General features: G+C 31.7%; 2 pseudogenes; one reads left to right on the top strand and one right to left on the bottom strand.

Moving 5' to 3' along the window:
• Nucleotides 1-35,615: 35,615 nt before the first annotated feature.
• Nucleotides 35,616-39,099, bottom strand: LOC149552651 (BTB/POZ domain-containing protein At5g48130-like; annotated as a pseudogene).
• A 15,878-nt stretch (nt 39,100-54,977) lies between these two features.
• LOC149552650 (amidophosphoribosyltransferase 1, chloroplastic pseudogene) lies at nt 54,978-57,621 on the top strand (annotated as a pseudogene).
• Nucleotides 57,622-72,089: the final 14,468 nt, after the last annotated feature.

Genomic DNA, 72,089 nt, shown 5'->3' with positions numbered 1-72,089 from the left:
AACAACCAAACCTAGCTTGAAATACAGAGCCGGCATTGATGAACAACGTAGAGCTACCACCCCTCTAAATGGGAAGATAGAAAACAAAAGTAGAAAAACCAGAAAAAAAGAAGAAGATAAACATGAATAAAAACTACCATACCTAAGATCATTAATAAATTAACCCAAAAGAAAAAAGAGAGATCACAAAACTAGACCTAAACTAAAATAGAGGAAATGAAAGAGAGAGCAAGAATCCATACTATGATGCCTACCAAACCTAAAAACTTTAAATCTATGATTATCATAATTTTGTCAATATTAGATACTTTGTTAAAGATAAAATCCTTTTAGATTTGTAAATATTATGAATTGAACTAAAAATTAAAATTTCCAGAGCACATTGTTCCAAGAAAATTAAAAACCCATAGAGAAGAGAGATGAACATAATAAAAAGCACTAGTTGTTTGTATTGCTTATATTTTTACTATATAAGTATCTATTTGATAGCAAAGATGACTGCTATATAAAAAATAAATTAAAGAGGAAGATACAATGAGACACCCAGAAGAGGCACAAAAACAACATTACAATATATAGTAAAAATCCTAGTGTTGTAATAAAGTAGTCAGACAAAGACCAAAAATAGGGAACATCTAGTAGAGTTATGCCTCCTCCTATTTCTTCTAGAAAACCATGATGATGTATCTGGCTTTTTCCAAATCATCTACCTTAGACCCTAGAGGAAACACATGCTAGTTGCTCTTTGCTAGATCCTATTATATTAGGCAATATAAATTCCAAATTGTCAAGATCATCAAAAGATACTTTAGGCTCAATGTAGGCCTTAAATGATTGGATAAAATGGGTTAATAACTCCTTACTTTGGTCTACTACAATTTCCCTCCATTGAAGAAAGAATTGAATGCTAGCTCCAATTTTTGGCCAAGAAGACAAAAATTGGATGTTATCCTAAATATATAGAGATGGTCCCCTAAATATATAGAGATGGTCCCCTAGCCATAATGGCAAGCTTGAGGCTGGCCAAAGGATGAGCCATATAGACTTTATGAAGTGAGATTTTGAGTTTTTGGTCTATGATGAGCACTAGGTTGGGTCAAAAACATCATAACAGAGTCAAATGATCTCCCCACTACTTATGTTTTCCCTAGCTAAACAACCTATAAAAGTACCAATTATAGAGCTATTGGTGTGCCAAGTGTAATCATAGTTGAAATCCTTCTCACCTATGACCCAACTAATTGCAAACCTTGACAAATAATCAAGAGGGTTAAGGATCCTATTCAAGCATTCAGGTTTCATTGACCCCCCTAAACACCATGGTTCTAACCTCCAGAAAATGAAATAGTGAAATGGATGACTCCATCTAAACTTGAAGGGGGGGAAGATGAGAAAAAAAGAAATTGTGAGGCCTCACCCCGACCCATCCTAGCATCGATGATGTATTATTATTTTGATACTCATGACTCGATATGTCAGAACATTATTTGACGCATTGAATATTATTATGCTATTTATGATGTGTGATGCTTTATTTTCTCATATTTGATTTCATCATTTAAAGCTTTATGAACATGTATGATGATGTAGTGAATGAATGCAGAATTAACACTTTGATTTTTCCAATTTTAATGAATAGAATGAGATAAACAATTGATTTGTAGAAAATGGATGTTTTAATTTACATGAATTTCTTGATACATATTCTTACATATATATATATATATATATATATATATATATATATATATATATATATATATATATATATATATATATATATATATATATATATATATATATGTATACATGTGTTTCTTGAACTACTAATGTGTGCAATGAGCATGCAGGCAATTTAGCTGGGAAACCCAATGGAAAGACGGAACTAAAACCCCTTGTTAATTTGTGCTATATTTGCATTGTCTTTCTTTGAAGGTTGTTAATTGGTCTTAAAATTTTCCTAGCTTTTTTTTGGTTCATATTAAGTCTTTAAATCTTAAAAACATTATATTTAAGTTCCCTAGGGGTAAGGGTATGGGTGGTGAGTACTTTCCACCCCCTTAGCCTCTTTGTTTGACTTTTAGGGTCACTCAAAAATCTTACTTTTAGTTGATTGCAAAAATTGATTGTCTCCTACTTGAGTTGGTGACTCAAAATTCATCTTGAAGTTACTTGAAGTCTAGTTGAGTTAGGGATCATACTTAAAGGCATTTTGGAGTAGTTTTGGGGTTGTTGCCCAATCTCTAGTTTTGGAGAAAGTTTAAAGATTGAAGGAAGAAAAAGAAAATCTCTTCTCAACTTATCATTTGCCATAACTTTTGTGAAGATAGGAGTTCTTCACTCCTTTTATTTGTTCTCCATGTTGTTCATACTTGAATCATGCATAAGGCATTGTGTTGTTCTCTATTTTTTTTGCTTGTGTTGGGATTGATTTGGGGGGATTTTAACTTGTTCTTGATGTTATTCTTATGCCTGTCTTGATATTTCATTTTGAGGGGATTTCATGGGGATTATTTTGGCATTACTCACCCTTGGATAGGGAAGAAGTGGCCATGTATGGGGGAAGGACCTTAGTTTGACCTCAATGGTGTAGAGTCTCCTCTCATGGTGAAAGGAGGGAAAGAGGGTAGGGTGTATGGGCCCCTACTTTTCATCACATACCTTGTTTGATATTGTGAATTCTTGATATGGAAAGGAATAAAAATCCTTGTGGTAATAGCCTCAAAAGGGCCTTGTAGAAAAATAGAAGTTCTTGAAGTGTTAGCCTCAAAAGGGCTATGTTATGGTATGGTGATTGATGTCTCTTATTGGAAAAATCCACCTCCCCCCTAGTCAGGTTCTATGCTTAGACCTATTGCGTAAAATCAGGTTGGGAATGCATGCTAGAATTGTTCGTCTTATTATGTTGTTTTACCTCCATGTTGGTTCTTGTCTTCCCCATGGTTATCTTGATGCATTGAAGACATTGGAAATGATCTCTTGTGAAAGCCCTAGAAGAGATTTCAATTGAATTGTAACATTTTGTGAAAATGTATTTAAACTTTGATGCATTTGGCAAGGAGATCAAGTTTTCTTACTGGTTCTTTCCTGATGGAGCCTTGAACTAGTATGAATAATAGAGAAGAGAAAAGATGATGAAAACCTCCTTGTATTGTTCTTATGTGATTCCAAATTATTCATATGTATGTGGGAAAATAGCTCAATAGATAATGTCTTCGAATTATGAATTCTCAAGTTTTCAATTATGTTAAGGAAATGTAATTTGATATGTTGAAGTTTCCAATTTGATGTTTTATGTATTTGGGGGAAATGAAAATCCTACATTGTGGACAACGAAGTTATCTCTCTCCTTGTTAAATTTCATAATGGAAAAAATCAAATTTGGTTAAGAGTTTTGCATCACCTTGAATTCTGAATAAATGGAACATACACCTTGTTATATGATGATTAATTAAACATAATTATAGGAGAAAAGAAAGGAATAACCTTATACACTTCCTTGTATTAGTATGCTTGCTAAAAGGGATTAATGTTGTTACTAGGTTAGAAATCACTCCTTGTAAAAAAAAAAACATAGCAAAGAAAAACGTATCAACACTTTTTAAAAAATTGGCTTCAAAATGGGCATCTCCAGGAGTAAAAGCTCTCTGGAAAATGTATGGAGGAAATTTTAATTCCTCCAAGTCACAAAGAATATTCTCTGAGTTATTCCCCTTTGAACTTCACACAACATCATTTTAAAATATTTTAAGAGGAATATAAATTAAATAAATTTAAAATTAAAACATTTAAATGTATATCTTATTTTATCTCTCAACAACAAAACTTTATGCATTAAAAGCTTGCCCTTTGACAAGCAAACATAAACAATTCGCACCACCTGGGAGTCTGAGTTAGCACATGGGCTTTGAATCAAAGTGGGCAAGCTAAAATTAAAGATTGAAAAGAAATTAAAATCATACCTAAAAGACCACCTTGGATCATGTGCTTTTATGACATGTCAATTTTTATGAGGAATGAAATTTAAATTTTGGAAAGGTTTTCAAAAGTTTCCTTTTAGTCCTTGCTTTTTACCCTATGTTTTATCATAACATCCTTGGAAAATAAAATTTGGAGGGCCCAAGGTATTAATTAATGATAGGATTGTTAAGTCTTTACCCTCCCCATCTCTTGTTTTGTTTTTATTTTCCCATGGCTAGGCGTGGACTTCACCCAACCCTACCAGTATGAGTACTGTTGCCACTGACGACCTTGTCTTGTTAAGGGAAGCAAGGGGAAAGTTTCACAAACTTTAACTCTTCTAACATTTAAACTTACCCCCCTCATCTTCTTCTCATGCGCATGCTTTACTCATGCAAGGCAAGGGAGGTGACCAGGTCTATAGCGTGCAGACCTTGGGCAGTGCTCTATCCTTTGGAGACTGCAATATTAATTCTCAAACTACCCTTTATTTTGTCTTGGTCACCACATTACTTTGCAAGTTTGTGTTAGCGCTAGGTATACTTGGGCAGAGTGCCTCATATTTGATAAAGCACTTGGTAAGTGCATGGGGGTTTGGGATGGGTATGTGACGTGTGTCACATGTTAGGGGAGATGAGTATAGGTAACTGTTAAAGGGTGTAGGGGGTTAAGAAAGTTTGGTGTAGGTTAGTTAAAGTTTTTAAGTATAGTTTAGTTTTTTTTTTTAAATAGTATTAGTATTTGTTTATAAGTATGATGTTAGTGGTTAGTTAGTTTAGTAAAGATATGTTAGTAGGGGTTAAATATTGTCTATGTTTTAAAATAAGTCCTTATGTTAATTAATTAGTTCAATTTTAGTTATCTTTTGTTATAAGTTGTATTTTAGTTCATGTTATTAAATAGTTTTTTTTTCTTTTACTATTGTGAATTAGTTAGATTAATCGTAATATTGACATCTTAATATTGGACTTAAATTTATAATAGTTTTGAATAAAGCTTAGTTTAACTTATAGATTTGTTTGAATTAATTCTAGTCTCAATTTTAATTTTAAATAATAGATTAATATAAATTAGATTGTTATGAGAATGTAGGAGATAATTTGAAATTAAAATGTAGATAGTATAATTGATAATAATATTTATCTCTATGGTATGTATATTAAAGGCTAGTTAGATTTTTGAATTAAGTTAGTTTAAATCGTAGTTAGCATCAGTATTTAATTTGTTTGTTAGTTAAGTCTTATGTATAATTAATTTTATTTTTATGTTTTCATTATCATTTAATTAGTGTAATTTAGTTCTACTATAATGTAATTTTAGTTAGCATCATTAACTAGAGTGATATGCTTTGTTTTAGTAAACGTTAATATTATTAATTGTTTTAAAGTGTTACGTTAATCATAGTTAGTCTTATTAAGCTAGAACTTAGTTTTAAAGTTGTTAGAATTTTAATATGTATATTTTTAATAATGAATTAATATTAGCTAGTTCTGTATATTAATTTTAGTTAAAGTTTTAAACTTAATTAAGTTTTATCTTGGACATAATTTTAATGTTTTTTTTATATAATAGTATCATGATTAGACTAGTAAAGTGTAGTTAGTGACACTCTTTTTGAAATCGATAAATGTTACACTCTTAATTAATGTTTAGTATAAATTTGATTAAATGTAAATTTAGTTTATTTGTTAAGAAAGTTAATCATTATGTTGTAAACATAACAAGTTATGTTAGACCAATATGATAATGTAATTTGTTTTGCATAGTTAAATTTAAGACCAATTTATATTGTTGTTCAAATAATTTTATTTATATCATTGAAATCTTAATGTAATGATAAACCAAATGTTGATACCAATTTAATAACGAGAATTTAACTTTATCAATGTATTTCTTCTCATGAGCATAAACTTAAGATGAACGTAGTAGATGCATTCTTGCGAATCAATCTCTTAAACCTTTTGAGAACCTTATTATTATTTATTTATTTTTTAAAAAAAATTGTGTGTGTTATGCCCATATATTTTGGGCATGACATTTTGGTATCAGACCTTAGTTTCAACACTAGGAACCTAAAACCATTATGCTTCTGAAACTTAAAACTAAACATTAAATTGTGTAGGATGCCTCCTGTTACTCAAAGCAACTGACGAGGCAGAGGTCGTAGGGCAAGGGGTGGTAGAGTAGGATAGGAGGATGGGCCACCACCACCACCTAACCCAAACTAGGACATTATAGATGCCCTTCAGACATTGATTGGTGTAGTTCAGCAGAGGGTAGTACCTGTAGTTCAGCCAGGTCAGCAAATTCCCATAGTGGAAGCAGAGGGACCCGAAGGCAGAGAGAGGACTAGGAGTCCCCCACCAAGGTAGTTAGAGGGTCAGGGTGAGCATGAGGGTGAGTCAATACACCAGAGAGGACCCCCACTTGACAAACCTCCTAGGCATATAAGAGATGATATTAGGGAGTTGATATGACTTAGACCACCATTATTTATCGGTTCCACTGAGGGGACAGTAGTAGAGGCTTGGTTATAGAGCCTACAATAGTGCTTTGGATTACATCCTTATGGGAGTAATCTAAAGGCATGTCTAGCAATCCATCAGCTAAGAGGAGATGCATCCAATTGGTGGCATCAGGAGGATACTATAGGAGTGAGGATGGATACCCTCACATGGGAATCATTCTTGGAGAGGTTCTAAGAGAGGTATCTATCAGAGCACTTCAGATAGAAGTGGATAGAGGAGTTTTATTCTTTATATCAGAGGTTTTCTTACAGTAGCTCAGTACAAGAGTAGGTTTCTCGAGCTCCTTTCTTATGTTGAATACATGAAGGACGAGAAATTGCAAGTGCATCACTTTATCATGGGTCTAAATTTCTCACTTCAGGGTCCAATTTGTATGGCCTTCCCTACCACCTTTAGATAGGTAGTGGAGATAGCACTAGTTGCTAAGGATACTCGAGGTAGGTAGAAGTCACAGGATCGATCCTAGAACTAAAACTCTACATGGTAGATACCCCCTTGGAAAGGGAATCAGAACCATACAATAGGGTCCTCTAAGGGCCAATAATCTTAGCAGCAATAGTAGTAGGAGCCCTCACAGGGTTATCAGGGCTCCAAGCCCAAGCAATGGCAGTCATAGCAGGATCAAAAAGTGCATGCCCCACAGCCACAAATAAAGAAGACTCAACAGTCTTTCGAGGGTGGATACAGTGGGTCTAGCAGGTCAGGAGGCCCACAACAGTCTGGATCACAAGATGCATGATCTTATACCCAAGGACCATGCTACACTTATGGTGGCATGGGTCATATAGCTAGAGAGTGTCCACAGGGACAGTCATCCAGTGGTTAGAGAGGGGCTTTCTCAGAGCTGATAGTTGGAGACATGGGCAGCTCCCACAGAGTTTTTGCAATAGTTGACAATCATCAGATTGAGCATTAGGCTATAGTTATTGAGGTGACAAGTGGAGTCAAATGACTAGTTAGTGCTTGAGCCTATCCATATTATTGCCCGACGGACCCTAGAACTTTGACGTCAAGAGCTGGACCAGGTTAGGGCCTAGTGGGATTGCTATGATGAGGTTGCAGCTTCATGGGAGGATGTAAAATGGATGCGATCTTAGTACCCATATCCTTTTGATGAACTCCAAGAGAAAGTTCATGCCTAGTGGGGGAGGATGTGAGGCCTCACCTTGACCCATCCTAGCATCGATGATACATTATTATTTTGATACTCATGACTCACTATGTCAGAACATTATTTGACGCACTGAACATTATTATGCTATTTATGATGTGTGATACTTTATTTTCTGATATTTGATTTTGTCATTTAATGCTTTATGAACATGTATGATGATGTAGTGAATGAATACAGAACTAACACTTTGATTTTTCCAATTTTAATGAATAGAATGAGATAAACAATTGATTTGTAGAAAAATGGATGTTTTAATTTACATGAATTTCTTGATATGTATTCTTATATATATATATATATACACACACATGTGTTTCTTGAATATATATACACACATGTGTTTCTTGAACTACTGATGTGCGCAATGAGTGTGCAGGAAATTTAGCCAGAAAACCCAATGGAAAGACAAAACTAAAACCCCTTGTTAATTTGTGCTATCTTCACATTGTCTTTCTTTGAAGGTTGTTAATTGGTCTTAAAAATTTTCTAGCTTTTGTTTGGTTCATATTAAGTCTTTAAGGCTTAAAAACATGAAATTTAAGTCCCTAGGGGTAAGGGTATGGGTGGGAAGTACTTTCCACCCCCTTAGCCTCTTTGTTTGACTTTTAGGGTCACTCAAAAGCCCTACTTTTGGTTGATTGCAAAAATTGATTGTCTCCTACTTGAGTTGGTGAATCAAACTTCATCTTGAGGTTACTTGAAGTCTAGTTGAGTTAGGGATCATACTTAGAGGCATTTTGGAGTAGTTTTGAGGTTGTTTCCCAATCTCTAATTTTGGAGAAAGTTTGAAGATTGAAGGAAGAAAAAGAAAAGCTCTTCTCAACTTGTCATTTGCCATAACTATTGTGAACGTAGGATTTCTTCACTCCTTTGGTTTTTTCTCCATGTTGTTCATGCTTGAATCATGCATAAAGAATTGTGTTGCTCTTTTTTTTGCTTGCTTGTGTGTTGGGATTGATTTGGAGGAATTTTAACTTGTTTTTGATGTTATTCTTATGCTTGTCTTGATATTTCATTTTGAGGGGATTTCATGGGGATTGTTTTGGCATTACTCACCCTTGGATAGGGAAGAAGTGGCCATGTACAGGGGAAGGGCCTTAGTTGGACCTCAATGGTGTAGAGTCTCCTCTCATGGTGAGAGAAGGGAAAGAGGGTAGGGTGTATGGGCCCCTACTTGTCATCACATACCTTGTTTGATATTGTGAATTCTTGATATGGAAAGGAATGAAAATCCTTGTGGTAATAGCATCAAAAGGGCCTTGTAGAAGAATGGAAGTTCTTGAAGTGTTAGCCTCGAAAGGGCTATGTTATGTTATGGTGATTGATGTCTCCCATTGGGAAAATCCACCTCCCCCCTAGTTAGGTTCTATGCTTGGACCTATTGTGTAAAATTGGGTTGGGAATGCATGCTTGAATTGTTTGTCTTATTGTGTTGTTTTACCTCCATGTTAGTTCTTGTCTTCCCCATGGTTCCCTTGATCCATTGAAGACATTGGAAATGATCTCTTGTGAAAGCCCTAGAAGAGATTTCAATTGAATTGTAACATTTTGTACAAATATATTTAAACTTTGATGTATTTGGCAAGGAGATCGGGTTTTCTTATTGGTTCTTTCCCGATGGAGCCTTGAACTAGGATGAATAATAGAGAAAGGAAAAGATTATTAAAACCTCCTTGTATTGCTCTTATGTGATTCCAAATTATTCATATGTATGTGGGAAAATAGCTCAATAGATAATGTCTTCGAATTATGAATTCTCAAGTTTTCAATTATGTTAAGGAAATTTAATTTTGATATGTTGAAGTTTCCAATTCGATGTTTTATGTATTTGGGGGAAATGAAAATCCTACATTGTGGACAACGAAGTTATCTCTCTCCTTGTTAAATTTCATAATGGAAAAAATCAAATTTGGTTAAGAGTTCTGCATCACCTTGAATTCTGAATAAATGGAACATACACCTTATTATATGATGATTAATTAAACATAATTATAGGAGAAAAGAAAGGAATAACCTTATACACTTCCTTGTATTAGTATGCTTGCTAAAAGGGATTAATGTTGTTACTAGGTTAGAAATCACTCCTTGTAAAAATTATATATATAGCAAAGAAAAACATATCAACACTTTAAAAAAAATTGGCTTCAAAATGGGCATCTCCAGGAGTAAAAAGCTCTCTAGAAAATGTATGGAGGAAATTTTAATTCCCCCAAGTCACAAAGAATATTCTCTAAGTTATTCCCCTTTGAACTTCACACAAAATCATTTTAAAATATTTTAAGAGGAATATAAATTAAATAAATTTAAAATTAAAACATTTAAATGTATATTTTATTATATCTCTCAACAACAAAACTTTATGCATTAAAAGCTTTCCCTTTGACAAGCAAACATAAACAATTCACACCACCCAGGAGTCTGAGTTAGCACATGGGCTTTGAATCAAAATGGGCAAGCCAAAATTTAAGATTGACAAGAAATTCAAATCATACCTAAAAGCCCACCTTGGATCATGTGCTTTTATGACATGTCAGTTTTGAGGAGGAATGAAATTTAAATTTTGGCAAGGTTTTCAAAAGTTTCCTTTTAGTCCTTGCTTTTTACCCTATGTTCTATCATAACATCCCTGGTGAATCAAATTTGGAGGGGCCCAAGGTATTAATTAATGATAGGACTGTTAAGTCCTTACCCTCCCCATCTCTTGCTTTGTTTTTACTTTCCCATGGCTAGGCGTGGACTTCACCCAACCCTGCCAGTATGAGTACTATTGCCACTGACGACCTTGTCTTATCAAGGGAAGAAAGGGGAAAGTTTCACAAACTTTAACTCTTCCAACATTTAAACTTACCCCCTCATCTTCTTCCCATGTGCATGCTTTACTCATGCAAGGCAAGGGAGGCAACCAGGTCTATAGCGTGCAGACCTTGGGTAGCGCTCTATCCTTTGGAGACTGCAATATTAATTCTCAAACTGCCATTTATTTTGTCTTGGTTGCCACATTACTTTGTAGGTATATGTTAGTGCTAGGTATACTTGGGCAGAGTGCCTCATATTTTGTAAAGCGCTTGGTAAGCACATAGGGGTTCGGGATGGGTATGTGATATGTGTCACATGTTAGGGGAGATGAGTATAGGTAAGTGTTAAACGGTGTAGGGGGTTAAGAAAGTTTAGTGTAGGTTAGTTAAAGTTTTTAAGTATAGTTTAGTTTTTTTTTAATAGTATTAGTATTAGTTTATAAGTATGATGTTAGTGCTTAGTTAGTTTAGTGAAGATATGTTAGTATTTATAATTGTTTTATTAAGTTAGTGTTACTTTGTTTTTAAATGTTAGTATTAGGTTTAGTTAGGTTAGATGTTAGTAGGGGTTAAATAAGCTCTTATGTTAATTAATTAGTTCAATTTTAGTTATCTTTTATTATAAGTTGTATTTTAGTTTATGTTATTAATTAGTTTTAAAAAAAAAAAAAATATTGTGTATTAGTTAGATTAATCGTAATACTGACATCTTAATATTGGACTTTAATTTATAATAGTTTTGAATAAAGCTTAGTTTAACTTTTAGATTTGTTTGAATTAATTCTAGTCTCAATTTTAATTTTAAATAATAGATTAATATAGATTAGATTGTTATGAGAACGTAGGAGATAATTTGAAATTAAAATGTAGATAGTATAATTGATAATAATGTTTATCTCTATGGTATGTATATTAAAGGCTAGTTAGATTTTTGAATTAAGTTAGTTTAAATCATAGTTAGCATCAATATTTAATTTGTTTGTTAGTTAAGTCTTATGTATAATTAATTTTATTTTTATGTTTTCATTATCATTTAATTAGTGTAATTTAGTTCTACTATAATGTAATTTTGGTTAGCATCATTAACTAGAGTGATATGCTTTGTTTTAGTAAACGTTAATATTATTAATTGTTTTAAAGTGTTACGTTAATCATAGTTAGTCTTGTTAAGCTAGAACTTAGTTTTAAAGTTGTTAGAATTTTAATATGTATATTTTTAATCATGAATTAATATTAGCTAGTTCTGTATATTAATTTTAGTTAAAGTTTTAAACTTAATTAAGTTTTATCTTGGTCATAATTTTAATTTTTTTTTAATAGTATCATGATTAGATTAGTAAAGTGTAGTTAGTGACACTCTTTTTGAAATCAATAAATGTTACACTCTTAATTAATGTTTAGTATAAATTTGATTAAATGTAAATTTATTTTATTTGTTAAGAAAGTTAATCATTATGTTAGACCAATATGATAATGTAATTTGTTTTGCGTAGTTAAATTTAAGACCAATTTATATTGTTGTTCAAATAATTTCATTTATATCATTTAAATCTTAATGTAATGATGAACCAACTATTGATACCAATTTAATAACGAGAATTTAGATTTATCAATGTATTTCTTCTCACGAGCATAAACTTAAGATGAACTTAGTAGATGCATTCTTGCGAATCAAACTGTTAAACCTTTTGAGAACCTTATTATTATTTATTTAAAAAAAATAAATTTGTGTGTGTGTTATGCCCATATATTTTGTGCATGACAGCAACAATCTAGAGAGTCAAAGAGGACCTATAAATAAACATAAAGTTTGTAGAAGAATCTAGAAATGCAATCAAAGGAACGAGCTAAAACACATTTCCCATGAGATCACGACCTAGCAATACACAGGCTTAACTACTCATAATTACCATATCACAAATAATTAAAAGTTAAAGTGCTTCAAATTTAGGAATTACCTAGAAATGATAATACTATAATAAATAAAGAGCACTAATGACAATAATATTATGAGAAAGAGATTTAGTTGATAAAATAAAAGGAATGACATCACCCAATTTAAACTAGAAACCAATCATAAAGATTGGAGTATAAAATCCTCACCTTCAAGTCCTCTATTTTCTAACCTATCTGCCTCTATATTGCCTTCATGATATATATGTTGAAATCTTCTTTCTTCAAATAGATCAATTAAACTAAGAATGTCTTTGAGTTTATAATTCACGACCCAATTTAGAGTTTGACATTTTCTAATAGCATTAATAATAATTTGAGAATGTCCTTCTATAATTAGTTTTGTTATCTTTTTATTTACACTTAATTTTAATCTTTACCAAAGGGCTTCTAATTTTGCTATATCGTTAGAGGTAGTCCCAAGAGGTTTGGCTCTTTTGATAATCCACTCTCATGTTTCTGATCTTATAATGCATCCTATTCCTACTTTTCCTAGAATACCTCTAGATTCTCTATTGAAATTTAGTTTCATCCATCCTATTGGAAGAGATTCCCATTTACAAATTTTCCTAGTTATTTGATCCTTCTTCTCATATATTAATGGGAGGTTGATAAGATGAGCCTAGTCCTTTTTCACTTTTCCATCTCATTGGGAGAATGTCCCTTCATTTTTAACTATTTTTCTTAGATAACTATTCATAACTTCGGTAATACTTTATTCAATATTATTTAAAAGGGGTTGCAACCAGAGTTATGTATTATTAAATATATCCCTATTTCTTTCTTTCCAAATTTCCCACATTAGTATTGTAGGGGATATATTCCAAAGCTTATCACATACACTAGTATTGTTCTTAGTAGGCCACCCTAATAGGTGACTTGATAAATCCTCACGGAGAGGAGAAGACCATGAAAGTTTATGTCAAAGCCAATGCCAAAAATATTGAGTGAATGAGAAATTAAAGAGTATATGCTCAGGTGTCTCAGAATTTTCTTTATAGGGACAACACCTAGATGGTCCTTTAAATCCCATTTTTGTAAATTTGTCTGCTGTTAGGATTCTCTTTTGCATCACAGCCCATAGAAAGATGCTTGCCTTAGATAGACATGCTACATCCCAACATAACTTCAAAGCTAAGTTGATGTTTTCCCATCTCTGTGAGTTAATAATTAGATTGTATCCTAACTTAACTTTGTTTAATCCATCTTTGGAAGCTCCCCATATAAGTTTATCTTCCCTATTTTTATGATTTACTTTCTAATTTTTTAGAATGTTTTCCACTTTTTTTTTTGTCTACAAGGGATATATATATATATATATATATATATATATATATATATATATATATATATATATATATATATATATATATATATATATATATATATATATATATTCTCTAGGGTTTCCTAAGCCAAGTGTCAACCCCATTGACCATTTTAGATTTTTATAGTCTAAAACCTTTGTACCCGATAGATTGATAAGCACTTTTTTTGCCTCATTATTTTGTTGGTGTTACTCAGAGGTGGTTGACCATCCCAAGAATCTTCCCAAAAAAGAGTGTCATCTCCTCTTCCAATATCCCAAGTGACAAGTTTACTAATCATTGATTGGCATCTTACCATGTAATTCCAAGTTTCAAACCAATTGTTGGGTTTTTGATTCTAAATAAAGATGTTGGATCATTAAAATTTAAATATTTGTCATATAATATTTTAGCCCATTTTTTTTCCTTTTCTTGATACATTCTCCATACTAGTTTTACTCCCAATGCCTCATTTTTCCAATTGAGATTCTTAATTTCTAACCCCCCTTGCTCTTTCAATGATAAATCTTATCCTACTTTATTAATGCTAGTTTCTTTTTTCTCTTTTGTTCCACTCCAAAAAATAATTCTAAATTTACCTTTCAATTTTTTATTTACCTTCTTAGGTAAGGGAAGGTAGGAAAATTGATAAGTAAGAATGGTTGATAGAACCAATTTAATTTTAGTAGCTCTACCTACTTTAGTTAGCTATTTTACTTCCCATGTCTCTATTTGTTTATCTATCTTGTTTAAGATATTGTCTCATCATTTATGCTTCCTTACAACTTTTTCTAAGTGTATCCCAAGGTATTTTCAAGGGAAAGTTCCTTTCTTATAACCCATCTGATTGCAAATGTAGTCTTCCATTTCTCCTAGCATGTCCAAGAACAAGATTTCTAATTTCTCTGCATTAACTTTCTGACCCAAGCCTATAGTATATTCTAGTATAATTTGTTAGAAATATTGTGTTTCTTCCTTAGAACTAACACCAAGGAGAATAGTGTCATCTGCAAACTATTGATGAGTAATATTTGGGATGTTATTTGTCACCGTAATTCCTCTAATTTTACCTTCTTGTTGATCCTTTTTTATTGATCTCCCAAATGCTTCAGCCATAATTATAAAAAGAAATGATGAAATTGGATCACCTTGTCACATCCCTCTTGAGATATTGAAGTATCCTTTAGGGGTTCCATTTATTAAAAAAGAGATCTTGCATGTTGATATTCAATTAAAAATTACATTTATCAATTGACAAGAGAAACCAAAAGATTCTAGAGATTTACAAAGGAATCTCCAATCCACTACATCATATGCTTTTTGGATATCTATTTTCATAAGCATGCATGCTTCCTTATTGTTGACAGTTGAAAGGATAGTTTTATGTATTATTGATATCCCGTCCATGATAGATCTTCCTAGCATAAACCATTTTTTTCTTCTGAGATAATTATTGGAAGAATAATTTTAGTGAAATTTGATCATGCTTTTGAGTAGATTTTGTATATAGTGTTTCATAGTGATATAGGTCTAAAGTCGTATGACAAATCTGATACTAATTTTTTTGGAATCAAAGCAAGAAAGGTATGATTAATTTCAATTAGTGATGATCCTCCATGATAAATGCCTTAATTTCCCTCCATAGTTCTTCTCCTAGTACATCCCAATATTTTTGAAAGGAGAAAGCTTAAGACCCATCTGGCCCTAGATATTTGTCTAGGTTAAGATTGAAAAGGATTGACTTAATTTCCTCTTTGGTGAATAGTTTATTAAGAGCCATATTGTTGGCTTCTGTTACCACTCTAAGAATAACCCTAAGAAACTTTTCCTAAGTAGTTTGATTAGAGGAATTGAAATTGTTAAGTAAGTTTTCATAATAAGTTATAAAAATTTCCACAATTTTGGCTAGGTTGTCTTCCATATTTCCAACCTCATTTTTTATTTTAGTTATTGTATTGATTGTACTATTATGTAAGGTACTATTATTAAAAATTTTGGTATTTCTATCTCCTTCTACAAGCCATTTTTCCCTTGAGTTCTACCACCAAAATATCTCTTCTTGTTTGACTAGAAGTTCTTATTCTTTGTTAAATTTTTCATTATCCATTCCATTTTTAATGACTTCTTCATTTAATTTTTAAGTTCTTTTTTAGTATCCAATTTTTCTTTGAAGATGTTATTAAAATGTGTTTTGTTCCATTAAAAAAAAAAAATCTTTAATCATTTTTAGTTTTGAGACAAAGCAATACATTTTCTATCCTATAAAATTACCTTCTTGCCACCACTGTTTGATGTTATTCATAAATTTTTTGTCTATAAACCACTTTTTTCACATTTAAAAGGATTTTTGTTAGGTATTTTAGGCTCTATAAAATCTATTCTTACTAAAAGTGATTTGAACCTACTATAGACTATATATTTGCTATGACTTCCATCTCCAACTTAGTTAGATCTCCTTTAAAGAAAAATCTATGTAGTTTCTCTACTATATAATTAAAGTCTTTCCTTATGTTGTTCCAAGTAAATATTCCATTTCTGGTTGGAATCTCTAATAGCTTGTTATCCCCAACCCAATTTATGAAATCAATAGTTTCTTTAGTGATCATTTGGGTTCCTCTGAAATTCTCTTTGCTACCTAAAATAGCATTAAAGTCTCCTCTAATGACAATGTTTTCATTGGGGATTTGTGTCAAGAATATAATGATTTCATCCCACAACTTCTTCTTATCTTCAATTTTTTTTGGTCCATATATATTATTAACCACTAATTTAAGGTTGTGTTCGTAGCTGATTACTCTACTTCCTATCCAATTGTTATTGGATTCTATAGTTTTGATGTCTATTGTCTGCATATTCTAGATAATCCCCAATCCTCAAGATACTCCATTTGATTCTCTTTTTTATGTTTTCCATCTCCCCAATGTCTTCCCTAATCTATCTCCTTCTTCTTTGTTTAATTTAGTTTAGATTGTATTAATATTATATCTGATTCAAATAAACTAAGGTTGTGTTTTAACAATTGTTGTTTTCTAGGGGTATTCAGGCCCCTAACATTCCATGTTGTGATCCTCATTAGTCACTAGGAAGGCTCTTCCCCTTCCCTACCTTTAGGACTTCAAATATATTTTTCTACTCCTTTGTTTGACCATGTACTTCTCTTAGGTCCTTTAGAGATTTCCTTCCTCTTTTAATTTTCTGTTTGCCACATTTCAAAGTTCTGAATCCTTCTTGTTTTATAGATATTCCTAGGTTATCCATTAAGTACTGTTATTATTTGAAATTATTTCATCTTCTATCTCTTTACTCTCCTTTATTAAATATTTAATTATTTTTTCTTCTAATACATTATCCTCTTCATTGCTTTGTTTCTTCTCTACTTTGCTGTCCATCTCTATTTCTTTTGATTCATATGTGTCATCTAATATCCCAAATTCTTCCCAATATGCTATTCTAATGTTCTTTCATCCTCATGTCAATTTATTCTCCTATTCTTGATCTTCTATGAGTGTTGCTGCTTCTAAGGAGATTAAATATCCCTCTATTCTATTTTGTTCTTTACTAGTTTCTCCTTCAAAAATATCCTTCCCATCCAATGGTGTTTGCTAGAATTTATAGCTCTTCTTCTTTTCCTTTTTCCAAATTGTTATATTACTCCATTGAGATGAATCTACTGATGGAATTGTACTCCCACCTTCCTAATTCTCTATTATATCTAATTTTTCATTGAAATCTTTATCTTTGGTTACTATTATAGTATTCTGATCAATAGTCTAGACCTGATTGGTTTCTTGGATGATTGCTATTTATATTGCTTCACTTGGGTTCTCTTCTTTTCTTGCTTCCTAATTTTGGATTACTTTTGGTCTAATTTTTATTGTTTCTTCTTTACTAATATTTCCCTTAGAGATCTTCTCTTTTAATTCTGAATTGCTACTATCATTCTTTTTACTTTTCTCTTTAGTTTGTTGTAATATGTACTCATGTTCAAGATGGAATTGTTCTCCTAGCATGATATGATATTCAATATCAATTTCTAAAAGAAGGATATAATGAGTCATTCTAATTAATTCTTGTATATTTCTTTCAATTTCCTCTAGGATTCTATTCTCTTTTTGGCACACCTTACATCCTTTAAAGGAAACAAAATTTTAATGAATCTTATGAAGATCTTATATTCTTTTTTATGTTTCCTCTATACTTCCATGCTCTCTTTGTGCTATACTTTGTGCTTCTAGTGCTTTCTCTACTAATTGACTATTCTAACCATTGGCTACCCTTTCTAGTGTATTCCCATCCTGCTTTCTTTTACTCTTACTATCCTCTACTTTATTTTCCTTCTAATATTTTGAATCCTTTATACTTTCCTTCATTTTCTTATTTCTTATGCTACTTAGTGCTTCTCTTATATTAGATATATTATGGTCGATGTTCATATTAGGTTTAATAATTCCTTTAATTTATCCTTCATACTTTGTAAAATCTATCTCATATATGGATCTATTTATAATTAACTTTTTTGTCTTTAGTTTTTCCTAATTTGACCATGTTTCTATTAAAAATTTGATGTTACTTGTTTGATTATAATATGAATTAATGCCTAGTAAGTTACCAAGAGATTTACCAATTTTAACAAGGGTTTGGAGATGTTTAATTTTTGGATGATTTTTTTTGCATTCAAACTAGGTAGGTACTTGGTTTTCTTTTTCATCATTTTTCCTAATTTGACCATGTTTCTATTAAAAAATTTATGTTACTTGTTTGATTATAATATGAATCAATGCCTAGTAAGTTACCGAGAGATTTACCAATTTTAACAAGGGTTTGGAGATGTTTAATTTTTGGATGAATTTTTTTGCATTCAAACTAGGTACGTACTTGGTTTTCTTTTTCATCATTCCAATTTGGTTCCCATGATAGAAATTTAACTAAGAATCCTATATATAAACAATTCAAAGTGAAATTAATTTATTCCTAATTTCCTTATTTTTACAATGAATATACAATGAAGATTTTGAGAAAGTAGTAAGACATACATGTTGCTTGCAAATCTTTTCTAATTTGTTTAACATGTTTTCTTGATACTTACTTGGTCCACTCTAACATGCATATACACCTAGCTCTGTGCATTCCATCTATTTTTCTTCTACATACCTATCACTAATGATTAGTGTGTTAGAAAATAATTTGCAATTAGATATTTTTTCCTTAGACTGAGGCAGTACTCTATCAACATTGTCCCTCCTACCAACTAATCTTTTGTGTGGGGAAATATATATGCTAGGGTTATGCAATTTTATTGCGGGAGCCCTAATATTAATGCAAAGTAAATATTGATGCTTCCTATGACCTAAGGGAATACTATTTACTATTGAGATTGAAAAAAGACATCAAAACACTATCCACATTAGGTTTTACTATGGTTGCAATATGCTCCTTCACTCTAATTTATTTCTTTGCATATAGCATTTTACTGAAAAAGCTCTCTTGATTTCTAGTGTTTCCCTCTTCCTCTAATTGATTTGTGCCTAGCTTTGTCACTTTTGGTTTCATCTTTCCCCTCCTACTCCTAGTTTTTACTTGTTGCCATCCTTCTTCTTCCTTGCAAATAAAATTAAATTTTCCTTACACTGTGATAATCTCTTTGTGTCTGGCTTCATGCAGCTTGCCAAGGGTGTTGAAAGCAACACCTTTTTGGACAGTGCCTTCTTCTTTTTTATTTGCTAGAATGATATAGTTGTTACTGATCGGTAAATATGATCATTGTTGCCAATCATTTTGATGTTTTTCTAAAAGGGATGCTGGAAATTGGGATATATGTTTAGCCCTATTAGGGAAAAAAATAATTGCTTGGTGATTGAAATTGACAATGATTGCTTTTTTTGAGTTTTCTTCTTTTTTCCTTCAGTTAATTTTGATTGCCAATTTTTTCAAGTGGAAAAAATTAAAGTAATTTTAACTTTTGTATATTAAGTTTGTTAAGACTAATTAAATAGATTGTAGTTTTTTTTTTTTTTATAAGAATACAAATTTAGAGAAAGTATTTATTTAATTCTTCATATAAAAAGTAATCTTAAATTTACTATTTCAAGTTTTGAATTTATTTTTAATACAATTTTTCTTTAAATTTTATCATTGTATTTATATATTTTATATTAATAAAAAATTGTAATAATTCTTTTAATTAATTATTATTGTTTTTTTTTGTTTTATTGGTAAAAGAAAAATTCAATTAAAGAAGAAATAAACTTGTTATACTATAGTTTATTAAAAAAAATACATATCTTTATTTACCTTAAAAATATAATTTTTAGGTTCTATACAATTAATTTTATCTATTCTGCTATTATTTTATAGAGTCTTATTATTTATTTTAATTTTCAAATTGATTGATAAAAGAGATAATTAGTAATAACTATTTTACTCACTAAAAAATAGATAAAAAGTTGTTTTTCAAATAAAATAAAATATATATAATGTTGGATATCATTTTATTAATGTGAATAGTTATTCTGATCGCTACAAGATGGTTATATACATTTCCAAAGGTTGTTTTGTGGCTTTCAAAGTAGTTTCACAGTGTAAGACAAATTTTCCTAGAAAAAAGTACAAGGGTAGACCCACATCAAAAGCCTATTGGCTAATTAAGAATACTAACCTACTCTTCTTATTATAAAAAGAACTCATAAATATTCAAGAAACTTGGTCCCTACCTATAGTCTCATCTAAACATAGCTACTGAGCTAAAGATTTTGTATTAATTAAAAGCTCATCCAAGGTATAAAATGAAGCTTTATCATATTATACTCATTGGACATTTACCATATAAAGTCATATTTCATCAATATAGAATTGGAAGAAAGGTTAACAATAGTTTCATAATTTCCTATGGTTAATCTAGTATTTGTATGGTCAAGATGAAAAAGTTCGTACTTCATACTGATTTGAGGCCAAGTTGTGATAGCATGCAGCTATATTTCCTATATGGGTAGCAAAATGGGATTAATTACACTTACCACTATTGCTGTCAGTTTCACACCAAATCTCATTGTCTTATCATTAGCTTAAATATATATATATATATATATATATATATATATATATATATATATATATATATATATATATATATATATGTATGTATGTATGTATGTATGTATGTATGTATGTATGTATGTATGTATGTATGTATGTATGTATGTATGTATGTATGTATGTATGTATGTATGTATGTATGTATGTATGTATGTATGTATGTATGTATGTATGTATGTATGTATGTATGTATGTATGTATGTATGTATGTATGTATATCAAGAGTATTCATTCTTGACGTGCCTATATTCATTTAATCCCAAGGTTGTTTTAATCACAGGGGTACCTCAAGAATGATTACTCTTAGTGTAATATATATAGGTATATATAAGCTAGTGGCAATAGTGGTGCAACACAAAAAGTATTTTTAAATTTTTCTATTTTTGATAAGGTTAGTAGCGAATTATTTATTTATTTTTAAATATAGTTGTCTAAAGTTACTATAAAATTTTAGTTTTATAAACTTACTATAAAATAATTCTTCAACATTTTATTTTTTTAATTCTATATATGGTGTTTAATTTGCATGACTTTAATTTATTTTTATTTTAAGGATATTGTTATGTAAAATGTTACATTCAAGAGTAGAGTTATGGTTAGGGTTAGTGTTAAGGTTAGGGCTAGGGTCAGAGTTAGAGTTAGGGTTAGGGTTAGATTTAGGGTTAAAATTAGAGTTATGAATAAGGTTAGGGTTAGGGTTACAATTAAAGCTATAGTTAGGGTCAAGGTTAGAGTTAGAGTTAGAGTTAGAGTTAGGGCTAGGGTTAGGGTTAGGGTTAGAATCAAGGTTAGAGTTAGAGTTAGGGTTCAGGTAAGGCTAAGAATTAGGATTAGGGTTAGAACTAGGGTTACAAATATAATTAAAGTTATGGTTAGGGTTAGGTTTAGAACTAGAGTTAGGGTTAGAGTTAGAGTTAGAGTAAGAGTTAAAATTAGAGTTAGAAAAAAGGTTAGGTTTAGAGTTAGATGTAGGGTTAGAGTTAGAGTTAGTATTAGGGTTAGTGTTAGTATTAGGGTTAGCATTAGGGTTAGGGTTACAAGTAGAGTTAGAGTTAAAATTAGAGTTAGTGTTAGTGTTAGTGTTAGTGTTAGTGTTAGAGTTGGAGTGAGAGTTAGAGTTGGAGTTAGAGTTAGAGTTAGAGTTGGAGTTGGAGTTAGGGTTAGAGTTAGGGTTAGGGTTAGGGTTGGGTTAGGGTTAGGGTTAGGGTTACAATTAGAGTTAGAGTTATAGTTAGAGTTAGGGTTAGATTTTGTAAGGTTCCTCCTCATATGTACTTATCAAATATGAATTCTCTGTTAAAACTATTATAGGAGATTTAAACAGATATGAAGTAATGTTTTATGTTGTGAATGTCCTAATGAAAATTGAGATCAGTTGATACATCCATATTTTAATACTCAGGGATTCAGGAACTACTACATTATCTTGATTGTTTAAACATTAAAATTTCACTAACAATGATATGAGTCATTTTCACCTGATGATGATGACATTGATTATGGTGCACTGATGATTAGGTTATATAGTTTAGTATTCTTTAATTGGTGATGTTTATGATGTTAAGTATATACATGCCTAATGATGATTATTCTAGTATTTTAATCTAAATTAATGAATAAGTTATGTTATATTAATTATGTGATTTCTAATGATTAAATGTGAATAGAAATGAATTAAATAGTTAATTATATGAAAGATCCATGTTTTAATTTATGTGACTATTCAAATAAGTTTTGAATATATGTATGTAATTTTTCTTGATTTACTGATGTGTGAAATGAGTGTGTAGGATATTTTAGCCAAGAAATCTTATAGAGAAATGGAACTAAACCCTATGTACAATTTTGAAAACTAGGTTTAAATCTAATGAAAGTTGTAGACCCCCTTGTTCATATTTTATTTGTATCATGAATCGAATGAATCTATCATTCTGTAAGCATTAAGTGTTAATGTTTGTAAAAATAATTTTATAGTGTCACTTGACACTCATGACTTGTGTATGCATTTCAGCTTGATAGTTAGGATTAACCGAGTAACCTAAAGATCTAAGTTGGACTAGGCTAGGGAGTGAATGTTTGATTTTGTCTTCATGTTATGATTGGTTGTCTCCCAGTCATTTTTTGTTTTCTCCATGATCATCTTGATATGTTGTAGACTTTGTAATAGTTTCCTTGTTGTGGAACCAAGAAGGAAATTCATAAATGTTATTGAAATTTCAAACATGTCGGAAGATTTCTCCTCGAGATAGTAATCTTGTGTAAAAATGTTATTTTAAACTTATTGTGGAAATAGCAACAATGTCGAGTTTTCTTCCTAGTTCTTTCCTAGTGGAGCTTTTGAATCAGGTGGTTCAATAAAATAAATGAGAAATGATTGGACCACGTATGTTGATAAAAAAATTAAGTAATATTCTTGCATATGATATTTCTGGTATTTCAATTTTTACATATGTTTACTTGAAAATGGATAAAATGATGTTTCACTCTTCCTATGGCATTCACATGTTTCGTAATCATATTCATTTGATTGAGGTTAATTAGATAACATAGTGATATATATCAAGTTATGCAATTTAAGATTAAAATATGTTAAGAAAAATTGCATTTGATTTGCGCTTAAATTTCGTAATTATACATGAGTGTGAGGAAGTTAAGTAATTCTATTCGAATACTTATGTATTACATTCAATAATGTTCCCCATGGTCAATTAGATATGATGGTACCAATCCAATACTTAGAGAAAAAAAATATATAGGACAGAAAAAAAATTCCCCTTTGGAAAATTTACACAACTTAGAAAATCTACACTTAGAAATATATTGGGGCTTGAAAGGAAAAAAAATTCATTCCCTAGAGCAAAAATGCTGTTTGGATTTTGTATCGGAAAGAAGTTAATTTCCCCTTTTCAACAAAGCATCTTAAAGATTCCTTTAAATATCCTATTTGAACATAATAAATATTTTTTAAATTAAAAAAAAGATATATAAAGTTCTAAAATATCCTAACTCATCTATTATACCTTAATTCATAACTATTCCTAAATATTATTCTAGCCTAACCACAAAACTTTATTGTTACCACCTCCCTGCCATATTAGGCATAGACATATTGGACTTGGGTTTGCATTAAATTTTTGATATGACAAAGTGGGGCAGGGGGTGTCTTACTTTAAAATTTTTTTGACAAGGGCTTTTAGTCTTTTGTTTTCCCCCATGTCAATTTTTGTCAACAAGATTTTTGGTTTAACTTAGGACCACGTGCATCATCCTTGGGCTAGGAAAAGTGCCCTAGTGTACCCCCATTTTTGTCTAACATTGACCAATGGGATTGGAGGACGACTTAAAGGGGGAAGATTTGTTTGAGTTTTAAACTTATCATAACTTTACCTTGGCCTAGGCATATCCTTTCTTGGCAAGATTTTCTTTATTGCTTTGGCAGCTCCTTGGGCCACATGAAGGAATGATTTGATTGTAGTTTTCTTTTGAAAATGTTTAAAGAGAGATAAGAATCCCCATCGACCAAGTCAAGAAGGAGGTGCAATTATGGTTGAACATTAACTTTACTCTCCCTCCAATTTTCTTATGCCTACATCCTTGCCCTGGTATACTCTGACATGGGACAAACCTTGGACCACATGAAGGCCTCCTTGAAAACTGCCTTGGCTAGTTGGTAAGGGTGGGCGGCTAGGAATGGGGTGGAAGTTTTTTTTTTCTTTTTGAAATCACCTCCTTTGTTCCATTCAAAAAATGCCTTATTAGGCATACCATATGGGAGAGGACTGTCATGGAATAGTTTGCAGCCATATTTGACCAATGGAAAATTAAATGTGTAGACTTTACCCCCCCATCGCAACCCCCCATGTAGATTTGGTCAAACACATCAATTTCATTGGAGAAATAGCATATTAAATGAAAAAGGAAGTGACACATTGATTGTGCAAGCTCCACCCTTGTCCATGCATGTCCTTCTTCGGTGGCATGAGGGAGTGTGTTGGGCAGAGTGTCCTCCCATTTGGGGGGGTGGCTGGGTTTAGGAAGTAAGGGTTAGGGAGGAGTTAAGAAATAGCTAAGGTTAGTTAGTGGGCTTTGGGGGTGGATTAAAGTTAGTAAGGATTAGAATATTTGTTAGATGTGTAGAATATGTTAGTATTTAGAATTTAATTAGTTTTTTATTTAAAGTTAGATGGTAATTAGTGTTATCTTTAGTTAGTGTTTGACTTTAGATTTTAGTATATTATATTTAGATAATGTTAAAAGTTAGTTAGTAGTTAGATTAGTATTATATTAAAGATGTTAGAAGTTAGAATATATATATATATATATATATATATATATATAAAGTTTAAATGTTAGTATTAGTATTATATTTTAAGTTAGTTTTTATTAGTGAGTTGAAGTTAGTTGTTAAACTTTAGTGTTAGATGTTGTTAGTGCTAGTAAGTTATTTTGTTTTAATATTAATATTATATTAGTTAAAGATTTTTTAGTGTTATTAGTTAGATTTTTAATGGAAATGTTTATTTATTTATAATATGAATGTTAAATTATTTGAGATAGAAGTAGCGGGTAAGTAGTGAATCTTTAGAAATTATAGGTGAATAAGATTTAACTAGGAGTTATGTTGAAGAAGTAAATGTGTGGATTGGTTTTATTGTAAGGTCAAAATATTATGTAAGATTAAATCATTTTAATTAGATCAAAACTTTAATAATGCCTTATTATAATATTTTAATTTTTAATTATGGATTTAGTTAACTTGAACTACTAAGGTTATAGTTTTGAAGGGGTTATCGAAGGGTTCTTGTTTAGTTATCTTGATGGTAGCATAGTATTATTTTTGCTAGGAAAATTTATGTTGAAATTGTTTTATTGATGAATATTTAATATCTTGAATTATTTTTAAAAGGCTATGATAATATCCAGAATTTGGTATTAATGTGTTATGATAGAATAACCTTTAAATGCAGAATTAGAATCTCCTAAGAATTGATCTAGTATTGTGATAAAGGGATAACATCATAGTTAACTTAAGAAACTTGGAAACCCTAAACATGTATCTTGAACTTGATGTCATACCTTTGCAATTTGAACATTATGTTTAAATTGATCAACTCATTTAATGAAAACGAAGTGTTCGTGTACTGTTAGGATTTTAGGGATTTAAACTTGTACATCATGTGGAAGATGTCCACTCTGCATCTTAGTGATGTGTATTTGAAAACTAACTTTAATCCTTTGTCATCTTTCTATAACCTGATTAGTGTAGTATGTTTTATCTTAGTAGATTAAACTTGGAGTTAGTATAAACAATTGTAAATGGTCAATCATAAATAGATGACCCCGTCTTAATGACTAAAAAAAATTGATTAGATGCAAGAATGTTATATTTATACTAAAGTATATTATGATCTCATAAATAATTCAAAATTATATTGAACACATTCACCTTGAAGGAAAACTAAATTAAGAAACCTAAAACACCTTCCAATCATGAGAGTAGAAATGATTACATAACCTAGTAATCAAAGAGAAAGTGCTTCACATCATCTGTAGTAGAAGTCAAATAAAGTCTAACCCAATCACTAGTGGGAGAAGTTAAAATCATATAAAATATGGAAGTGACCAAGGAGACTAGTATTGATTTTAAACATTACAAACATAAGTAAAGGAAACCTATGATCTTCATAATCTAATTTCGTACCTTCGAGTTGAAATATTGAATTGATAAAATGTATGGTGAGTAAATAAAAAGGTAACACTTGAATAGTATACCATGTTACCAAGTTATTGGGATACCTCTAACTTATTACAAATTTGAAATGTATTATTCTAGTAACCCTCGAAAAGTAAGCAAGAGCTGAATTGAAATCTAAAAGTAACATTTGGGAACCTTGAACAATATGATTACTTAAGCAAGAAGCTATTCAATAAGTGAGTTAGCTAGGAACACACAAAGAATAAAAGAATCTCAATTCTACTATGAGTAGTGGAACCCTAATCGAAGAATACATCTATTTAAAGTATGGTATTAAGAACATAATTGAAGGGTGAGAAGTATGTAACATATAGTATTGAATTAGTAAGATAGGAAAATGCAAACTTCTGAGTTAGGGTTATGTGAGTCTAATTATGTTAGTAGGCTTAATTGTATAAGCATGAGTAATACTAAATTTTAACTATCAAGTGAATAAATGTAGACTCTAACATTGAAATTTTTGGACCAGTTATAAGCCTACAATATAGAGTAAGTAAAGTCACGATAAGGTCATCAACCTATTATGAATGAAAGGTTTAGGTATCAAAATTTAGTAATAAGAGGACTATAAGCCATGAGGAATGATAAGAAAAATGACTAGGATGACCTATATCATCAGTAAGGAGATAGTTGTAAGAGTGGATAAGTAAACATTGACATATGGATAAGTAAACTTTGACAACATCTTGATAATGATCTTAAACCTACCTAGTTACAAACCTGCAACCTAAGGATGAATTCATAAGTCATTTATGTCTAGGGGATGTGAAATATGGAATTATTGATTAAAACAATAGCATTCAGTATATTATTGAATGATAATTAAAACTTGTGTAAATGATGGTATAACACATGAAATAATGTATATATGTATACAAGATCATACCAAATTTGGTGAGAATGATAACATAACTTTAGTTGGTATATTATGGTAAAATTTGACCTAAGAAAGATTATGGATAGGAGACCTAATATATAATTTTAGTGAATTAAGGATAAGAGATTTGATATTGTAACTACAACTCAAAGTACAACTCTACTAACATTGATGTCCCCACATGTTAAGATTCTTTGAAAGGAAACCAATGTAACAACAAGAGGATTAAAGGGGACTTATATTAGTATCCTCACATTTTCACTTTTTAGTAAGTTTTGATCAAGACAAATCCTTTAGTATAGTAAACCATAACTCTAGGGTGATGTCAATAAAGTTAACTATGTAAGTTAGTATGTGGGATCAATTAGAGTTTGAGCGACATGGTCTTTAGACCACAATCTAATTTTGATTCAACATCCCTACAATGTTATTGGAGGACCTAAGATTTATCATTTCCTTTAGAGACCCTGGTATGGATACATTATGTGAGTAATGTAAATTTTGTAAGTAATTGGATTTATTTCCTTATTTATCTAATTTCAAATTTTGATATTTTAATGTTCTTTCCTTTTTGCCAACAATGCGATGTGGGGTTGTTTAGCCAACTATATTATTGATGATGATAATTTGTCTCTAGGTCATTTCCTTATTCCTTGATTAAAATTTTTCTATTGTGGCCACTCTTTATTTCTTTTGTTTCAGAATTTTGCTTTGGATGTTTCATCCTTGATGTTGAATTTAAATTTGAGGCATTTTCTTGTGAATTTTGTTGGCAAAGTGACATATGATGGGCCTACCAAAAAAGGGATTCTTGACAATTAAGTGGATGTATAACTTTAGGGTATGGGGTTATTAGTGAGAGTATTCATGCCCCACCCTTTCCCAATACTTCAAGAATAGGACTTGTGATATCCATGGACTATTATGAGCAATGGATTGCACCCCAATATCAAACTTGTTAAGGTTATGAGATAACCTAATGGTCTTCTAGAAAAACAAAGGTGTAGGTTTAATATTTTATTTTTTAGTATCCTATCAAGAAATTAGCATGTCATAGAAACTCTAAAGAAAAAGTGATTAGCCTTACATAAAGAGCCAAGTTGCATTATAAGAAACCTCATTTGAGGGAGTCTTGTACAACTATTACTCTATGAGTAGGTATGTGAAATTTGAAATATCTTATTATATTATTATTAGAGACTCTATAAGCATTTTATACTAGATTTGAATGTTGTTTATATGTGACCAATATGTTTTAAGAAGTATTTGACCCTAGAAAATGTAACCATGTCAGAGTTTTCGATTGAACTACGCTTTTAGAAATGGTAATTAGGCAAATAGGTTATCATTCATGTGTATTTATGTGAGTTATTAATCATCCTTTTTATAAGAGTAAATCTTGGAATAAGTCCAAATAAGGTTATGGATTAGGATGAACATGTTCGCTATGTGACTTCCAGGAGGAAGTCAAAGCCTAGTGGGGGAGGATGTAAGGTTCCTCCTTGTATGTACTTATCAAATATGAATTCTCTATTAAAACCACTATAGGAGATTTAAACAAATATGAAGTAATGTTTTATGTTGTGAATGTCCTAATGAAAATTGAGATTAGTTGATAGATCCATATTTTAATACTCAGTGATTCAAGAACTACTACATTATCTTGATTGTTTAAACATTAAAATTTCACTAACAATGATATGAGGTGTTTTCACCTGATGATGATGACGTTGATTATGGTGCCTTGATGATTAGATTATATAGTTTAGTATTCTTTAATTGGTGATGTTTATGATGTTAAGTATATGCATGCCTAATGATGATTATTCTAGTATTTTAATTTGAATTATTGAATAAGTTATGTTATATTGATTATGTGATTTCAAATGATTAAATGTGAATAGAAATGAATTAAATAATTAATTATATGAAAGATTCATGTTTTAATTTATGTGACTATCCAGATAAGTTTTGAATATATGTATGTAATTTTTCTTGAGTTACTGATGTGTGAAATGAGTGTGCAGGATATTTTAGCCAAGAAATCTTACATAGAAATGGAACTGAACCCTATGTATAGTTTGTGAAAACCTGGGTTATATTTAATGAAAGATGTAGACCCTATTTTTCGTATTTTATTTGTATCATGAATTGAATGAATGTATCATTCTGTAAGCATTAAGTGTTAATGTTTGTAAGAGTTATTTTATAGTGTCACTTGACACTTGTGACTTGTATATGCATTTTAGCTTGATAGTTAGGATTAACTAAGTAACCTAAAGATATAAGTTGGACTAGGTTAGTGACCTTTTTACTAATTAGTTAGTAATCAAGATTAATTACCCTAATAAATATTAGTGATTAATCTACTTTTTTGAAGGTTGTTAGAAAGTCCAAAAATTTCCAAGCTTTTTGTTAGGTCCCTTAATAGTCCTAGAAGCCAAAAATCATGAAAACTAAGTACCTAAGGGGTATAGGTATGGGTTGGAGGCATTTTACACCCTTCTAGCCCCTTTTGTTGACTTTTGTGGTCATCAAAATATCCTATTTTTGCTTTATTGCAAAAATTTAGTGTTTCTCCATGAGTTGGATAAGTTTGCCTCCACTTGAGGTTAGCCTTATGACAAGTTGAGTTAGAAGACTCTATAACTTTTAGGCAAGTGGGGGAGTTATTTCTTTTTGGAGGTGGTTGAGTGAGTATCTTATTTATAATTAAATTTGAGAGAGTATGAGTATTCACCCAACCTCTAGTTTTAGAGAGCAATTCAGGATTGAAGAAGAAGGAGAAGGAAGGGAAGCTCATCTCAAATTTGTTCCATTTCCATAACCTTATTGTGAAGGTAGGAATCCCTTAGCTCATGTATTTCATGTTTTGTTTCATGCTTAAATTATTTTGTTTGCATATGTATGTTCGTGTGTGTGTTGAGTATGTTTGGGAGGGATTGAAATGGGTTTGTTTTTTAAATGTTTTTCCTTTGTATTTTGCTTTGATTTTTGAAGTGATTGTATGGGTTGTATTGGCATTACTCACCCTTGGATAAGGTAGAAGTGGCCATGTATGGGAGGAGGTCTTTAGTTGGGCTCCAACAGTGCATAGTCTCTTCTTAGGATGAGAAGAGGGAGAGAGTATAGGGTGTTAAGAGTCCCTACTCATCAACACAAACTATGTGTTTGACTTTTGGAATTTAAGATATGAAAGAATGGAAGTTCTTGAGTTTATAGCCCCAAAAGGGCACCTATTATGGTGTTGTGGCCGATGTCTCCTATTGGAAAAATCCACCTTCTCCCTAGTCTGGTTCAATGTCAAACTTATTGTGCAAACTGAGATGGGAGTGAATGTTTGATTTTTTCTTCATGTTATGATTGGTTGTCTCCTAATTAGTTTTCATTCTCTCCATGATCACCTTGATATGTTGCAAACTTTGTAATGGTTTCCCTATAGTGGAACCAAGAAGGAAATTCAGAAATGTTATTGAAATTTCAAACATGTTGGGAGATTTCTCTTTAGGATAGTAATCCTGTGTAAAAATGCTATTTTAAACTTATTGTGGAAATGGAAACGATGTCAAGTTTTCTTCCTAATTTTTTTTTGATGGAGCTTTTGAATCAGGTGGTTCAATAAATGAGAAATGACTAGACCACGTATGTTGATAAAAAAACTGAGTAATATTCTTGCATATGATATTTCTCGTATTTCATTTTTTGCATATTTTTACTTGAAAATGGATAAAATGATGTTTCACTCTTCTTTTGGCATTCATATGTTTCATAATCATATTCATTTGATTGAGGTTAATTAGATAACACAGTGATATATATCAAGTTATGAAATTTAAGATTAAAATATGCTAAGAAAATTTGCATTTGATTTGCACTTAAATTTTGTAATTATACACGAGTGTGAGGAAGTTAAGTAAATCTATTTGAATACTTATGTATTAAATTTAATCCTATTATCACTTTTTTTATAAAAATGGTGTGTTTTTTGCTTTGGGCATGATAGATTTAGGGGTAGGGTTAGAAATAGAGCTAGAGTTAGAGTTAGAGTTAGGGTTAGGGTGAAAAATAGAGTTGGAGTTAGGGTTAGAGTTAGGATTAGAGTTAAAGTTAGGGTTATAATTAGGTTAGGGTTGTATTAACCCTAAAATGGTTGCCTAGACTATGGGCTCCCATTATTCAATTTATCAACTTTCCTAAATCAATGGTTTGCAATATTTTATTAAATCAATTCAAATCAATTTCTTTGATCAAATTGAAATTAATTCAATTATTTTAACATTTCCTAAGGTTTGATCATTTTATCCTAAGTCTTATTTAATTAAAAGAAAACCTCTCTTTTAATTAAATAATTAATCAACATTTAATTAATTAAGAGGTTAAACCCCTCTTTTAATTTAATTAAATATTTCCTATTTAATTAAAAGAACTTGCTCCTTTTTAATTAAATAAAATCCCACTTGAAAAAGGAAATTAAATAAATTCTTTTTTCATGCACACATAAATGCACATATTTCTAAGTGGGATTCCATTTAATTTTCTTCCTTTTTTTTTTTTTCATTGGTGGAATTTTGTCTCACATGGATCATTCTTTTTCCATCCTTGATTAAATCTTATTGCCTCTTAATCTTAATCGTCCATTCTTCTTTATAAGGGAGAGCCTTCTCATCATTTTTGACATCCACAATTATGCTATTGTTATGCTACAAGTTTGGAAAGTGACTTTAGGAGGAGTTTGAGCATTAAAGCTTTTTGTGGAGAACTTCTACCTTCTTGTCTTCTTCTCTCATGCATCCATGGCTTCCATCATTATTATCCATCCTTTCATTTTCATATTATCTTAGATATATATATTTTCTTTCATAGATTAGATTTCCTTTCTTGAATTTCTTTGCATTGTTATTATTTAGATTAGCTTGCATCTTCATTTGCATGCATATTTTGATCTTTAAATCTATCACTTTATAGTATACTTGCATGGGCTCAAACTAGGTCAAACTGAGGGCCTCCACACTAGTACATTTGACCCCATTTTTAGACCAAAATTTTTGACCATCTATTAAAATGTTTTAGATTGGTCAGAATATGGAAGGAAAAATATTTTCTTTTTTTAAATCCATGCCCATGTTGGTTGAAATTTCAACCAACATGAGCTTAACATGTTAAAATGAAAAAGGGTTTCATCCTATTTCATTTTTATGTTTAACATGGAGTGCGCACGGGAGCTGCAAAAGCACAAGAATTGGTGAATTTGATTGACTGTTACTCACAACATGATCAACTAAACACTTTAACAATATCAAGGTAGGAGAAGAGGTGGGAATTGAGGAAGAGGCCTCAATCTATGGATTATTTCAAACTTTTTCTACATACTCACATCTTGGGCCCTCTATTCTTCTGGGATGATCAAAACCACTAGTTGTTTTGTAGAGGGCATCTAGGTTCTCATTAGCACAAATGGAAATAATAGTTGGCTTCTTTACATGTTCTCTCCACATGAAGGGGAGCTATGTGCTGAGTTCCCCTTAAATCATTACCTTTTTTATTTATTTTGGTAGCTGCTTGATAGATTACAAAGGTCATGGGTTAAGTGTTTCTAAACAACTATACTTGTGGAAGCTAAGGAGACTATAGAGTGAGCAACCTAGAAGATTAAGGGAATCCTCATCATCATCTATGCATTCTCTAGGTATTTTAATATTATGTTTTCAATTTGACTACCTCTCTCTATCTCTAGGGTTTATGGTTTCCCCAACTTATGGCTTCTTTTGTACTTATCACATTTTCCTTCCATTGTTGTTGTTAATTTAATGCAAGATTCACATAAAAGATATCCCACACTACCCTAGCAAAAAATTTCTCCAAATTTAATCCTCTTCAGTAACTATGTACAAGGAACTTCAAGTTTTCCAATCTCACAATATTTCAAAAGAATTTTTATCAATGATCATAAACATCAATATGAATATCTTAGACTCTCAGTAAGTTACTAGAGACATACCTCACTCAAACATGATGCAGTAGGAAACAATGGTGAACTTTAAATCCCATCAAATATAATCTTAAGTTCAAAGAAAATTATTACTTTTTAAAATCATTAAGTAAGAATTTCTGCAACAAAAATTATTGTTTGAATTTTATGCATAAGGTGTTTGATAAAGAGAGTTAATTTTTTGCTACCAATATCTTTAGAGGAGGAATATAATATTTGTTTTATTAAACTATTTAAACTAGCACAAATCATGTACTGATTCATGCATATTCCATCATTATCTCTGCATGTTGTGTGATAGGGCTCGTTAGCCTTTACTTTTAGCTTGTTATTTGTTAACTTATTCTAGTTATTTCTTATACCCATGAATACATGGTTAATCACTACTTCCATGTATAAATATATCTCATTATGCAAACTAATATGGTTAAATATCACTATTTTCATGTATAAATAAATCTCATTATGCAAACTAAGTCATTCAATTACTCTACCAATACTCAATATGGTATCAGAGCAATGCATATCCCATGCCTTGCCTGCTATCTTGTGATGTGAAGGGATTATCTGCATTGGTTGAGATGCGAGGGAAGATGCAACATTTTTTGATAGGTTACATGGCAGAGCTAACCCCAATGTACCCCATTAGGCTTTTCCTTGTGCTTAATTTATTGTGTTATTTTCATGTGATGTGACAGAAGGTGTTGTCACTCTAAATGTGGCCCCCACATTCTTCCAACATGTAGCAAAGTATTCACTTCCCATCATGATAGACAACTTAGAAATGAGAGACAAGGAATACTTTTGGCAGTATTCAATATGAATTGGCACACTAGCTTTTGAGTTGGCTCTTAGAAAGAGCATTGGAAGAGGTGGTCACTACTAATTTCTCCTAGGTATCTCAATTTGATGCACCCTAGAAAACTTGATTAGCTTCTTTAGGTTGTTCATGTACTCTAATAGAGAAACTACTTTGTACTTGGCTCTTGCTATGTCATTTTGGGCCAAATTTTTTCAAGGTTCTAAAGGTCCATGGTCATATATGTAAGTTTCCACACTACTAATTCATTTTTCATTTTTAATAGATTTAGATGTGATTGCTCTTGATGACATTAAATTGGTATGTTTAGTTGTTGTCCTTGTCTAAGGCTTAAAGCCCTCATTTTCCCAAGGTGATTTTTTATCAAGCTTGCATTTTGCACCTACTCATGAATATTATCAACTTTGGTTTATTCTCTCAACTAGTTGTGTATGACATTTAAAAACTAGTATAACACCTAACCATAGCCTATGCACCTCTCATTGGGAACCATATCAAGTTAGCTCTTCACAAGGCTTGCATATTAGTAGGTCATTTAGTTGGCTTTTTTCTTCAAAGTGCCTAAGGAATTTGCAATGGATGGACGATCTATGTCACCTTGAACTATACCTTTCCTCATTCAATCATGAGAAGAATTTGACACAACCTTTCTCTCTAGGGCTTGGAATTTTTTCATTTATGATGTTTACTTATCAACTCTACATCATTTGGCAATGATCTAATCTATATGCATGTAGCTTTTTGAAAATAAATAAATTCTTTTATTGTAAATTTTGAAAATTATTTTCATCTTTATTTTAGATTGAATTCATCATTATTACCTCTAAAAGTGTGCTTTCTTGTTCCGACTCATATTAACTAGAAAATTATAATAAATGTGAGTTTCCTTGTAAAATTTGAAATTTAAATAATTTCCACTCTTTTTAATATTTATCTAAATGATTCCAACATGTTTAAAAGGTGATTGCAAGGGGGAAGCCAAGGAGCTACCAGGATAGAAAACAAGGAGGCTAGGAGGAAGCCAGTAAAAAGGTGCGAGTAGTAGGAGAGTTATTTTTATGCTGATTTTTTTTTTGTCATTTTTTTGATTGTCAATAATATCAAATTATTGCATAGGTGTACACACATCCCATAGCATAATTATATTACATTAAAAATATTGGTTTCTAAATTTTTGAGTTTATGAGTATAAATATTGTTTAATCTAATTATAATAACTTTGAGAAGGAAGCTCACATTCTATCATAAGGCCTTGTAAGATTTATGATGTTACTAAGCTATGTGGAATTTTATGATGTTACTCAGTTATATAGAATTTTATGAGGTTACATGTATTTTAGGAATAGGTCATGACCACTCATTTACTTATGGCTTAAAGAAAACTTCTTCTGACAACCTTTGGTAGTTAAGCATTTTGCATATGTTTTTCCTCTCAGTCTTTGATATCTATGAATGCATCTGCACAAAGGAATCAAACCTACATATATTACTCAAATTTTTCCTCTATGGATAGATCAAGAAGAGCATGCTCTTTAGTGGTATATATATAATATATGTATCAACTTAGATGTTACAAGGGAGGAACATATATGCATTAGATTTTGTTTCTATTTCTTCAATTTTGTTTGTAAATCCTATAGTTTCTAGTGGGTTGCTCCATAGAGGACATCCAAGCCAAGTAATGCAAGGACTACATGCAACATATAGTTTCCATCATCAAAGGCAATATATTGAAACCCTTAGTTCATACACATAGAACCTTCTTTCAAGAACTACATTCAAATCATTCATATAAATATAAGTAAAATCTTAAAATATGCAAGCATGTAAAAAACTCTTCTTTGTTGACCTAAATGGAAACAAATCATTTTTATTTATAATTTCTTGAAACAACATATGAATCTCAATGATTGTACTTGAAATCGCATTATGGTAAATCAATAGGCATTCATCAAGTTCAATCACCTTTGTAATCAAGCATATTATTTTGTTGTTTTAAACACAAATATTTTATGATTTTCCCTTTCATTGTAATGCATTTGCAAAGAAGCTTTTCATATGATTATCAAACAATTGAGTAGTACCATCAATGATGAATGTCCTAACAGTTACAATCTACTTCTTCAAATACTAAATTGGATGATATCCACTACAACAGTTTTACTTTTAACCTGCATATTTATTAGATGATCATAATTTATAAATTTCCTTAGAGATTCTTATATTTAATGTGACTAGTTTACATGAATAGTGACATTGTCTTTAATAGTCCATAATCTTCTCTAAAACAAGATGATACTCCAGTTATGGATTTCCTTCTCTAGTTATGGATCTCCTTCTCTATGGGTTTGATTGCTTTTCAAAATCAAGATATTTGATATAAGTGACACCTTCCACTATATCTTCCCATAGAACAAATCCATCTGCTATAGAGCTAGGAGTAAAATCAACGAATAGGTGAGACAGAGTAAAAGTCATGAAAATACAAATAGAAAGTATGGTGAATTCATATATCATTCACAAGGTACTAGAAATTAAATTTCAATATTTAAAAAAAAAATCCCCATGTTAGAAAATATGTTGGAGGCTATGATCTAGAAGCTCCCTAGTATGGGTAGAAATCAAACCATGGAGCATGGAAGATCAATATGCAGCAAGGATAATGGACAATGGCCAAAATATAGTTTTAAATGAGATTACCATATATATCTATATTTCTATGTTCAGAGTATACTTGAAATGCCCTACTAGGGAACCCAATGTACAAATACAAGATTACATCCATTAAATATAGCAATACATCTCCATATGATAAGAAAGGATAGAACAACTGCAACTATGTTCCCTAGTAGGATGTTAGAATACTATGGAATTCTTTGGTCACTAGTACACTAGCATTCACATAGCATCATTTGATGTTAATTATAGTCAGGAATTATGTAGAGATCATGACTAGCTACAATGGTTAATCATTATCTAGCTTCATCAAAGAACATTAGGTAAAACTAAAATATCAAATTAAAGAAAGTGTAGTAAACCTTACCTTAAGGTATAAGTCAATAGCTTTGTAGAGCTAATCATAGATAGGCCTACAAGAGTATGACATAGTTTCAACCAAATCTAGGAAAATGGCATGTGAAACATTGGAATTGGTAGCAATTTTTGTGAGATACTCATCCCACACTTTGGCCACATTACATACAAATGAATTTTTTCTAGTGGAGCTATGAGAATTGGCATTCCCTTCATTGAAAAGGGTGTAATCAGACTCTTCCCTCGCATCACTTTTTTGAGACATGAACATGGAAACTATATGTTGCATGCTCTCTACCTCCAAAATACCAAATTATCAATTACATCATCATCATTCTTCAATGGCAATAAGAAATTTGTTGTCATAGCTTGATCTAACTAGCTTGAAATTCTATTTTCAAGTTTAAAGGTGCACTCTCTGTCTACACTCCATGCAAGGGAATAGCAAAGGAGCCCTAATAGGAAGGTAATAGGTACAATATATTTGTTCATAGGGAGCAACTTAACCACACATTCCACCTCTGCTTTCATCTCACCACTTTTGTCTTTTATCATGTTTAAACCTTGAATGTTCACCCTATCAAATATACATTTGTAATGATAAAGGATTGATTAGAATCTAGGAAAATGAATCTAGATGTAAATCAGATCAAATCATCAAAGGACTATAAAGTTCTATTAGATTTCATTTTAAGTGTATTTGTTAGAGTTATAGATCTCCATTGAATTTTTTTAACAAATTTTCTCTCATTTCAAAGAAGCAATGTGGAAATGTAATCTATGAAGGAAATTTCCCATATAGCTTCCTTGAACAAAAAGTTCCCATATAGCTTCCTTAAAACAACAAGAGCACCCACCTATCGGTGTACAAAAATAGTGCTCTGCAGATAAATTTCTCATTAATGCCTTTCCTTATGATTGACTCTATTATCTACCTCAAATAGTCTAAAGGAAGGTTGATTAGGTCATTGATCAGATTCTCCATGTGACCACCCCCCAATTCGATCTCCATGGGTGCCAATGGAAATAGTGCAAGAGCTCATTTTTCAATTGTAGAGTAGGTTAAGAGTGATATTGCTTCAATACAAGTGCTAACTATCCCAAACCCTTGGGCTATGGGATTAAGATTCTCATAGAATTAGAGGGATTCAATGACATGGTCCCAGTTCTTTAGTATTGTATCTTTGAAATATCAGTCACTTCATTTGCAAAGATTTCCTCTAGAGTAGTCCTCCTTCATTTCCAAAAACTCCAATGCACTCTTGATTGTTGAGATGATGGATGGTTCCATGTGTATCATACAACCATATCAATGGGCTACTATGAGTTCAAAAGTCTTTGCCCCACCTGGACAAGAATTCAAATGTATTTTTTGGCTTCCTTCAACTTTTAATTCAAGTATCCACTCATGGACACCAAAAGTAACTACATGTAGACACGTAAATAAGTTGAAATGCATTCATAACTAATATAGAATATGAAAAATACAAGGTGGACAAGATCAATTCATGTACCTTGTGAAGATGGAAAGTGGAATCCTTAATGTGAACTACTATGTTGGTTGAGAACCCCATAGCTTCAGACCTGTGCAGACCATACCAGATTAGAAAATCCAAGAGCTATGAAAATTTACCTTCATGAAATAGAAATGGAAGTAATAGCTAGTTGCAAACAAATTTTTCTAGTCAGTCTTGTAGTGCCACTCATGACTATTATAAGAAATTTCATTTTTCTATTCACTAGTCTTGAATTTACTTTCTAGTCATTGTCTTCCAAGTTTTCTAATCTCCCTTTTTTCATACCATGCATTACCCATTGTTCACTCTTCTATTATTATTTCACGTTATTTGTCATTTGGTTGACTTTAGTATCAACTTTACTATCTCTAAACTCTTTTCTAGTTGTGACCTATATTATTTTTCTTGTCCATGTTCCACATGTCTATCATTGTGTGTTTTGAGGCAAGAATCTATGGATTAGAATAGGCAACTGCTTGCAAACATTCCTTTCTATCCACAATTAAGATTTGGATATGATTTTTTGGATTGTGAACAACTTTGCCAATAAAAATATCCTTTTAGGTGGATGTGTCAGCTCTATGAATCAATTTACTTGTCTCTTCATTTTTTGGAGATTTGTTAAATTGTAGGATAGGTGAGGGTTTGGACTTTTGTACATAGTCATGATGATCCAATTATAAGTTCAATGTTTTCTATTTGCCAAACTTGTATTTATGCACTAGATTTTGCTTGTTTAGTTATGTAGTCTCTTTCTTAACACATTTCTTATATAGTCTTTGTTAAAATCATATATGAAATCAACATTTGTGGTTTGGAAGAACTTATCTTTTACTCTGTATGCAAAGTAATATTTTAGAGCTTCTATAGCATGGCCATTGAGAATAAGGACATCAGAGTAGATTTTGACATTTTCCTATCAATTTTGGAAATCTGAGAATGTGAGAATGTTTACTGCAACAATATCAGGGATCACAAATTCTAGGTTTTGGAATTCCTTTGTTACCTCCTCTATACATTTACTGTGGTAGAAAATTGCATATACATAGCATCTTCTACATTTGTTTCTCAAAATAGTATGGTATGGATACAAATTTTAGATTTCTACTAGCTATTTGATACAAATTTTTGTTTCTCAAAGTTCATGTGTCTTGCTATTTGATGGTACATTTCTTCAAGAAATATTGTTTAAGTTTTTTTTATCTTGCTTAGCAAATGGATTTAAAACAATGCATATACTCATGCAATGGATTTAGAAAGTGAACAAAAGACAAGAGAAAAAATCATAAATCCTTAGATTCAAAAAATTCATCATCTGAAAGGGCCTTAAAACAAGTATTACAATACATATAGTAAGAGTTAATGCACACCATGACCATTCTTGATTATATGAATTGTAGAATTGTACGCCTTCTTTGCAACCAAATCATTTGATGAAAACCAATGAAATAAATGTTCTAACAAGTAACAAACCATAGGATCCATGTGCTACGAAGATGCATTCCATTAAGACTCATGGCTATTTGAAAAGGAAATTACTAAAGGGCTCACTTGGATTAGTTAGATCATGGCCCTTGTCATACCAACTAAGATTTTTGTAAGATAGAATTTATGCATTTGAACTCCCAAAAGGTTTTGGAGTATCATGTGTCTAGTTGTGACATAGATCTATTAGGTAACACTCTTTTTATGTTTATGGTTGCAAGATAGAACCATTTCCATGGTATAATTAATGTTTAAGGCTCTCACGCCCAAAATATTTTAGCAAATCATGTTTACAATTGCAATATAGAACCACTAGATGACACTTTAGTTATTCTTGCACATATTGTTTCATCACACAATTGCACATTTTATTTGGAGTATCATGCTTATAGTTTAGTTTCAATTGGAAACTTCATGCTTACAACTAATTGTTAGCATTGACAAATATATATTCTCTGGGATTGCTTTCACATTGGCATTCTATTTTTAAATAGATTTCTCATTTAGTGATATCAGATTTCCACAATTCAAATCAATGAATTATTTTTTCTAGGTTTGATTGTGCAATGGTAATATTTTAGATGGCACTATATGATCCTAAATATGAGACTATATCACAATAGATTATTATATGTAAATGCCAAGCATATTGAATTGTCTCGTTGCAAAAGCCTGTCCACAAAATGTTCCTAGAGCAGTTCCTATTCCTAGCTAGCCTCTTGGTATTGGTAAAACCATAGATAATGAAATGTCTAATTACTCTTAGTCTATAGTCCTTAGGATAATAATCTTCAGCAACAATGATAACTATGTCTTACTCTTATCTCAAACTATATAAACCTCTTAATAAATTGATGAAAATATGATGCCCTTGTTGAATGATTTTCAAAAGGTAATGTCCATCTAACTGGAGCACACATAGATCACATCTAATTCATATTTCCTTTTATATCTTACTAAAGATCATATATTTCCTTGAGAAAAAAATTGCTATACATTAATATGTTTCAATCTTTTAGTCATCGTCATTAGTTGATGCATTAATCACATTATCATTGCTATCAAGATTAATCAAGACATGCTATAGATGGCACCTAAGTAACTTTTACCTTGTGACATCTCTTTGAGGAATTTTACAAATAATTAAGATACTTTGTCTATAACTCCACATTTTGCAAACATCTAGGCCTTCTAGAAATTATAAGATCATTTTAGTTACATTTGAAAACATTAATCAACAATTTCCATATGTGCAAATATAAACATTAACTACAACATGTCCAATTTATTTGTAGATATATTTATCTATGAAGAAAGACCACACTTGACAATATGAAACCATAAAAAAATAATAGACAATGGCTGCATTATGGTCTCAGTTTTGAAAAAAACTTGATAAATGTTATTGTCCTTGCAAAAAGTGTTAGGGCTTAAAAAATCAAAGAATTCTAATCACAATAGCCCAGAGTCATTGTAGGAAACATGGTCACATTGAAGGGAGCCATGATTTTTTTCCATTGTTGAATGTGAATTTCCTACTGGAGGAACATGGAGGTGTGAATATCCAAGTTAGGGATAACACTCCCATGGAAGAAGATGATAATGTGCCAAAGGACATGATTGAAAAAGCTGGTATTGGGGTAGGTGATGAAGAGGCTCACAATGATGGTACTAATGAATTTGATAATGATGATGAAGATGGTCTTGATATACTTTTACTTGAGAAGGCACATGAGCCCTTATAGGAAGGCTCCCAAACAACTCTACTCTCGGCTATAGTGTTGTTGGTGAACTTAAAGGTTATGAATGGTATATCCAATGTAGCAATGTCACATATTCTAAGGTATGCCATTTTTGTCATCTCCAATGTTAGCATACAATTACTATTCATTATATTAACAATACATATTTATTGTTGTAGGTTGATAGGTGATTTTTTGTTACTACCATCAAACATTTTGCATTGTTTGTACCGAGAATTATCTACCATTATGAATCAGATTGGAATGAAGTATCAGACAATACATGCATTTTCCAATGATCACACTCTATATCATAAACAACATGAATTTACAATAGAATTCCCTAATTTTCATATTAGTAGATATCAATTAGATCAAATAGCAATAAAGGTGCCTCACAAGGTTCTTCAATGCATTCACATTATTCCACATCTTCAATGATTATTTAGGTGAGCTAGCATGGCATAATTTATGGATTACCATGCATGCAATAGAATTCAAGATGATGTTATGAAAATGCCTACTGATGGTTCTAAATTCAAAGAGATAGAAGAAACATGGTCGCACTTTAAAGAAGAACCTCGTAACCTAAAGCTTTCATTGGCAGCGGACAATGTCAATCCATATGGAGATATGAGATCTATTTACTTAGTGTGGCCTATTTTTGTTATTAACAATAACATTCCTCCTTGGATGTCCATAAAGAGGAAGCACATAATGTTGTCAATGATTGTGCTAGGTATTTTTTTCATTTTATAGTTATCTAAATTAATTTATAAACAATGCATGAAAATGGTCATAATTATTATGTAATGTTTATGTTCATTCAATTACTAGGTAAATACCAAGTTAAAGATATGAACATGTATATTGAGCCCCTAATTGATGCATTGTTAAAGTTATAGAATGGTCTCACTATGTATGACATCTCTAGACTGATAGGACATCGACAATTTCAATTCCATGCAATGCTTGTATGGACAATACATGATGCCCCTGGGCTAACTCATTTTTGTAGTATGTTATATTATTAAGATCACATATTTTTGGTCTATTATAGTGCTTACACATTACAATCATATGCTTAATTTGTGCATGATAATTGTACATGATCTTTTAGGTCTTTAGATAAAGGAAAAATTTGCATGTCCAATTTGTGGTCCTAAGATGAAATCTCATCATTTGAAAAGTTTAGGAAAGTAGGTGTTCGATGAGTTTAGGCACTTTCTCCACAATAATCATAGGTATCGAATTGCCAAAAAAAATATTTTCAATGGGAAAGAAGAGACATCATCAAAGCCACAAAGAATGACACCTCATCTATGGAAGTTGGAATATGATCAACTAAATCGTTGAGGTAATGTCCAATTTGTCATCCAAAGTTTAAAATTTATATTTTGATATTCTCTTATATTTACTAATGTTGTAATTGATGCTCATGAAGGTTTTCAAGGCATCAATGACAAACTTCCTAGAGGAATGAAAAGTTATCGTACTCAATGTAGTAGGTTACCATATTACAATGATCTCCCAATTGTGCATTTGTTTGATGCTATGCATAGTGGAAAGAATGTAATAGAGACACTATGGAAAATGTTGGATGGAAGGCATGATAGAGAAAAAATTCCCAAAATTTGTACTGACATTCATGAATCCAATCACGGACTAAAAGATTTCATTGAATCAAATAGCAATGGAAACTGCATAAATACAAGTGCCCTTCCTTGGTTATTAATAGAGCAACAAAGTGATGCATTAAAAGAAGTCATAAAAAAAGAAAAAATTTCAATAGGATTTGCTACAAATATAAGTAGTCTTCTATCAAAGAAAGGTGATTTTGGGCTAGGGTTGGAAAAACGTGATTGGAATACCTTCATCAAGGTAAGTCATGTTCTCTATTTATAGTATATTTCTAAAATTAAATGTACTATCTATTGCATTATTTAATAATATATTGAAATGATCATTTTTTAATGATTGTAGTACATTCTATCTCTATCCCTTCCACACTAGTTTGACAACAATATTAAACAAGTTATATATGATGTTGGAGAATACATGAGGTTAGAAGTGTTTTTTTCTTAGATTTGTAGCTTTTTATCTAAAATCTATTGTATAATTTTATTTAAAATCTTTTTTATGTGTTTTTGTGTGTTGAATCTCTTTTAGGTGGTTATCATCTAAAGAAATTGATTAAAAAGATATTAAATATTGGAAGAGAAAAAATTCATAGCTTATGTGTGAAATGCAAAAGTGTTTACCTCCAACCTTTTTCAATGCTCAAGAACACTACCTCATACATCAAGTTGAGGAGTTTGAATTGTGTGGACCTATACAAACTAGGTCAATGTGGATGGTTAAGAGGCACTTAAAATTTATGAAGGGTTTGGTTTGACAAATAGCACATATTGAGGGTTCTATGGTAGAGGGATATATGGTATACCAGGCCATGGTGTACATTAGTGAATATCTTCCAAAGTTTGTAGCAAATATCCATGTAGACCACATTTGAGATCCTAACTCTAATGACAAATTTGAAGGGGAGTACCTGACAGGGAAAGGTAGATTAAGGAGAATGAGAGGTAATTATGAGTTTTTTTTTTTAGTTTAATAATTCTTATCCATCATCAATATATATAAATTATTTGTAGTTGGTGTAATTGTCTTTTTTGTAGTTGGTTGTGAGTGAGATGCACTACATTTGTATATTGCAAAAAATCTTGATTGGATGATAGTATGGATTGAATAGTCTCAAAAAAATGGTCACTCATTAACATGGGATGGTGTTGCATTGTTGGTTAAAGAAGCTCATCATAATGGAGATCTCAATGTTACACCAATGGTACTTGATCTAGTATATGGCTTAAGAGATACAAAGGTACACATAAGATTACTAATAATGAGACATAAGTTTAATATCAACTCACAAATCGATGCAAATAATCTTGACATGTTTGAATAATTATAGGTCAAACACCATAAAGCTATATACTACCATGGCTATAGATTTTGCACAAAAAAGTCAGACAAAATGAAGAAAATGTGTGATTCTGAGATAAGTGTTGTCTTCACGATCACTAATATATCATCTAAAACTAACATACATCCTCAACAATTTGAAAATTGATACTGTGAAATTTTGGATGATATACTTGAGTGTGACTTTAATTCATTCAAAATAGTTCTATTTTTTATCAAATGGTACAAGCTACAACTGAATCAAAATGATCTTGATAGGACTATTATTGAACAAGATAGTAAATTTACTATGATTAATACAAGGTCATTTGAGCCAATCGGAGATAAGCCCTATGTTCTTCCAAGCTAATGCGAGCAAATTTTTGATTTTGGTGTTTCACACAAACCAAGTTAGTCATTTGTTGTTAGACATGACCCAAGAGGAAGGTTGGTAAAATATAATGTGATGGAAGAAGAATATATTGAAGAAGTACAAGACAAAGTAAATGATTATTAGGAATGATAGTTACCCAGTGATGAAGAAGGAAGAAGATGGTGATGATTTTGGTCATGTTGATGATAATGGTGATAATAATGATGATGATGTTGATGATGATCATGATCATGGTGATGAAGATGGTGATGATGGTCATGATGATGATGGTAATGAAGATGATGATGATGGAAATGAAGATGGTGGTGGTGATGGCAATGATCAATGTGATAAGTACAATGATGGTGATGATGTGATGATGATGATGATGATGATGACATGGATGAAGATCATGATGATCAATGAAATGTCTAGGTAGGATCAAGGTCAAATATGATGGGGTCATGTAAGACCAATTTTTTCTTTCCAAACCATATGTGTAGATATAAACATTAAATAGAATATGTCAAATATTTTAGATATACTCATTAGTTACACCAAATTTTTGGCTAACTAAAGACAAATTATTTGCATATACAATCTACTTTATTATTAATATTTGTTTTGTGAAGTCTATTACTTTAATTTTGCTGCTGATTTTTAAGACTTACTAATCTTTTTCATAAGGTGACATGCTTGCACCATCTCACACACCTTCAGCGGAGGTAAAAATTAATTTTTGTAATTTTTAATATTAATATAGAAACAAAAGTCATATTATTATGTTCTTTTCTTTATGTCTTTGGAGTTATTTTGATGAAATTTTATTGATATTTGATGTCACAAATGATAGGAAAAGCTAGAATGACAGCTAATCAAATGCAATTTGAAACATGGGCATCATTTCTACATGACATCACCCTTAGTGCTGACCCTATGTTCATGGCCTAGAAACTCAAAAAAAGATGCATTGATGAATTTGTTGACATTATCATCGAGGGTGACACAAGCGAGGAGAAAGAGGCACTAAGAAAAGAATTGGACCGTAGGGTCCAATCTTTGAAGGTAAGCAATAATTTGACTAAAGTAATAATAGAAGTTCAATAGATGTTAATATTTTATAGTATCTTATGGATCATGATCTATAATTTTATGTGTTCTTGTATAGAAATATGTGACGGTTGTGACATCACATGTTGAACATGGTGAGGGTTGTAGCACACAACCTTCATGTAAGTAACTCTTTCTTTGTTTTTTTTCAACATTATAACACTTACCTTTTTTTTTGTGGATACTTCTAGCTAGTATCTCATTTGATCTTTATCCATTGCAAATGTCTTTGCTAACAATATTGTATTCTTTAGCTCATGATGAAGTGTGGACACCTCCTTCGGTCGGTGGTCCAGTATTGCCTTGTGCATTGTCGGCAACAAGGTCCATGCAAACATCCTTGTCTATGCCCACTACCATTGGTAAAACCTTGTTTTGCTATATTTATTAATGTGTTAATCATGCATTTTTTTTGTATTTTTTTTGGTGTTAATATGAGCACTTTTTTTGATGATTCGATAGTTTATTTTAGTAATTGTTTTTATCTTGTAAAACAATTGTTAGTATGAGATAACTATCTTTATTGTTCTATTTCTTCTCTGTGGAAGGGAAGTCGCTGAACCAAAATTTCTAATTTTTTATGAGTTTATCTTCATCTTTTTCTTTTATTGATATGATAGCTCTTAGTGGCTTGATGAATTTTTTTTGGTATTTTTTCAAGTCATCTCTAATATATATTATGTAGGCTATTTTTGACCAATTTGATTTTTTGTTCAATCATCAACCGTGGTTTAGCTAGCAATAGTTTTTTAATAAAATTGGTTACTATGAATTTATTTTGTGTTTACCATTTATTTAGGGTAGGAAATTTTAGCTACTTTGATTGCTTAAGAAAGGCTCTATTAAGTGATTCATCTTCATTCTTGAAGCTAATTATCAATTTGTTTGTTTATTGGATCTTGGTTTTTTCTTATTTGTTTGCTCGGAGAGATTATAATTTTGATAAAAGTGTCTATGATGCCTATAGTGTTTATATTGATACATCTCTACAACTTTGTAAAAGTTTAGGTGAAGTTTTCATTTTTAGAAATCATAAGTCATGCCAAAGAGTGTGGTGGGTTTCAAATATTTGTAACTCTTATTGGGAAAGAAGCCATCATGTGTCCCAATGCTCATTTATGCTTCATCCAAATTGTCATTATTCAGATACAAGATGACTAGCAAAACTCTTGTAATCATTTAGGCTTATATGTTGGCTTACAAGCTTTGGAAACTCTAAAATGCATATGTTTGGGAAGAGATGTATTCTAGTATTTATTTTTTGAGCTTTTTATTTAAGGTCCTGTTTGATAGATCTGCACTCTAGTTTGAAGTAAAACAATTCATATGGCAAAAATTTCAATACTATGATTGGTGGCATTACTTTCGTATATGTTTATGTACACATTTACCAATGAAGAAAGTGTGACTGGTGGTGTCTCTCTATCTTTGATTTCATTTGGTGTGTGCTTTAATTGTCATGATATTGCATTTACATTTCATAAACTTCATATTTTGATCCTTCTGCATCAATGTTTGTGTATGTGTTTTCTTGGAAGGATTAAATGTGTTTCCAGGATAACATAGTTAGGTAGTCTTAACTAGAAGGTTCATTAATTTTACTAGACTGAACTAATGCATCTTAGAACTGCATTGTATCACCTTTGGGACACATTTTTTCAGTTCTCTCCATAGATAAATATGTGATCCTAATAGAGAGTAGATAAAAATTCAATGATTTTATTGATACGTTATGGGGAAAATTTAAAGGCCAAAGGTAGTTACAAGTGCAAATTATTTGTAGGTAGTTAATAGAACTTTACCAAATGGTAGTATTACCAAAAAATGTAATAAAAACACACCAACATTACCTCCTTATTACATTGATCCTAAAAAGATTAATTTCCCATGTAGGGACCCCCCTTTAATGGTTACATAAAATATGTTAATGACATAATTTGAATGCATATTTTCAAAAAATGCTCTTCTGAAGTAGCATTCCCCAAACCAACCAGGATCCATCAAGTTGTCCTGTGACCCTCAGTAATGTGTAGATTTGAGTTGTGTTCTTAAATCAAAAATTCAAATTATTCAACAATGATTCCTAAGAGATATGACATATCTCTATAATTGTCTAATGATTGTGAAAGGTATAATTCTCAATCACATACTTTGAACCTCACTTGACAACAATCCATATTGAGCATAATATAAAGTCCCAAACTTGTCTCCTAAATGAAACTTCACAAAACATATCTTATTCACATTTGTTAGCATAAAAAAAAAATTAAAGCAATTAATAAAAAATATCAAAAATGTTTCTTGTGCAAAGCACCATTCCAAAGTGAGAAGCTAACTTGAGATAAGCACCATCCACAACATTACCATATTGGGAAAATAAACTATTTAACATAATTCCCTTAGCTTCATCGACACCAACAAGAGCCTTAATTTTTTTCAAGTTGTATAATGAGAGACCTTAGGTTGACACTATAATACCATTCTACATTTTGAAGCTAAACAATTGAAGTTTTAAGGAAAACTTTGCGTTAACAACTTTTTCTCCAAATAGCTTGTTTAAACAATCACAAATATCTAAGACAATTTATCTAAGTCTACATGATGAAGCTTAGAGTCTATAAGACAAAGACCAATAATAGCCTTGGCTTTGTCATCTCTACTACTCCACTCCAACAATTTACTCAACTTTTCTCTTCCTGATGATGGATCAACTCTAGCTTTGCCTATATCACTACTCTGACCACTCATGCTAAAATATTCAATTATATTGTAATGTTACAAATCAAAACACAACTTAACTGATCACTCCAAAATTCAACTACCAACTAACATAAAAGCTCTTGACCAAGGGCTTTCTAGAGGAAATTACATGTTATGCTACCATGATGTGCAACTTAATGCTAACCACTCTAATAGAACATTAAAACTCAAAGATGCCACATATTACATCATAAATAATCATAATTATGTATTAATATGAAAAAAGTCAATTTGTAAAAACCACAAAGAAGTGATTTTTGAATCATTGTCACCATAAAAATGAATTTTCAAACAACATACTCATTGGATAGCCCATGTTCAGCCTACATCCATATTTAGCTGGTCTCGTAACTTCCACTCACCTAGGCTGCTAATAAAACATAGACTTAAGCTAATTCATCAAGTTGCTTTGATCTCCTCGTAGATTAAATTATTCCACTATTGTCAACTTTTTTAAATTTGCAATACTAGTAATGATAACTTTCTTTAATTCACAATACTAGTAATGAATAGATAACTTGAGACTAGGATAACTTTTTAATTTCAAACTTAATTCACAAATTGGTCACTAATTTGTTTGCCTCGAAGGTTACTTGGCATTTCAAACTTACATTTGCTGGTCACATGTTAGATTCCTTGCAGAACAAAAATGCAAGGCAACTTTCCACTCAATGGAACATATTTTCAACATAATGAGGTTTGCTCCACTTCTACTCAAGCACATTTTATTTTCCATAATATATGTGTTGAGAAGCAATAGCATTATTGTGTGTCAACACAAGGAGAATGAGTAGTGATAGGAAATATTAATCACCCTACAAATTTTACTTAACTAATTGGAAAAATTAAATGTCAAAATAGAATAGAAGATTCATTAAACATTCCATCCTTTTTGGTTTGAGTGGGCTAGAAGTGGTGTTTAATCAATATTAGCACTTATTCACCACTACTGCTAAATAAGTTCACCAATGTTTATCTGAAATTCCAAGATAAGGGGATGAAGTGATATAGCCTACAAAAGGTTTCCCAAATTTTGGCAAGCTAACTAGGACGAGCAGCTTTTAAATTATTGTAAACAAATTAAAAGTTAGGGGCAAAAATGTCAATTGAAGTAAAATGCTGCTTAGAATGTGGTTTTTAGTTAGAATGTGTTTTTCACATGTTGTTTTAGCTACAAAACCATGCATTTTATCTTTTAAGATGTCATTTTAGCTACAAAACCATGTCTTTCAATTCCACTTTAAGGGTCATTGGATGTCAATGAAGTAAAATATGTTAAATCTTCAAACTCATCATGAGGAATGGTAGTAAAGGAATAGTACGATCTATAAATATTTTCCCTAATTTATCAACGGATGTAACTAGTGATAAAAGTTATGCTAGATAGATCTTACTATAGTCCTATTTTGTGCACTAATAGATAGACCTTTAGTTGATAGAGCAATAGAGAGAAGTACTACTGAAGTTGGTCTATTTCCTAGAGTAGTTCATGTGATTAGTACTAGTTTATATGTAGGAACATTGTTGCTAAACAAGAAAACTATGTTTCTGTTAAAAGAACAAAAGATTTAAAGTGTAAATTTAGTTTACTTTTACATTACTCATTTTGGACTGATAATCCCTTTATGTTTTTGTAGGTAATAATACTTTCTTTGATCATCTTTTATATGACATTGAGACTATTTGGATCCACCATACGTAAAAGGTACATAGTTTCATATCATTGCTACATAATTTTTCTTTTCTTCCATTTATTGTACTATATTAAAGTTATTGATCTAAAAATCTAATTTCTTTTAAAAAGGTGGAATTTACAAGTTGTGGAATTAAAAAATTAGTTGATTACATCTTTTGAGGAGAAATTTGGAAAAAACATTTTTGACACTAGCCTACTTCTCAAAAGAGAATCAAAGCGTATAAAGACTATGAAGGATCAATATTGTTGGAAATATTCAAGATATGATATGTTACTAAGAGGGGAGGGGTGAATCAATAACATCAAAACTTTTAAAACAATTCAACACTTTAACCATATATACTATTCTTAATTCATTCATCTAATCTACTTTATATATGAGAGAACAAACATTTATAACACATGTACATAGTGATTTGGTGACCCAAAAACCTTCCAAATAGAAAGTAAAACTAGGGTGGGGATGATACCCACAAAACTTCATTACTGTAGTATGAAGTTGGCCTATTAAGGCTTACATTTACCACTTCTAGTGATCTAACCTATTAGGAGCACAAAGGACTGCTAGGTCTACCTTGTTAGAGGATTTACAAATATACACTGAAGTATGCATTCTGTTAGGAGATTTATACAAAGACTATTAAGTCTACCCTATTAAATGATTTACAAAATTGATTCACTTGTTAGGATGAAATAGTGGATCTACTTACAAACTTGATTTGCTGATTAGATCCTTGAAGTATAGATCACCTCTTGTGACTGATGAATCTTTACTACTCCTTGTAGACCTTGCTGAATATTCTATTCTTCTGTTGATTCATATTTACACTTCAAAACATTTCATGCCTCTCTTAGTATTCTCATCCATATACCATACATCTTGCAAATGATATAATACATTACATATATACCATTCCAATAATTACAATTGCAAGGTCGACCATAACACAAGTGAACAAAACATTATTGAGTCAGCCCAATAGTAAATAACTCGGGTGACTCGGTGACCTTCTAATACTCAGTGTCCATTGCATTACTTAGCATCATCATGCACTTGGTAGAAGTGAAGGCTCAGTCCATACTAATCACTCAACATAGTTCTGAACTCTGTAACCATAGGTGACTCGGGAAATGTAGTGTCACTCGATAAAAATTGGATCCTTCGTTTACCTTAATTTCACTCGGTAAACATTACACTTCCATTACTTGATAAACATTACACTTCCATCACTTAATAAAAATTACACTTCCATGACTCGATAAATGTTACACTTCCATCACTCGGTTAACACTATGAAGCTTGGTGAACACTGGAATGCTCGGTGTGAATTGTGAATCTCGGTATGAACTACTTAAGTGATGAATCTATAAGGTAACCACTAAATGCTTGGTATACACTGTAGATGCTCAATGTAAATTGTGAAGCTCCGTGAGTGTAGGAAATTGAGTGCTAAGCTTAGTAGATATACTGATATAGATAAGTGTTGTCACTAATGGAAATAATAACTTAATGCCAACAATCTCCCCCTTTGGCATTAGTGACAAAACACTTCTAAGCCAAAACATATGTACATTACCTGACTCAATGAATTTTGGTTTTTCAAAATTGATCTTTGTAGAACTGTTGCATATACATTTCTATATACCTTCTTGATGACTAATAATGTATATACAAGGATACTGGATATATACAATTTATATGGCTACACCAAAATGAGATAGAAATTCTTGATGTATCTTAAGGATGGTTGCAAAAGTACTATCCCAAGTCTACTACAAAATTTGACAAGTGGAGAGAGCAATTTTGAACTTCTGCTAATAATTGGATCAAGTGATCAGCCACTGAGAAGTTCTAATCTTGGACCAATGTTTTGCAATGAACAAGATGTTTTTGCATTGTGTCGTGATAGGAAGGATCATGTTCTGAATGTCTATGAGTGTAGACTAGATCCTAGCTTCCTCTCTCAATAGTTTTTCCTGTACATCTACCAAATATCTGATCTTGGTGTGATGGGAGGTTCTGGAGGAGGAGTCCATCTTTAGCTTGGATGCACTTGATTGCATATCAATGTCAATCTTATTTAACTTATCCTTTATTTCTTTGGTAAAACTAGAAACATCACAAAGTTTAGCAAAAATTGATGCTACATTATTAAAACAATTTTTAAAATTTCCCAAAAATGTGGACAATTCAACTTGCTTTATTGCTATCTTTTGAGCAATATGCTCTAGCACCTTATTATCGAATTTCTTTTCAGCTTTCTCAATAAGTTTCTCTTGTCTGGAAGAATCCTCATTAAATTTATGTATAGCCTCTTATAACTGAATCAAAATGTGTTGAGTAGAATCTACTTCAACACCTATGGCATCTATAATTATATTCTTGGAATTTTCAATTATTTGATATTCCTTATCCCTTTTCGATCTTAACTATTTTTGCATAGATTTCATCTCTATGAGTTGACTGGCTAACCTCATCTCTTCAATGGTAGCATTGTCATAATCAATATTTGGAATCACTATCTCTATGTCTAAGTCAATATCTTCTACAATTTCCTTTCTAGTGATCAAAAGTTTTAATGGATGCTTTTGTTTGACTTTTGTGATGACTGGTTTAACCTTAGGAATAGACACAATAGTGGAGATAGAAGGGCTAATAGTGAAAATTGGTATAGGACTTGAGGATTGAATGCCAATAGAAGTATTAATCAGATCAAAAACACTTCCAAAAAATGGTGTCATACTTGGTAGAATACCCATAGTAGTATCTAAACTTATTGAAATCGAGGTGGATGTAGATGATGCTAACAGAAAAAAAATTGTAGAACTTACTGGAATTGATGAAAGCTAATTATGGAACTTACTGGTACACTCACTGATGGTGAAGGAACTGAGGAGACTGGCTTGATAGCCACTAGTAGAATTTAGGCAAATAAATGACTACGTGACTAAAAATTTAAGTCACAAGACTAAAATTTTTAGTCATGTGACTAAAAGTGATCAAATTATAGCAATGTTTAGAAATTTATAAGTGATTAAATACATGACTAATTTGGTCCTAAGGTAAAATCACAAGGTTATATAAAGATAAGTGACTAAATAGTGATCAAATAAATGACCAAAAAATTACTCACTAATAATTAGGCACCCAAATAAATGACTAAATAAATGATTGATAGATTTTTTATCATAAATTAATACATTCTAATGAATGCTACTTATTTTTTGTAATTTACAAGTACAAATGATTATTACTCATACCTTATTTTTTCTTTTGAATTTGATCATAATGCATAGAGCTTAAGCCCCCTCATGGAAACCTTACCTAAGCAGGCCATTCAACCACCTCATTTGCTTGGTGCACAAAAGTAATTATTACACTCAATAATAAACTCAACAAGACACCAACTAATGATAAACTAAAAAAGACACCAACTAATAATGGTCAGAATAATGTGTGTGCATGTATACATGCACACATTATTCTTAACATTACCTAGACATATGAATTTTTCATTTACCAAACTAACCCCTACATAATATAAAACCTACCTTAGTAAAGAAAACAAATATAAAACCAATCTTGGTAGAAAAAATAATTAAATGACATATTAATTAATGACATTGAGATCTTTTCTTTCTAATTTAAATTATTGAATCATTTTGTACCTTCTAACATTCTTTTTAAATTTATTATTAACTTTATAATGAAAGTGGTATGCTTATTTTTTTACTCTTCCATATCATCATTTTAGAATTATCATAGAGAGTTTCTTTTATAGAACTTCTCATGATTATCATAGAAAATTGTTTTTATAGCACTTTTCTGAATACTAGTATATCCATTTTAAAGAAAAATAAATCCTAACATTATATATACATAATTTACCATTTATGATATATCTATTATTATATATCTTTCTACCAACATCAATATAACCATTACACTTCCTTGGGGAAGAATTTCTATCCATAGAAAATTCAAACATGGACCCTACCCATTCATTGTTTCAACCAATTTCTAATGTAAATGAGAAAAAAAAAATTGAAAACATGGCCTTTGCAGAAAATGTGTGATTGGAAGCTTCGGAAGCCATAAACCTCAAAAACCCTATCTTGCGATTCTTGAAAATGAAGAGGATGAAGATGTTATTAGAGAACAATGTAGAGTAGTGGTAATCTATGGTGATGCAAAGGTGGCACGAGTTTTACTTAGTACTGTACACACTACAATGTTATGGGCAAGATGGGGGAGAAATTGTAACCACAACTGATGGAAGGTTGCAATCGATAATAGGTGTGGGACTTGTGGTCTTTGTATTCAATGAGTCCGAACTCAACCAACTCCCCAAGAGTTTTTCACTTGTCATGTTAGGTATTCGATTGCTATCTCCTCCATGCTCATGAATGTGTAGCCCTTTTTGATCATCTACTAGTTCGAAGCTATGGGCATTGCCCACATTTCAAATATAGTAAACTTCCAAACCCTAAGGGAGTGGCTTGAATAAAGAGGTTATATTTTTAATACTTTTTTGATATAGAGATGATACTTCACTTGATCTCCATATCTAAGGAAAAGTGTTTCATGCTAATAATTCTAAATGTCTGTGCGAGCAATTAGAGGGAGCATATAATTCGCTACTATTCCTAATGTAGGATATGCTAGTGGTTATGTGGGATCCACACAAATTTAGGCCCTTGATATGATTAGGAGGAGTAACAGGGCTATGTTATTTCCCTCTGAGACATGTGCATTGGATATTATAGAAGTGAATTGGGAGAAGGTGGTGGTTGTTGATGGGTAGGACATTAGGTATCATACTTTTTGCCACACCAGGAGTGTAAGGCCTCTATTTTTCAGCAAATTTATTTTTTGCTGCCCAACTTATTGGTATTTGGACATTTAGTGAATCAATCAAGATATACCTTTTGGATAGATGCAAGAAATATGAGGTTCCTATTGATTGTGATGTTGTGATTGATGTCCCAAACTCAACTGTTATGGCTATACTTGGCTACTCATCACGGATCAATGTGCCTGTCCAATAGGCCCTCATCAGGTGGGTTTGTATTTGGACTTCTACTCTTGTACATTTATTTTTTTGGAGAAGAGGGGTACTCAATCTTTCAATATGTATAGCAAAGAGATTTAAGAAGTGAGTTTTGTTTTGAAATCACTTGGTTAGATAGGAAGGTTGCTCCACCCTCCCAAATCAAAAGGTTGAATCCTCATAGCTTGCACTAAAATAAAAGTTGTCAAATAGGGTATGGCCATCCATGATACCATTAATGAAGTAAATTTTGTTTTGGGTATTATAATTGCAACTGCCCTAGTAGACATGTATGAAAAGTGTGGAAGCAGACACAAAAAATGAGAACTATTTTTGATAGAATGACAAAAAGGAAGGTGGTTTCATCGATTGTCATGATTGTAGGGTATGTAAAAACTAGAATTGTTGTAAATACTTTCAAAATTTTTAAGAAAATGCAAATGATAGTTGTATAGTCAAATTCTAAAACCTTCAATATCATTCCTATCTGTGCCAATATCAAAGCTATGGAACAGGTTATGAACGACCATAAAAGCATAATGAAAGGAGGTTTTTTGTCGTGCATTGTAGTTATAACTACTCTAGTAGGCATGTATGAAAAATGCAGAAGCATATAAAAGGCATATGAAATATTTAACAAAATGGTTGAAAGAAGTTTCCTGTCATTGATTGCAGCAACTATAAGATACACACAATATATATTTTGAAAAATATATTTGAGCTTGCCCACTCGGCCTTGCCAAGGCTTCTTAAAAACAAGGCATATTTAGATGTTTGGATATTTGAAGATTTTTAATTTTATTATTTATCTGTTCTTTGCTCTAGGGTATTATTGGGGCCTGTGATTTTAAATGATGATATTGCTAAAATAATGCAGTTGCAAAATAACTACTCTTATTGAATTATTTTTTAAACATTGTTGTTACATATTTTTTATTTGGTGATTAAGAAGTGCCAAAAACATGGTTACTAATATTAGTTTAGTATCACAGATCCATAGTTTATAAGAAAAATTGTGTTCTTATTTTGCAACTAGCAAATGACTTTTTTAGAAGGTAGACGTAAGCAACATATCTTTTCATATTTTTTGATCTCACATGTATAATGGGAGATCATATGCAAATTTATGATGTTTAATTTGATTATTTTCCATTTCTTGACATGTATGGGAAAATGTGGTGAAATTGCAATAAAATTTCCTTTGCTATGCAAATGACATTGGTATCTGGATGATTAATCTCATTTCTAATGTTGAATCATGAAACATGATAGTTTGTTCTGCACATAGCTAGGCTTGAGGATATATGTATTGTTCATATCTAGCCTTTGACATTAGTTGAGATGCACACTTCTATACTATGTTTTAATGCATGTAAATGTTAAATTAGACAAGCTTCAAGTCACTTAGGCTTGTCCTTCCATTTGTACAACCACCTTGAAATTTTTATATTCCTGTGCATTACGGCTTTATGGTACTTGTGTATTGTAGTAAACAATAATTGTTAAACAATTGATTTCTATTTTATCTATGGTCTCTTGTTTATCACAATTAGTGCCATTTATTCTAGTTTAAATGACTACTATACTAATTGTCAATATTTGTCCTATTTTGCAGGAGGAAAGAAACAAAGCCTGCAAACTTCTAAATGATGAAAGGTAATGGCCACACTTCTTCCTTTTAATATTATCTTAATTAACATATTTTTTCTTGGTCCTCATTTAATGCCAATCCTCTTGATCTTGTATAAATTGATGCTTCTATTCTAAATAGTACACTAGATAAGTTTGTGGACGAAAACAATTAATTATTTTAAGAACCCTATGAATTCTGCCCTGTTTTCTCAATTTTTGAACAGAAACTAGAGTTGCTAGTTTTTTCTGCTTAACATTAGTAAACTAGAGCTGTAGTTGGGTCCTCATGTTGTCTAGTAGGTATAAACTACCATCTCATAGAATGCTGACCACATAGGAGGCCTGTAGGTGTCACTCAGCTTTGCTGAGAATTTGGAGAGTTTATAAAATACCAACCTACAATGTGCCATCACCACTAGTTTTCCAAACATATGATGATCCAAATAACACAATTGTAAGTAACTATATGCAAGTGCATGTGCAAAGGTTTTTTGATGTTTTTCTTGCATTCTCTTATTATCTATATGTTGCAGACATTTTTTGGTGGACTGGATCTAAACATTTTAGAAGATCCGAAGTACATATTTGGATAGTTTGGTGGGCTTATCTATATCAAAATTCTAGTTGGTGTGGATGTGGATTTGTGCAGTTTGGTAATAGGTATGGCTAGTGTTTGATCATGGCACATCTAATGACTAGTATGTACTACTTATACAGTTGTAATATTCTTTTTTAATTTTGTTTAAGGCATATGATGAAGATGCTTTGCAAAGGGTACATGGTACTATTATTGGTCAACAAATTGTTAGTCCTCTTGGGGTCATAGTCCTATAACTAAAAAGGTTAAGAAAAACTCTTAAGTATAATTATCAATTAGAAATAGCCATGAACTATTCCTCTTGAACACATTTACAAATGTTCATTAACTTATTTTACTTTTGTACAAGCCTACTGCTTGATGGGGTCAGGCACAAGTAGATCCAAAATAATGGAATGTAGCTTTATGGAACTTTAAATTTGGGCAACATTCTCAAGTGTTCTAGGGAAAATGTTGATATATTATATGTTGATTTAGATGGAATGGAAAATGGAGACATTGAGGATGATTATGAAAAACTATATTCACTAGCTTTGTAGACATTCATTTTGAGAATGCCTTGTGAAATGAACCCATTGCTTTTGTTATATGTTGAGTTCACCAGCATTCGAACTACCCTAAAATAACATCTCCATGAGACCACACAATTTGGGGGCATTCTATACAGTAGTTCATATATCACATTTGGATTTCTAGACATCTGATTCATTTCTACTTCATGCTATGGTGGATGTCCTTATTTAAAATTTCATTTCAATAATGCAGGAAAGATGAGAGTATAGGTTGAGATGTCTCTGTACTTGCCAAATGTGTATATACTTGAAAGATTTTTTGGATCTTTTACATTTCATTGTATATGACCCTGATGGTTGGATCAATCTCTATGACCATGACATCCCATAAGGAGAAATGACTATAAAGATAACAATTGAATTTTTGATAATATAGAACTACCCTAGAAACAACAATAGTATTATGGTTGATTTTGAAAGAGAAATTGATTGCAATTAAAGGGTTATCACATCTTCACAAGATATCAAAGATAAGATGTAAATGTGGACCTCTAAAATATATATTTTCAAGAAAATTATAAAGAGTTTGTGGTATTAAACATAGACAAACATCTCAAAGGGTATGGAGGGATATGAAAGTAAAATTGTAGCAATCTAAACCATAAAAGAAATTGCTTCAGCAATTGAACATAAGAGTTTATGTTCTAGAAATACAAATGAGTATTGGTAGCAATAGGTGACTAGATGGTTCCAGCATAAAATAAATAGTGATACAAAATACTATTGTATGCTTAGTATTAAGTACAATTCTGTATAAACATAAGGAAGACTCTACTCATGCTGCTACTACTCCTATCAAACTAGAGCATACTGATTTAGAAAATGAAAGTGCTTTAAGTTCATCTTTGACTATGAGGAATGGACCTATTGGATTGGTTACTTATGAAAATAAAGATGATGATGGTAAGTGCTAGAGAAAAAATTGAAGAAATTTTCTAAACTAGAGAATATGCACAAAATTACTTTCCACTTTGAGTAGGGATAATAAAGGAAATGATGGTTCTCTAGCAGTTCAAAGTATAGGAAGCATCTGGTAAAGTATGAGGGGAGAAAACCTTAGAATGAGTGTTATTTGAATCTAAACAAAATGGCAAGGAAATATACATATCCAGGTCATCTGGAGTTTTATGGGCACAAACAAAGTTATTAAGACATTCATTTCATATGTCCAAAGTTGTGTGTGGCCAAAGTGCTCCAAATTATAATTTATAAGAGTTTATCACTACAATAATTTAGAGAAGTGTAATTGAAATGAAATATAATTTTAAAATGCTTGAACAAAAGAATTTAAAGTTGTTGAATTGTTATTGATAAAGATTTATATTATTGTTTTTCATAATAACCAAAATTTGTGTTCATTGCGAAGAGTATATCATGTTATAGTGACCATGATCATGGTAGATCTAATGTTAGGAAGATAACTTTGTTAAATTTTTGCATTATTCTTTAAAGGGTACTAGCTCAATGGAAGAGCACCTACTTTATAAGTAGGAGGATGGTGGTTCAATTCCATCATGTCCTAATATGACTAAATTAAAGATTAAATAAACTACCAAACATACTACAATATATACTACCCAAAAAACTACCAAATATACTACCAAATTAACTACCAAATCAACTACCAAATATACTACCAATTAAACTACCAAAATTACCATATAAACTACCATATAAACTACCAAGTAACAAAAATAAATGACTAAATCAATGACCTAATCAATGATTAAAATAGTATACTCAAATTTGGTTGGGAGATAAATGTCTGGCAATAAACTACCATTGGTCACATGATCAAAATTAGTCACATATCTACAATTTTTAGTAGTTTATTTAGTAATATATTGTTGTTTTTGTACTAGTGAGCTAAAGAAGTGACAGACAGCTCGGTAGATGAAGTGCTTGGCACATCTGTTTCAGATACTTGGAGCTGGGAGGTGTCCGATGAAGATTGAGCAATTGATGTGGCAATTGTGCTCATAATCTTGCTTGTAGAAGTTGTCTCCATAGTGGATGTAACAATCTTTGGTGGAGAGTGAGGAAGGGATGCAATCACTTCTCCTGCAATTTTAACTAGATCCTCTTCATCTTTTCCTTCCTCATGTGCTACTTCCTCCTTGTCTTCTTCCTCTTTTTCTTTCATTAGTGCATGCAACTCTCCTGGAGTAATTGTGATGGATGGAGTGCTATCAAAATCATCACTGTCACTGCTGTCATCATCCTTGATTTCAATTGGATCTTCACTAGGCTTTTGCAGATGATAGATGTTCTTCCACATGTTTGTTGCGTCATTTACAACATGCTCAATGTCTTTAATTAAAAAAAAAAATGTGTGAAATCTAATTAGCATTTTACCTTCATGTTTCTTCATAGCTACCTTAATGTCTGGTCCAGTGAGACTCGATAGAAGATTCCTCAGGGATCACTCATATATGTCTTTAGCCATTTGGGTGGCTGACTCCCATCTTGGTTGCAATCTCTCCAATAGTTCTTTGGAGATTTGAGAGGTGAGCTAGTCCAGGGAGTATTTCCATTTACCTATCTTATTGAGTACCAGTTCCTCAATCTACATTTTCTCAGCTTCAGTTCTTGTTTCAAATTTTAATGCCTTGAAATTTGTGATGCCAGATCCCTCTTCCAATTGTTTAAGCCTTTCCTCGAATGTGAGTGGAGGCCTAACTAGTATAGGTTCTTGGTTGCCTTTTCTAGTTCTTCTAGAGAATACTGTAGTAGGCTTCTTCATAGGTTTGGTAATAATTTCCTTACCTTTCTTCTTTGGTGGTTCCTCTTCAAATTCATGTTCTTCTTTTTCTTCACCTCCTTCTTCTTCTTCATCATCTTCTTCATCCTCATCTTTTCCTTCTGTAAGCATAAGAGGGCTGGTAGCAGTTTTCAACTTAGCTATCTTCCTCTTGCCTTTGCTTATAGCCTAGGGTAGCTTGATTTCAAGCTCAACTCTAGCCTTTGCCTCATCATATGTTCCAAAAATTGTTGCTTTGCATCTATTGGCTCATTCACCAGTGCTTCAATAATGTCCCTGGCCTTATCAATATTAACCTCATAAGGAAGAGGTTTCACCCATGCAACTCGGGGTCTGACTGCTTGAATGTATAATTTGTCACAATCAACCATAAAGCATACATCATCTTTGTAGTCTTCAACCAATTTTGGTGGAATTCGGAACCTATTATTCATCCTTTCCTTGAAATCTTCAAAATAATTATCCATGATGCTATCAAAATTTTCAGCCATTTTTGGTACAAACTCATTTATCTAATAAAGAATGGGAATATCTTTTCTCCACACTATAGTTCCTTTAGATGGAAAGAATTTTTTAATATAGAAGAATAAACAAGTCAACAGAGAACCAAATTTATAGGGATTTTTCTTTGAAGTCCTTATACTATCCATGTTCTTGTTTAATTGTTTCAATAGTAATTCCAACAGGTCAAATTCAAGGTTCTTCTTTACAATTTTGAAGGCCAAATCCACAGGCTCATAGGGTATATTATTCAGTCGACTAGAGCTATAGATTTTGTGGCCAATGACATGAGTGCCAAATCTTAGTTCAACATCAGATACAATGCTAACCTTCAAACCTCTACCATCCCATTCAACTAGGGTTTTCTTCTATAACTCATCCTATCCTAGGGTTTTGATAACCTTCACTTTGTTGAGCATATGGAGACCCATGATTTTGTGAATCATCTTCTTTGTGATTAACACTAGCTACTCTAGCCATAGTTTCCCATTGTGCACCTAACTCAAAATATATCTAATCCACTTGGTTTGGAAGCTTCTTGGCATATGCGAGATATGAGTCAAGCCTTTGGTTTCAAGATGCTTATGTTCAGGTTTCAAAGAGCTAGCAACACTCATTTCTCCTAGGGTATTGTCCATCTCTAGGTTTCCAATCTCTTGAACAAAACATTTAAAATGTGTACGAATATTGTTTATAAGGAGTACCTTTGGTGGAATTTGAGATTGAGCACTGTTAGGGTCAAGTGATTCTGCAACAGCCGAAACAATTTTGAAGTTGGGAACTTTCCATTCTATACCCTTTACCAGCATCTGTGAACCCTTCTTTGCCTTGGTGTTGCTGCTACTCCCGAATGCCATTGATGCTCAGTAAAAGATAGAAATTTTTTGAACAAATCTTTTCCTAGAAAATCGCTCAGAATTGCTTGAATTTCACTTGAAAATTTCTTAGCTTTGAAATCACGATGAAGAATGAAATCAAATTCTACTCTTTTGATGAAAATTTTGTCATTAATGCTTTGTATGAAGGTAGCTGAGATGACATAGTGCTTGAGAGGCTATCATTGATTTTCTTGATAGAAGCTTGCAACTCGATGATCAAACAAAAATTTTGTTACTCTCAACCTAGCTCGGTAAGGTCTTCAATTGCCTTTCCTCAGTAGATGTAACTCAGCAAAAGATACGCTTTCCTTGATCTTTGTTTATCTGGAATACTGATTTGATCATTTTGCTTTCTTTTATTTTGGAACTACTTAGGATATCACTAGAAGATACAATTCCATATCCTTATTTATGGATCTAACTAGAGATGGTGGAGTCACCCATTTCTTGAGTGACATTGCCATCATTTGAACTATTTTTCTTGGTAGATTTTGGAATCCACTATTGCCTCATCTACTTTTGAATGTTATCAACTTTAATTTTCTTTTCATCTTCGACTCTTCCTATGTTCATGTAGTTTTTAGCTATATGACTGAGTTCAGTGCATGCAAAACACCCTACTATTGTATCTCTTTTTATCAAGTGATGCTTTGAGCAGTCTTTGCCAATGTGTCCATATTCTCCACAATAATGCCATCTACCAAGTATTGTAGTCCCATCCAAAGATTTCCTTAACAAGTTGTTCATCTGGATTGAATGATTTGGATCTACATTGGAATGCCTTGTGACCATGCTTCTTGAATTTGTGACAATTTCCTTCAAATTTTGGTTTCTCCTTGCATTTATTAGCTTTATGACCATACTAATTGCAATTGTAGCATTTACCATTGAATTTACCTTTTCCATTGCTCCAACACTTGTTTGATGTGTGACCTAGCTTACCAAAATGATTGCAAGTAGGTCTTTGATTCCTTTGGGCACCTTGTTTGGAGGTTTCACCTTCTTCCTTGTAACCAAGTCCAGCTTTACCTTTTTGTCTATGAAGATTCTGCTCACTTTGTTGATTTAATTGAGACATGTCTGTTTGAGATTTCATCATTCTCTCATTGATTTGCTTTTCAATGATCAAGTCGTTTTCCAAACTTTCATTGATTTGTCTTTCAGATCTCAAGTCACTTTTTAAGCTTTCATTGATTTGTCTTTCAGTGATTAAATCATTCCTCAGGCTTTCATTCTCAGATCTCAGATTCATAATTTCTTCATTTGCATTAGATAGTTGATCTACAAGATTTTCATGCTAAAGGAATTGATTATTTATTGCTTCTAATTCTTCATTTTCCTTGTCTCTCTGTTCCAAAACTTCACATAGCCTGATTGATTGAATTTCTTGTTCTCTTTTAAGCTTTTTTACGTCTTCCTATAGAGAACCATTCTTTTCTAGGAGTTCCCTGATAGCCTCATTAGCTTCATCTAAACTGTTTGATGGTAAAAGGTCTTCAATATTTTCTTCAACATACTGATGATCATTCATTTGTCTTGCAAGTTCCTTCATTCTCTTTAGGGATTGAGAAAGATGCTCCTTTGCTTCTTTGAGTTGAGCCATGGCCATTTCTAGATCTAGCTTTTCATTTTCAATAGCTTTTTCAAGTCTAAATATCTCCATTATCCTTGATCTTTGCTCAAGCTATCAAGCTTTTTCCTGAGAACCAAAATGCTCTGATACCAATTGTTGGAAATATTCAAGATATGATATGTTACTAAGAGGGGAGGGGTGAATCAGTAACATCAAAACTTTTAAAACAATTCAGCACTTTAACCATATATACTATTCTCAATTCATTCATCTAATCTACTTTATATATGAGAGAAAAAACATTTATAACACATGTACATAGTGATTTGGTGCCCCAAAAACTTTCCAAATAAAAAGTAAAACTAGGGTGGGGATGATACCCACAAAACTTTGTTACTGTAGTATGAAGTTGGCCTGTTAAGGCTTACATTGACCACTTCTAGTGATCTTCCTTGTTAGGAGCACAAAGGACTCCTAGGTCCACCTTGTTATAGGATTTACAAACATACACTGAAGTATGCACTCTGTTAGGAGATTTATACAAAGACTGTTAAGTCTACCCTGTTAAAGGATTTACAAAAATGATTCACCTGTTAGGATGAAATAATGGATCTACTTACAAACTTGATTTGCTGATTAGATCCTTGAAGTATAAATCACCTTTTGTGACTAATGAATCTTTACTAATTCTCGTAGACCTTGCTGAATATTCTGCTCTTCTGTTGATTCATATTTACACTTTAAAACATTGCATGCCTCTCTTAGTATTCTCATCCATATACCATACATCTTGCAAATGATATAATACATTACATATATACCATTCCAATAATTAAAATTGCAAGGTCGGCCATAACACAAGTGAACAAAACATTACTAAGTTGGCCCAATAGTAAATAACTCAGGTTCATTAAATTGACTCAGTGAACTTCTAATACTCAGTGTCCACTGCATTACTTGGCATCCTTATGCACTCGATAGAAGTGAAGGCTCAGTCCATACTAATCACTCGATGTAGTTCTGAACTCGATAAGCATAGGTGACTTGGTAGATGTAGTGTCACTCGATAAAAATTGGATCCTTCATTTACCTTGATTTCACTTGGTAAACACTACACTTCCCTTAATCGGTAAACATTACACTTCCATCAATCGATAAACATTACACTTCCATCACTCGATAAATGTTACACTTCCATGACTCGGTAAACATTAAACTTCCATCACTTGGTAAACACTATGAAGCTCGGTGAACACTGGAATGCTTAGTGTGAACTGCAAAGCCCAGTATGAACTACTTAAGTGATGAACCTATAAGGTAACCATTGAATGCTTGGTATACACTGTAGATGCTTAGTGTAAACTGTGAAGCTCAGTGAGTGTAGGAAACTAAGTGCTAAGCTTGGTAGATATATTGATATAGATAAGTGTTGTCACTAATGGCAATAATAACTTAATGCCAACACAATATAGAAGGGGTCTTAAGGAAAACCCAAAGTATGACCATCCTCCTATGATTCCACTGATGGAGTGGAATGAAATAATAGAAGATACAAAGGAGAAAATGCTATGTGTAAATAGAGTAAATGAAGCAACATAGGGCAAAAAAGGTATGTCATGATAGTATTAAGTACATTGTAATCATGCACTAATTAGTGATATTTTTAAATATATAATCTAAGATGTTTGAAATTGTTCATAGATTGTAGGACACATTTGTGGCTACAAAAGTGAGACTACAAAAGGTTGGCCAACACAAACTTGGCTCTGGTGGCTATATGAATCTCCAATCTTGACTTGTACGTAGGAGAAATGAAATTTCATATTTATTTTTTTATATAATTTTGCAAATAATTTTGTTTAATGAAACCATACATGGAAAACTGATGATAATAAGGAAAAAATGCAGGGCATGGAATTCAATGTGGAGCTCATAGATGAAGATAGAAAATTTTCCTTAAAGGAAGGCTATAAAGTCATGGTTGCATGCCTATGCAAAGAATATGAAAGCCTTGCACAAGAATCCAGTGCACCAAATGATATCTCATAGGTAAATTGATCAGATGAAGAGTAAATGAAATTGAATAGTTGAGAAGATTCTTTTTTGGTATTAGTTTTGAACATAAATTGACTGCATAGCAATGTGCATAACATTTTACTACAGCCTTCATATCCTATCATAGAACCTACTCGTGACGAAGGCCATGATGTGCATTATAGTGGTGGAGGTATTAATTTTCTATTGGAAATTAATTAAGCAACTATGAATACAATTTAACATCTTCAATTGCAATTTGAAATGTATCCTTTTTTAAAATATTTCAGAGCATGTTGAACATCATGGTGAAGGAGTGGAGCATGTTCCAAGTGTTCAACATGTTGACGTGGTGGCAGATCAAAATGTTAGTGTACATGATGTGGCATTTTTAGGTAAGAAAAATGCATGTTATGTTGTACTAGTACTTAATTATAGACTTGTAACCATTAAAAAAAGAAAAAGAGTATGCCAATTTATCTTGTTTACGTGTTCTTACAATAGAGCCCCCTTTAGCGCAGGAGCCTCCTACTCCTCCAAAGAGAAGGAGCCATCATAATTTGACATTACATATGCTAGAAGAGGAAGAGAATGAGGAATATATGGATGCTCCTATGAGCATTTTTCTTAAGAGAACTAAGAAAAACAAAAAGAAGAAATGATGTTTTAAAAATCCTCTTTGATAAACCTTGTTGGATAATGAAAGAACTTTGTTTTAAGTAATTATCTATGAATGATGCATATTAATATTGATTTTTATTTTATGTTAATGAATATTTTTATGTGTTAATGAAGTCTTGATTAGTATTGTGTATTAATGAATTTTACATCATATTAATGAATGGTATGTGATTGTATTGCTTGAATGATATAGTTCATAAATGGATGAATCAATGAATGAAGTATGTAATTAGATAATAATGGGTAATTTATATTGATGTTAGGGGGAGAGGGGTGAGGCCAGATGAGCTTCCACCTTCGTGTGGTTGGCCTTGTTAAGTAGAGAATATTATCATATTCTTGAAACCAAGTGAAGCTCAAACTAACATACCAAGGAATTGCAAAGCTCAAACCCATCTACTGCTCATCTTCTCATCCCAATAAGTCATCTTTTCTACAACTTTTATTTGGAAGGGTCTAAAGCTTGATCAATTCATCATCTACATATCCTAAAATCATAATGCTCCAAAGAAAAGAATGATGTGCTTGAATAATGCACACTATTTCTTTCACCCGTGTTATTTGGATGTCAATTGCTTGCATAACCAAGTTGAGGTAGTGTAACTTGTAAGGTGCCCAAAATATGTGCTCATATCTTACCTCAACTGATGCAGAGTCTATAGCCTTAATCCACCAAAATCTTCGTAAGTGCCTAGTAACACCCAACCCATTGTAAGATGCCAAGCAAGATTACTAGCCTTTACTCAATGTTGACCTCTGCCTCTCCAAGTGGACTCCACTTCTCTAAGGTCTTACCCCCTCTCTTGGGCTCTTAGAAAACTTGGCTCAAATTAAGGCTTTAGGGACACTAGCCCTCAACTAGGCCAAATATGGAAAATTAGGCAAAATGCTTTCAAGACTTCAAACAAATATTGGTTTTGTCATTCCTAGTCCTATATACCTTAGTTTTTATTGAATACAAATACAAGAACTCCACCACTTAACATTTGATTCAAATATGACCCCATTTTCCAACAAGATTATCTAATATGAATCCTAAAATCTCTTCCCACAATAGTGGTTGGCTCTAACATGATTTCTACTAAGTTCATTTTTGTGTATACGGGTTGTAATGGAGCATTGGGCTCATTGGGTTCACTAAATTTTTTGGCATGGTGCTCTCTGGAATATCCATGAGTTATGAAATTAATGTTTTTGTAGTTTGAGCTAAAGTGGATGAAAAAATGATCTTCAACCCTAAAATTCCATTGTAACAAAAAAAAGGTTTACTTACTCTATTCTAATTAAACATTCACTTGGTTTTGTAGTCTCATCACAGGCCTAGAGATGGCCCTTTTGAAATGAACAATATATTTACCATCCTTAATTCCATCCTTGCCAATGTCTTACTAACATACATACTCTAGTGCAAAGGCCTTGTGCCGAGTCTTTATTTTGGTGTTGTATGGACTACCCCTTACCTTGTCTTCTATATTTTTATGAATTCAATCTTAGAAAATGGTGCAATAATGTTAAGGATCCTAAACTGATACAACATCTACTCATATGGGCCAAGGATCAATTGCCACTTACTAGAAAGGCCTTTCAACTTGCATTCGGGAAAACCAGTTTATTTGTCTCTTCCTTTGCACAAGTAACCTTAACTATTTACTAATTTGTTTATAACCAATACATGAACTTTTCCTCATAGAAATTTCTTGAATGTTTTTCATATTCAAATTTTATTTGTTGCATTGTAATATTCCAATTTTCTTCTTGCATTTTGTTCCTAGTGAATCTAAAGAATACTTGGCCAGGGAGAACTCATATGCATATGTACATGTTTATAATTTTAGAATCGCTTTATAGCATAAGTTGTAGTAATTGCTCATGATATTTTTGTTTTAAACCTTTCCTTTTAGGAAGGAATTGTATTTCCATGTTTTGGTTACTACCTTTTATTTTTGATATTAGAATAGTTTAATCACTGGATACAATCAGTTCAACTGGATATATTCAGCAAAAAAGTATCAAAATTCTAGAAGTTGCTTCGGGAACTAGATACAATAAAGGAATACATCTTATTACATATCAATAACTTATCCCATGGAAACAAATGGGAAGTATATATAGCACGAGGAGTTAAGATTAGTAGTATAATCATTAGAGCACATCACAACTTGATAAAGAAGTAACTAACATCCTTCATAAGGGGCCCAACCATCATTACTTTCCAAAGAGTCCAAAAAGTCTATAGAAAATAGTTCATCATTCTAGCCTACTAGGACATATTCCTTTAGTGCATTATCATTAGGACCAATGAAATCTTCATGTTCATTCTTATCAGGGGCAGAGTTTTGAGTGTCATTGGACATATTAAGATCTTTCATCATCTTATCTAGTTGATTTAGTTTAGCAGGATCTGCCATATCTTTGTATTGATTTAGATAGTGGATAGCTTTGACATCTTCCTTGTGAATGAGAAGCATTCCATCTCGAACTAGCATCATAAAATGAGCCATAGAAATCTCCAAAAATGTATGAGTTTACTTGTAAGCCTTGTAAGTCTTCTAGAGTACTTGGCCAGGGAGAACTCATATGCATGTGTACAAGCTTATAATTTTAGAAAGGTTTCATAGCATAAGCTATAGCAACTACTTGTGATATTATTATTTTAGACCTTACCTTTTAGGAAGGACTTATAGTTCCATGCTTTGTTGACTGCCTTTTATTTTTGCACTATATATCATATATTAAATATCCACTCCACTTACATTGTTTTAACAATTTTTTTTTCTCTTAGATGAAGGATTGGTAGCTTCACTAATATTTCTTTCCAGTTATGTCAACTATGCAATCTAAAATATGAAATAGTGAGCAAGAAGAATGGATTGGATAAAATTGACGAGGCGATAAAGCAATAAGACCTTCACTATATGAACACAACCTTGCTATTTTCCATGGCATTGAAGCATTGCATGAATAAGGCTAGGTTTCAATTGCAAATTCTGATTTTCCTAGCAACCTTTAATTAAAACCCTATTAAGATGAAGACAACAACTTTCATTTCAGTTGGAGAAATTAGAAGTGTTGACCAAATGAATTGGGCATAATTTGTTGCCACAAAAGAGGTATTTGGTCAGCCCCAAAACATATTGAGTAAAAGAATTCCAATAAAGAGAAATATTTATCCTCTAAATAGAAAGGGGATGGTGATATCCATACAAATATAATAGGAAACCAAAATCCAACTATAGATTCTAGTGCTAAACTATAAATCATAAGTCATGAGAAAATAAAGACAAGGACCCATCAAAAAAAGAAAGAAACAAGTATAACAACACAAGGTTTTAGAAAAGACATACCCAAGAGACCAAAAAAAAAAACCACCATGACATACATCCATCTCTTCATATCACTAGGAAAAATCACCAAGGCCTCAAGGGTCATGCTGGTCAAAATAGTTAAGAAAGCAAGATTCCCTAAGAAAAGAGTCAAAGCTTAATTATTTTTAATTTTAAAATAATTTAACATTTATGAACTCTATTTAGTTCATGTAAGCCATAGGAATGAACAAAGTTAAGAAAATTTATAGTCTTCTATTAAGACTTGTGCATTCTAAAATATGTGACTAAAGTACACATCATTGAACAATGTATCTAACCCCCTTGTTTGATCATTTTCATTACACTAACAATTAATAAACTATGATCTTCTAGAAAAAACTCACACATTTTTGTCGAGTCAAACACATTTTGATCTTAGCATAATAACTATTCACAAGATTTCCACAAATTTATGCATCCACCATTTTTTCATAAAACTCTCATGCTTTGCTAATTCATTGTGTCCTTAGTGCTCTCTATAATTTTTCTATTTTATCAAACACTTGCCAATTTAGACACCTTGGAAACCAAACACTCAATTGCAGTAGCTATATCGAGGGAAGCCCCTATGCTAACTAGCTTGGATAATCTCAGCTCCTAGCTATTGTTGTGGATTCATAGCATTTGGAAAGTCCCTCCTTTCTAAATTTCACATTAGTGACTCTCTCTTCATTATTTTTATGGCATTCATTTAAAAAAAAAAAAGGAATCCCCTTTGAGATCAGGAATTTAGAAGAAAAAAGTAAACTAAGGCCCCTTCGAGATCAAGAATTCCAAAGACAATAGTTGGCCCTTTTCTAGAAATGAAATACAATCAGAATATGCTTGTATGACATTAGTAAGAATTGCTTTGCTTTCCTAGATTGAACAACATAGTTTTGATATTAATTGTTAATTTAAAACATGAATTGAGAATACACAAATAGAAACAAGAGATAAGATTTATCATAGTTCACCACAACTATGGCCACATCCATACTGAGAGCAGAAAAAATCATTTATTCATACATTGTAACTTGCATACATAGGGATTTTCCCTTATATTTATACATTAGTCTTCAAGAAAAGATGAAGAAACAAATAAGAAGAATATGAAGTGAACAGACATGATAGTTGGATTTCACATCCAACACATTCATGGTTTATTCACAGTTTTTTATGTTGATGTGTTTTTGGGGAGGACTATTGTTATCTTGAGATTTTTTTGTCCTCCTTGTGCCCCTCTTATGTTTTTTTGGGACTAGAGTGACCTTGGAATCTTCTTTCTTATTCCCATTGGAGACATTACACATTTTCATTAGTTTTCTCCTCATCGTGGTTATGAGGCAAAGTCATTTGTATGTTGTTCTTGGAGTTTTGTTTGTGACTAGTGCATCCACTTGAGGGTTGCAATTACTTTAAGGCCTTGACTACTATGTTCTTGGTCTCTGATGGGCTGTCCTCTTGCTACATCTCTATGGTTTTTGGCCCGTCTACTATTTTTTTTGGGGCCTCCCTAAAGGACTTCTCTCATACCCTT

Source organism: Cupressus sempervirens, chromosome 6, assembly GCF_028749045.1.
Source record: "Cupressus sempervirens isolate cs-2001-9-10 chromosome 6, ASM2874904v1, whole genome shotgun sequence".
NCBI classification, from domain to species: domain Eukaryota; kingdom Viridiplantae; phylum Streptophyta; class Pinopsida; order Cupressales; family Cupressaceae; genus Cupressus; species Cupressus sempervirens.
The sequence above is the reverse complement of the archived record's forward strand: the minus strand, read 5'-3'. Positions and strand labels throughout refer to the sequence as shown.